The 71,284-nt window shown below is 44.8% G+C and overlaps 2 protein-coding genes and 1 long non-coding RNA gene across 10 annotated transcripts; 2 read left to right on the plus strand and 1 right to left on the minus strand.

The window, feature by feature from the left end:
• Positions 1-15,246: 15,246 nt before the first annotated feature.
• LOC120691985 lies at positions 15,247-18,604 on the plus strand. Of its 3 annotated transcripts, XM_039975201.1 has the most exons (7): positions 15,330-15,546; positions 15,612-15,675; positions 15,782-16,069; positions 16,625-17,370; positions 17,462-17,712; positions 18,244-18,265; positions 18,333-18,604. In XM_039975201.1, exons 4-7 carry the CDS (start codon positions 16,679-16,681, stop codon positions 18,475-18,477), a joined length of 1,110 nt encoding a protein of 369 aa, XP_039831135.1. In that variant the 5' UTR covers positions 15,330-15,546; positions 15,612-15,675; positions 15,782-16,069; positions 16,625-16,678; the 3' UTR covers positions 18,478-18,604. The 3 variants fall into 3 exon arrangements, with proteins under 3 accessions (XP_039831133.1, XP_039831134.1, XP_039831135.1); XM_039975199.1 differs by having other exon boundaries at positions 15,247-15,546; positions 15,782-17,370; XM_039975200.1 differs by lacking the exon at positions 18,244-18,265 and having other exon boundaries at positions 15,247-15,546; positions 15,782-17,370; positions 17,462-17,550.
• A 764-nt stretch (positions 18,605-19,368) lies between these two features.
• Positions 19,369-27,039, plus strand: LOC120691392. Of its 6 annotated transcripts, none has more exons than XR_005682213.1 (10): positions 19,369-21,409; positions 21,493-21,817; positions 22,248-22,331; positions 22,619-22,723; positions 23,628-23,871; positions 25,013-25,091; positions 25,206-25,214; positions 25,816-26,000; positions 26,079-26,165; positions 26,705-27,039. XR_005682213.1 is itself a non-coding variant. In XM_039974446.1 (10 exons), exons 1-10 carry the CDS (start codon positions 19,883-19,885, stop codon positions 26,819-26,821), a joined length of 2,766 nt encoding a protein of 921 aa, XP_039830380.1. In that variant the 5' UTR covers positions 19,369-19,882; the 3' UTR covers positions 26,822-27,039. The 6 variants fall into 6 exon arrangements, 5 of the variants coding, with proteins under 5 accessions (XP_039830380.1, XP_039830382.1, XP_039830381.1 ...); XM_039974446.1 differs by having other exon boundaries at positions 25,202-25,214; XM_039974448.1 differs by having other exon boundaries at positions 25,202-25,214; positions 26,107-26,165.
• A 466-nt stretch (positions 27,040-27,505) lies between these two features.
• Positions 27,506-28,524, minus strand: LOC120691394. Its single transcript, XR_005682214.1, has 3 exons — positions 28,212-28,524; positions 28,040-28,123; positions 27,506-27,959 (listed from the first exon to the last, which is right to left on the minus strand). It is a non-coding gene; the product is annotated as an uncharacterized LOC120691394 (long non-coding RNA).
• Positions 28,525-71,284: the final 42,760 nt, after the last annotated feature.

Below are 71,284 nucleotides of genomic sequence, written 5' to 3' on the forward strand. Positions count from 1 at the left end.
TGAAGCGCCCCCTCATAAGAGAAGACTTAAATGTGATACAATATCAGTCCCAGGAGGCTGATAACACATTTATTACATCAGATGGTACATCACCGTACAACTCTACGCGGTAATGGGCAGTGAAGCACCACTATCGCGAGGATAACCACTAAAATCCACACAACGATATTGACTACGAAGAGGTCATCAGAGTCTTGCGCCATACGAAACTCCCTGCGGGTGACCCTATCCATAGGCAAGGTTGGGTGCAGAACAGAACCCCTACTCAGCGTCCTCAGGAACAAAGTCTGGATCTTCCTCTGTAAAAATTAGGAAAGGGGTGAGTACAAACGTACTCAGCAAGTTCAACCACACCCACGGAGGGGGTATAAACAGAATATATGCACATGATAAATCAAAGATAAGGCTAGGGTTTAATTTGCGGAAAGCTAATTTTTATGCACGGGTTTATTTTGAAAGTGCAGAATTTTCAGAGCAATTATTTTAACACGTAGGGTTGATCTACACATGATCCAAGTTTTAAATTTGCTACCGGACTCCTCGTCCGCCGTAGTACATGGCACAGCTGCCGGACACTTTTTCAAAACGACTCACGCCAACCCATCCATTCCCAGAAGACACACTAGTTGTGTGACCAAACCATAACTCGCCAAGTACCGTGGGCACGGCTATTCGAATAGGTTTTAACTCTGCCGAGGTGTGCAACTTTACCCACAAGCGGGGTACCACAACACGATCACCTTAGTGTCGGTGCAGATCCCAACAAAGCCATTACCCACCTTAGCTAGACCTGACTAGCCGACACAGAATCCACCAAGGGGCCATTGACCTGTCACCGAGGTTTAACCGAGGCATAAGTCACACAGAGCTTATCCCTTCTCCTTGGTCACCCATTGCTCTCATCTCTCCCGACGGCTATCAGACTGACTAGTGGGAGTTATGCTAAGCCGTTGCCACATAAAATGGTCGAGTGGTTTGCACGATAGTTGAGTTAGGCAAGATGACAGATCAACTCGGTCCTTAGTTGTGACAAGATGGATATCTCCCAACCTTGCTCAACCACACAGGTATGAGCACACCTTTCAGCAATTCACACAGAAGGGCCATCCATCTCATCTTTCTTTAGTTTCCAAAAATTTCACATTCTCCCTTCCCACACACTAACACATTTTCCTTTTGTAAAACAAGTTGTACCGTATTCAAGGTCTTAAGCGTTTTAGCAGCGATTAACATCCAAATATAATAAATCATATTCATACATTAATCTAGGTGGTCAAGGAATGGTTATAACAAATCAAGGGGTGGCTATCCAACCGGGTTTTAGCAGCAAAACAACATGCAGTTTTGAAAACAGGCCAATAGGTTGTGTTTATAAAACTGGGACAAAATATGCATCAAAGGATGGGATTGAACTTGCCGTTCTCAAAGCCTTCCGGGAAGTCCTGATCGAGGTACTGTCCTTCGGGTTCGGGGTCGTGGTACTGGTCCTCGCACACTTGTTCGCGGTACTACTCGTCAACGGGCTCACCCTCATTCACACCGTGATCTACGACGCACACAACAAGCACACAATAAATAAAAAAAATAAAAGACTTATAGTTGAGCTCGAATCGGGAACAATTAAGATATAGAGATAAGAGTAATATTTCTAATGGCACGGCCGAAACTATATTAGAAATGGTGTGGTAAAGTTTCGGGGCAACGGAGGATTTTTTGCGCATGAAATGATAGGCCGAAGAGGAGTTTAGGGCTAAGGGGGGGTTTAGGGTCTCTTTGTAAATAGTTTTGAGGGTGGAAGGACTTGACTGTAATTTCTAGAAAATGTTTGTGTTACTCCGGAAAGGGGCAGGGGTCTATTACAATTATGTTTATATGGTGGAAGGGCTAATTATTAAAACTAGAAAAAGGGAGGGCTTCTTTTGCAAAAGAGTTAAAAGAGTGGGAGGGCTTTTCTGGAAAAAGAGGAAAAAGGGGAGGGGCTCAGGGCAAAATCGCCCTTCTTCTTCCTCTCTCCCGCGACCAAAACAGGGAAGGGGGGAGAGGGCGGCGGAAAGCATCTAGGCCCTCTAGGTATGTTTCGGTGATTAATGACAACCATTATTGTGACTAATGAGTTTGTGCAGCATAATGAAATCTTATCGCTCATTGGATCATATGTTAAAGAGGCCCCTAAATTTGATCATTCAAAAAGACGATCTTGGTATTCAAGTCCAGTATATAACAAGACTAAGGATCTTTCTAGTCCTAAGTGTCGCAAGAGCCACCTTGAGCTTCACATTCCACTCATTTGATCTTTCAATCATCCAAGAAGCAAGGCTAAGGACTTGAGTAGAGAGAAGCTTGTGTGCATCCGTTCTTGGTGATCGGTTCTTGCTCAAGTGAAGGCCCTAGCTTGTTACTTTTGGTGATTGGCATCACCTAGGCGATCTTGGTGATTGAGGTGTTTCTTGCGGAGCTTGCCAAGTTGATTGTGGGAGCCCGAAGAAGATTGTACGTGGCTTGAGCTCCACCACGCCGGGATGGTGAACGAAGACTCTTAGTGAGCACCCTCGTCTCGGTGACTTGGGAGGTGACAAGACTCGTAGTGAGTGTCACAACGTGGATTAGGGGTGTGTGCCAACACATGGACACCACGGGAAAAAATTCGATCGTCTCTTGCCCACTCTTTACATTCAAGCACTTAGTTTCATACAATTTATTCATGTGCTTGACCCTAGAGATGATAACTTAGCTCTACCTTGCTTAGCTTTATATTTTGTTGTATCCTGTATAGCTTGTGCAGGTTGTTTAGTTAGCCGGTTGGTGAATTGAGCCTTTCTAGTATTGCGTAGGTTAAGGTTGCTTTATTTTGTTTTAGAAATTTGAAAAAGGCCTAATTCACCCCCCTCTTGGTCCATCGATCCTTACAATTGGTATCAAACCTTCGTTGCTCATTTGGATCATTAGGCTTCACCGCCTAGAGCTATGGCCAAGATGGGTGGATCGCCTCCTCACTTCAAGGGCAAGAACTTTGCTTATTGAAAAGTTCGCATGGCCGCATATCTTGATGCGATTTCCCCCGAAGTGTGGTTAGCAACAAAGACCGGGTTCACCGGAACTCCCACCCCGGAACAACTTAAGTGGAATGCTAAGGCTAGAAATGCAATTTTCGAAGCCATTAGTGAGGAAGTCTTTGCTAGAGTTAATGGCATGGACTTGGCAAGTGATATTTGGAAGGAGCTCATTGAAATTCATGAAGGCTCCACTAAAGTTCGTGAGAAAAAATATCACTTGTTTAGAGCTAAGTATGATTCTTTTAAAATGCTAGCTCATGAAAATTGTAATGATATGTATTCTCGCTTGAATGTCATTGTCAAGGACATTAGTGCACTTGAAATATCTAAAATTGACAGTGGCTCCATCAACCGCAAGATACTCATGCTCCTTCCGAAGCCTAAGTACAACATCATCAATGCTATGCTTCAAAAGGAGAATCTTGATACGATAGAAGTGGGAGAGTTTATGGGCGAAATTCGCGTTCATGAAATGTGTATTCTTGGTATGTCCGAAGAGCCAACTTCAAGCAAATCAATCGCTCTCAAAACCAAGGTCAACAAGCACCGCAAGCTCAAGATGATCAAGCAAGAATCAAGCTCAAGCAATGAAGAAGATGATCGTCATGAAAGCTCATCCGATGATGAAGATGATGGAGAGCTTGCTCTCATGATGAGAAAGTTCACACGCTTGAGTGACTAGATCAACAAGAAGGGTTACAACTTTGACCCTAAAAGAAGAATGTTCCGGCCAAGGAAAGATGTCAAGAACAAAACATGCTACAATTGTGGAGAAAAAGGTCACATCTCTCCAGATTGCCCCAAGCCGGACAAAAAAAAGAAGTATAACAAGAGCAAGCATCGCCATGATTCAAGCGATGATGATGAAGATGAAAGGAAAAACAAAAACAAGAAACTTGGGAAGAAGAAGAGCCTTGACAAGAAAACCAAGTTCTTCCCAAAGAAGAAAGGCAACACCAAGAGAAACTTCTTGGTGGAAAAACAAGAATGGGTGACCGATGTCTCATCAAGTGAAGAATCAAGTGATGAAGAAGACATCGTCACCATTGCTCTCACCAATAAAGAACCATTGCTACCTCCACCTCCTATGTGACTCATGGCAAAAGGTAACACAAAGGTATGTGAGGAGGATAGTGATAGTGATGATGAGCTTGATCCTAATGAATTTGCTAACCTCATCAATGAGTATACATCCATCATCAAGAGGGAAAAGGGCAAGGTCAATCTTCTTGAGAGCACTCATGCCAAGCTAGAGCTAGCCCACTCCGATTTGCTTGGCAAGTACAATGACTTGCTCAAAAAGCACCATGAGTCACTTGCACTTGCTAAGCAAGTTAAAGTGAATCACAAAAAGCTCAAGTAAGAGCATAGGGAGTTAGCTCACAAATATCAAGAGCTTGAGTTTGCCTATGAAGCAATTGACCCGAGTCTTGAGAACTCTATCAATGAAAATATTGAAAAGGTCAATACTTCTACTTCATGTGATAACCTACTCAATGATGCAAATGCTACTAATGTTTTGCCCGAGCTTGCTCCCTCTAGGGAAAAGGAATTGATGGATCAAGTGGCAAACCTAAAGAGTAGTGTGGAGAAGCTCTCACGAGGAGAATACATCCACAAGGAAATTCTCTTCAACAATGCTCGTGACTATGGCAAGAGAGGTCTTGGTTCATTTCCAGAGCCAAACCAAGGCACTACTCCCTCTCCGGAGATCAAGACTAGCTTCATTAAAGAAGTTGGATCATATTGTCAATATTGCCAAGCCACCGGGCACCACACTAGGGAGTGTCCTTTGCCATCACGTCCTTTCCCTACTTTATCTAAAAATTACTCATCTATGCATCAAAATAACCATTTCTTTTGAGTAAGGTAAAGGGCAAGGTGAAGGCCAAATTCATTGGCAAGATTACAAAGGAAGCAAAGAAGAAGCTCCCCAAGAAACTTTGGGTTCCCAAAGCTCTTGTCACACATGTGAAAGGCCCAAAGCTCGTTTGGGCTCCAAAAATTCAAAAATGATTCTCATTTGTGTAGTGAACTACAAAGCCGGTGGAAAATATTGGGTACTTGATAGCGGTTGCACTCAACACATGACCGGCAATGATAGCATGTTCACCTCTCTTGAAGACCCCGGCAATCATGAACATGTCACATATGGTGATAACTCAAGGGGGAAAGTTTTAGGTTTGGGTAGAATAGCAATTTCTAAAGATTTATCCATTTCTAATGTCTTGTTCGTAGAATCACTTAGTTTTAATCTTATTTCAATTGCTCAATTATGTGATCTTGGACTAACGTGTACCTTTGACAAGAATGATGTTGTAGTAATCTTTGAAGAAGATAAGTCATTGGTATTCACGAGGTTTAGGCATGGCAACATTTACTTGGTGGATTTCTCTTCAAAGCAAACAAGCTCAAAGACATGCCTCTTCACCAAGTCGTCTCTTGGGTGGCTTTGGCATAGAAGAATTGCTCATATTAGCATGAGCAACCTCAAGAAAGCCCACAAGAGAGGGATGATCACCGGCTTGAAAGATGTCACCTTTGACAAGAACAAACTATGTAGTGCATGTCAAGTCGGAAAGCAAGTTGCAATACGTCATCCTATCAAGAAGATGTTGTCTACCTCCAAGCTGCTCGAGCTACTTCACATGGATCTTTTTGGTCCAACCACATACAAGAGCATTGGTGGTAACCTCTTTTGCCTAGTTATCGTTGATGATTTTTCACATTATACTTGGGTCATGTTTCTAGGCGATAAGAGTGAAACTCCGGAAGACTTCAAGACATTTGCAAGAAGAGCTCAAAGGGAGTACAACTCCCCAATTGTGAAGATCCGGAGTGACAACGGCACCGAGTTCAGGAATATGAAGATTGAAGAATGGTGCGATGAAGAGGGTATCAAGCATGAGTTTTCCGCCACCTACACGCCTCAACAAAATGGAGTGGTGGAAAGAAAGAACAAAATAGTAATCACTCTAGCAAGAGCAATGTTGGATGATTATGGCACGTCCGAGAGGTTTTGGACGGAAGCAATCAATACGGCTTGCCATGCATCCAACCGGGTGTATCCCCACCGACTCCTCAAGAAAACGCCATATGAACTCATCACCGGGAAGAAACCAAACATCTCCTACTTTCGAGTTTTTGGTTGCAAATGCTTCATTTATAAGAAGAAAAGGCTCGGTAAGTTTGAGAGTAGATGTGATGAAGGATTCTTTCTTGGTTATGCATCAAACTCCAAAGCATATAGAGTATTCAATCAAACCTCCGGGTTAGTTGAAGAAACATGTGATGTGGAGTTTGATGAATCTAATGGCTCCCAAGAGGAGGTTATTGGCTATGACAATGTAGGTGATGAGGAGATTGAAGAATCTTTAAAGAAGATGTCCATTGGGGATATCAAGCCGGAAGAGGTGCATGAAGGCAATGATCAAGGGGGAGGACCTTTCTCGTCTACACCAAGCACCTCCATGGCACCCCAAGTGGATGAAGATAAAGAAAAAGATGATCTACAATCTCAAGAAAGTGTTCCAACGCCAACACCCCAAGTGCAAGAACAAGAAGAGCAAAATGTTCCACCACAAGCACAAGTCATCCATGATCCACTTCAACAAACATCCACGCATGTACTGCTAGTGAAGCATGGTCGTATCTCTAAGGATCATCCAATTGATCAAATCTTTGGTAGTCCTTCCAACGGAGTAAGAACTCGTTCTAAGCATGCTTCATTTTGCGAACATTACTCGTTTGTTTCTTGTATGAACCCACTAGCATAGAGGAAGCGCTTGAGAATTCGGATTGGGTGATGGCCATGCAAGAAGAATTGAACAACTTCACTCGCAATAAAGTTTGGGTCCTCGAAGCTCCTCCGAAAAATAAGAACATCATCAGCACTAAGTGGGTCTTCCGAAACAAGCAAGATGAACATGGGGTGGTGGTACGCAATAAAGCAAGACTTGTGGCAAAAGGGTTTTCTCAAGTCGAAGGTTTGGATTTTGGTGAAATTTTTGCTCCGGTTGCAAGACTTGAAGCTATCCGCATCCTTCTTGCTTACTCTTTTCATCATAATATCAAATTATATCAAATGGATGTGAAAAGTGCATTCTTAAATGGCTTAATTAACGAACTTGTTTATGTTGAGCAACCTCCCGGGTTTGAAGATCCGAGGGATCCTAACCATGTTTATAGATTGCATAAGGCACTCTATGGGCTCAAACAAGCTCCAAGGGCTTGGTATGATAGGCTTCGTGACTTTCTAATCATGCAAGGCTTCAAGATCGAGAGGGTGGACACCACATTGTTCACAAAAGACGTCAACGGGGATCTTTTCATTTGTCAAATCTATGTTGATGATATTATCTTTGGCTCAACTAATGATTTACTAAGCCATGAGTTTGCTACTATGATGTCTAGGGAATTCGAGATGTCCATGATCGGCGAATTGACCTTCTTCCTTGGTTTTCAAGTCAAACAATTGAAGGAAGGGACATTCATCCATCAAGAAAAATATACTAAAGATATCTTGAAGAAGTTCAAGATGGATGAATGCAAGCCGATCAAGACACCCATGGCAACCAATGGGCATCTCGACTTGGATGTGGACGGTAAACCAGTTGATCAATCCCTCTATCGTTCTATGATAGGGTCTTTGCTTTACCTGACCGCATCTAGGCCCGATATAATATTTAGTGTGTACTTGTGTGCCCGCTTTCAAGCAAACCCAAAGGAGTCACACCTCTCGGCTGTGAACAGGATCCTTTAGTATCTCAAGCACACCCCAAGCATAGGCTTGTGGTACCCCAAGGGCGCTAGCTTAGATCTCTTGGGATACTCGGACTCGGATTTTGCCGGAAGCCGTGTGGATCACAAGAGTACCTCCGGGGGTTGCCACTTGCTTGGGCGTTCTCTAGTTTCTTGATCAAGTAAGAAGCAAAATTCCGTGGCTTTGTCCACCGCGAAAGCGGAATATATAGCGGCCGGTGCATGTTGTGCCCAAATCCTATATATGAAGCAAACCCTTTTGGACTTTGGTATGAAACTAGATAGGATTCCACTCCTTTTGTGACAATGAAAGTGCCGTAAAAATTGCCAAAAATCCGGTTCAACACTCTCGCACAAAGCACATTGATATTCGCCATCACTTCTTGCGTGATCACGAAGCTAAAGGAGACATATCTCTTCAAGGTGTGAGATCCGAGGTGCAATTGGCGGATATATTCACAAAACCCTTAGATGAGAGTACATTTGTTAGGCTAAGGAATGAGCTTAATGTATTAGATGCGGCAAACGTCATGTAAGTTGCCATGTCATATAGAAAAATGCATACATATAGGACACTTGTCTAACCATGATAAGATAGTGATGAGCATGGGTTTAGTTAGAGGTGGTGGCCCACTTGTTTTCCTCTAGGCTTGTAGAAAGGCTCATCATGAAGAAGCTTCCCATGGGTTCAAACTTGACAAGTAGAACTTAAATTCTTGTTATGCATTTCTTGTCATATAGATGTGCACTTCATGTTTACCCTTCTCTCGCATGTCGTTATAGCTGGCACCATCATTGCATGCGTAAGGATCACAAAGGAGATCACTTGATGAAAATGAGACTTGTTTCATATGCAAGATCTCAATTCATGAGAAGTGAATAGAGCAAAGTGTTAGGTGCGTTATTGCCTAGTGAGTTATGTCATGATGAGTTTGAAGCTCTCTATCTTCAATATTCCTATGACATGGCTCATACATTTTATTTGGCGCTTTGTCTCGCTTTGCGGCTTTTCCTTGTGTTTGAAAAAAAAACTATTAAGCTTGTATGCTATCCTAAATATTTTGAGGGGTAAAGTCGCCTATGCAAGTCCATTAACTTGAGTTTAGTTGAATTTTATAAGTTTATTGAACTTAGCATAGAAGAGTGAGCTGAGTGAAGGTTTTTCGGGTTCACCGGTTAAACTGACGTTTAATGGACCTACACCATTGGTTTAACCGGCATTACTAAGTTCTGTCTCAGCTCAGTCAAATCTAGGCGTTCAACCGGCGTATGCAAATATCACAGCATCGGATCAACCTGTGAACATAACACAGTTCTGACCTAGCAATCAACCGATGATTTCAGTGTTCAACCGACGAGTTCAAACTTCACATCATCGGTTCAACCGGTGTTCAGATGCAGATTTGCAGAAGTCTCGGGTGAACTGAACCGATGCATTTAACCGGCGTTCTAAACCTAAGCATCTGATCAACCGGCGTTAAGAAAAATCTCGGGGCCCACATGTCATATATGTCTCTTGCCCGCGCCGCCGGCCTCTCTTCCTCGTTCGTTTCCCAACCATTCGCCGCCGCCACTCGCTCCGCGCCCACGCCCGCCTGCAAGCCGCTGCCACCACGCCGCGCACCACCTCGCGCCATCCACGCCGCCCGTGCTCCGCTCGCGCACGCCCATGCCGTCGTGTGCCTGCGCGCCGCCATCTGCCGCGCCGCTCCACTCACGCGCAGCCTGCGCCACCGCCGCCCGCGTGCGCCACCGCCCGTGCGCCGTCGCCGCCGTGCACCTCCGCGCCGCCACACACACACAGAGCCACCGCTGCCTCACCTCACGCCGCCCAAGCAGCAGCGCCCTGCACACCACGCAGCCACAGCACACACACTCGTACAGTGCTTGCAAGGTATTTAACAAATTGCCTGAACTGATATGGGTCGCGAGAAGAGGAAGGGCAAGGAGATTGTGGTCGAGAAGCCGGTCCGCAAGCGGACCTGTGCAGAGAGGGAGGCCGAGAGGGCCGAGATGGTGGCCAAGGCTGCCGAGGAGCAGGCATCAGGCCGTGCTCGTCCGTTCGGGATCCGGGAGCAGCCAGCCAGAGGCAGAGGCAGGGCCATCAGGGCCGTGTTTGAGGCAGCTGCAGGGTCAGATAGCTCAGATTTAGATGCAGCGCAATCAGAGCAGTCTCAGGGGCAGAGTACTCAGGGGTCACCGACTCCACGACGTTCTGGCCGCACTCGGCAGACGTCCCCAGCAGCAGAGCCTCCACCAGTGACCGAGCGTCGCACCGGGCCCAGGACGCGAGGTGGTCACCAGCCACAGGTGCCTCGCAGGACAGCAGCAGCAGCCCGTAGAGCCGAGGCCCTAGTGGCCGAGCGCGCAGTGTTCCGTATGGACACTGTTGTGCATCTGGAGCCAGGTGTGCTGCTCCAGAACTTGACCAAGGAAAATGCGGCAAAGGTCAAGAGGCTCAGGTGGAGCGTGGCAAAGGAGGATTGGTTCCCCGTGACCCGTGACAGCAGGGTTGACCGTAGGTTCTGGACGCTTCTTCAGGCCAGTTTCTACGAGACCTAACAGAGGAGGGGCCACCGGATCTTCCCTCACCGTGTGCTTGACTGGGTCTCTCTGAGGACAGCAGCAGGAGGGGCAGATATTAGAGATCACTTCTCACACTTCAGAGGCCTTCCTAGACTGCTAGAGATGGAGCAGAACAGGTATATTGAGGACTGGGTAAGAGTGTTCTATGCCACAGCCTGGATTGCTCCCGAGCGCAGAGCCGTACATTTCATGTTTGGAGGCCAGGTCTTTGGCTTGTCGAGGGCGACGATTGCAGGAATCCTTGGAGTCGATTTGGTCGATGTCTCCCTGCACGAGAGAGTCTACGGGGACGCAGATCCACCTCGCAGAGCGTTGATTGGCGGGATAGCACCCTCTCATGAGGCGATCTCTCGGTGCTTCCGCCAGCCTTTCCCAGCCTCGTATGCCAGAGTGCCCAGCTTGCTGACTCCAGAGGCGTAAACAGTTCACATGGCCCTCCGGAGGACCTTGTTACCGAGGAGTGGCTACCCAGAGGGGTTCACAGGACTGCAACAGCTACTACTACTCCACATCCTCACTCATGAGCCTTTCGACATTGTGGACTTTATTTTGGCTGAGATCGAGGATGTGATCACTGACGGAATGGGTGTTGTGTGCCAGTTTACTTATGCACACTGGATCAGTTATATTTGTTCTATGATCGTGCCCGCTGACTCGCCGATCAGTGCTGTCTACCGCCAGGTTGAGGCTCCCTGGTTCCCTGTCTACCATCCCACTGCTCCACAGGACCGGAGAAGGGGCAGACAGGCCGAGAGAGCTACCATGGCACAGCTATCGGCAGATGTTCAGGCCCGAGTGGCCTAGGAGGACGAGGCACTACTTGAGGCAGAGGCACAGCTTCCCGGAGGAGACGACGAGATCCACTGGTCAGATATCGAGACAGACTCCTCTGAGGACAACGAGTACTTCCCTCCTGCACCAGCTGCTCTCGATCACGAGACAGGAGGATCCAGAGAGCCAGCAGTCACTACTGTCTCCGAGTCTCAGGTGACTCAGCCGTCCGAGCTCACCTCTCTACTTCAGCAGCTAGTCAGTCAGCAGAGAGAGGACCGGCTCGCGACAGAGGCCCGGCTCACTGCCATCCAGAGGGAGGCTGCTCTAGAGTGTGCCGCATCCGAGGAGCGGTTTGTCGGCCTACTTGACAGAGTCACTCAGAGGACAGATGCTCAGTTCCAGCAGATGCAGCAGGGCATGATGGCTATGTTCGGCATGATCACACATCTATACTCTCACTCCGGACTAGCCCCGCAGCAGCCAGGTCTTCAGGGTATGGGAGCACCTACACTTACAGTCACTCCAGCTCCAGCCTCTATAGCAGCTCCAGCTTCTTCGACGACACCAGAGACCACATTCTCGTTGTCCGCACTTCTTGGGTCTACCAGTCGTCAGATCTTTTCGCCACTGCCAGCGACTACGCTTTTTCAGGACTCACCGTCAGCGGTTCAGTCAGTCGCCCTCCCCGTCGTACCACAGGCACCACTTTCAGGGGGAGGAGCAGGAGAGGAGTCCCTACCACCGCAGTTGACGCAGCCAGCAGCCTCAACAGTCATGACTTCAGATGCTGACACCTCTTCTGCTGACCCACTTACGACTTCTACGGATCCTCTCCCAGGCAGTGCCAGCACGAGAGCCTCCACGACAGCTACACCTCTAGAGAGCTAGGACCCGCAGTTCCCGTCCGTCACCGAGGGTTCTCCATCTGACGACGACGACGACGACCTGGACCGCTTCCTCGCCGTGCCGCGACAGCAGGACCCGTAGCTCGCCTTTTTGGTGCTTTGATGCCAAAGGGGGAGAGAGTTAGTGGGAGTCATAGAGGAGTTGGAGTCAGGGGGAGGGTAGAGCTAGCAGAGTGATCGTAGATGCCAGGACTTGATTGTTGTATCTTTATTGGCTTCTAGTTCATGGACATGTATATTTGACTCTTGTGCATGTTGCTCTTTTATGACATGTCTATGGATACTGTTCGAGCCTTCGTGCTCTTTGTGCGTTTCTTTTCGCGCATTAATCTTTCTTGCTTTACTCGTTTAAGTTATTATTTGTGTTGTCATCAATCACCAAAAAGGGGGAGATTGAAAGCATCTAGGCCCTCTAGGTATGTTTTGGTGATTAATGACAACCATTATTGTGACTAATGAGTTTGTGCAGCATAATAAAATCTTATCGCTCATTGGATCATATGTTAAAGAGGCCCCTAAATTTGATCATTCAAAAAGACGATCTTGGTATTCAACTCAAGTATATAACAAGACTAAGGATCTTTCTAGTCCTAAGTGTCGCAAGGTTGAGAAGGACACTTAGGTTAGTATAGATTTTATAGTTTTGTAGAGATCGCATTATTAAGAGGGGTTAAGGCCAAGTAACTTGAGCATGGACATGGTCAATCAAAAAATGGATGCACACATTGGTCACTCAGGTTCTTGGAAGCTCAAACAAGTGATATTCAACTCACATCTCAAGAATATTTGGATTTCATTCAAGACTCAAATCAAAACAGACAAAATCAGGAAAAAGTCTTATCACCGGTTTAACCGACAACATTAATTTTCTATACGTCGGTTAAACGCTGTCACTGAAGCATGGACACTGAGTACACCGGTTAAACCGACGATATTTGAAATTAACGTCGGTGTAGTTGTCCAGAACGTTGGTTTTCCAGGGATTTCTAAGCTTATAATTCACCGGTTAAACCGACGATGGATTTGAGTTAACGTCGGTGCAGTTGTCCAGAATGTTGGTTTTCCAGGGATTTCTAAGCTTATACTCACCGGTTAAACGAACGATGGATTTGAGTTAGCGTCGGTGTAGTTGTCTAGAGAGTTGGTTTTTCAGTTGATCAGTGGACAACTACACTCACCGGTTAAACCGATGATACGTCGGTTAAATTGCCCAAGCTGTAATGGTCAGTTTTTCAAATGGGCAGTTTACATTCATCGGTTAAACCGACGATGAATTTTGGAGGGCCGTCGGATTAACCGGCGTTGCGTACTTTTCTGGCAGCTTTTCTCCAACGGCTCTATCCGCGTGAGCTGCCTATATAGACCCCTCCAATGGGTCATTTTGAAGTCTCTTGACACTAGGTAACATTCATACACTCATTCTATTGTTGAGAGCCACCTTGAGCTTCACATTCCACTCATTTGATCTTTCAATCATCCAAGAAGCAAGGCTAAGGACTTGAGTAGAGAGAAGCTTGTGTGCATCCGTTCTTGGTGATCGGTTCTTGCTCAAGTGAAGGCCCTAGCTTGTTACTCTTGGTGATTGGCATCACCTAGGCGATCTTGGTGATTGAGGTGTTTCTTGCGGAGCTTGCCAAGTTGATTGTGGGAACCCGAAGAAGATTGTACGTGGCTTGAGCTCCACCACGCCGGGATGGTGAACAGAGACTCTTAGTGAGCACCCTCGTCTCGGTGACTTGGGAGGTGACAAGACTCTTAGTTAGTGTTCCAACGTGGATTAGGGGTGTGTGCCAACACATCGACACCACGGGAAAAAAATCCGGTCGTCTCTTGCCCACTATTTACATTCGAGCACTTATTTTCATGCAATTTATTCATGTGCTTGACCCTAGAGATGATAACTTAGCTCTATCTTGCTTAGCTTTATATTTTGTTGTATCCTTTATAGCTTGTGTAGGTTGTTTAGTTAGCCGGTTGTTGAATTGAGCCTTACTAGTATTGCATAAGTTAAGGTTACTTTATTTTGTTTTAGAAATTTGAAAAAGGCCCAATTCACCCCACCTCTTGGTCCATCGATCCTTACAGCAGCGCCATTAATGGCATCCCGCGGCCATTAATGGCGTTCGGAGCGTCGCGGAGCGGCGGTTCGGACGGCGAGGCGGCACAGGGTGACGGGACGGCTCTGGTAGGCGCGAGCGAGGCAGGCGGCGCTGTGCTTGACGACGGGCGGTGCGGCGAGCATCCGGGCGCGTGGTTCACGTGGGAGCAGTGCGTGCACGTGGACAGGGGAGGGAGGGCGCTGTGCGGCCGGCGGCGATGGCGGGGCGCTGTGCGCGGCTCTGGGCGCCGAGACGGCACAGGCGACGGGACGACAGCGGCGAGCGGCGCGGCGGGCGTCGTGGCCGCGTGGTGCGCGTGGGGGCGGCCGGGAGCAAGGGTGTGCGCGTGCGTGGAAGGGAGCAGAGAGAAGGAAGGAGAAGAAGGGAGAAGGAGGGAGAAAAGAAAAGAAGAAAAGGAAAAAGGGAAAAAGGAGAAAAAAAGAAAAAAGAAAAAGAAGAGAGAGAGGAAAGATAGAGAGAGCGGCGGGCGGCGGGATTCGCGGCGATGGTCGGGAGCATGCGACGGCTTCGGCGGGTCGCGACGCACGTGGAACGAGGAGGACAGAGAAATGAGACGGTGACTGGTGCGGGTGTCGGGACGGCGGATCGCTGGAAAGGATTTCAAAGGATTAGGGGCTCGGACGAAAAAGGGGTTTAGGAATGATTTGAGCTCAACGATGAAAGGAAATTTTGAAAATTATTTTTAGCGTGTGATTTATCTTGGTAAATTTTCGGGATGTTACACCTTCATTTTGAAAGGCCTGCGAATTTGATCCCTAAAGACGTGAGGCTTGCGAAGTGAGGGCAGTGACGACGAATATAGGTGAGGTGTCCGCCGTGCCCGAGAAAATTGGGATTTTGCCCTTATGAGAAGTGGGTTTCGCTGGATTGCCATCAAATTTGTGGGCTTCGCTAGAATGCTCTTATGAAGTGTGTCCTTCACGCTAGAATGCCATTTCGGCTCATTTGACAGTTTTGCAAATTCTATAGCTTTTTTTAAAACCTGAATGGACAGTTATACCCCTGCCTCCCATATCTCTTATCGCTGCAATCTGGTCACGGGCGGACCTCTCTTCTCCTGTTACTCCCTTGTGCGCCTCTCTTCTGCATCTCGACGGGCACACAGGCGGCGCCGCCGCCTGCCTCCGCCTGTCGCCCCGAGGCCGGGCCCCCGCCTCCGCCCGGCGCACTAGGCCGGCGCCCTGAGCCCGTCGTGGGCGCGTGCCGCACGCAGGGCTGCCTGCGCCGGCCACCAGCAGGGCTACCTGCGCCCCCCCCCCCCCCCCCCAAAGGACCTCTGCTGCGCCGCCCCCAAGGACCTCTGCTGCGCCCCCGAGGGACCTCTGCTGAGCCGCTCCCAGATCTGAGGTGAGACTTTGAAATACCCAAAGTGTGGATTGATTTCTGCAGAGTGTTAATTAGGGTTTTGACAGGAGTACAAGAGTTTCTCTAATGTGCGTGTGCTATGGATTGCAATTGGAGTGATTTAGTTGCTGGGTATGATTCTATATTTCTTCTTTGTTGTTCAATTATTTCCAACTACGAGTAGTTATGTTGCATGCACATAGTGTTCTAACTCAGTCATAATCGATTTATTTTTTAGACTCGATGCGGAGCATGAGCTTAGTTTACTAGCTTTAGATGATGGTGGTAGCACTAGTCGCAATCCAATGCAACCACAGGAACATGCTATTAATTGGGATGAATTACTGATTGAGGAAAGGCAAGATGAGGAAGGGGAAGGAAGGTTAGAAATTATCGATGAGGATCAGCTTTATGTTCTTTTGGGACTGAGAACAGAGGATGAAGCTGCTGGTGGTCTTCCTTCAAATGAGGATCAAGCTACTACAATCAATGGTAGTACAGTTCCTGATATTGACACTACAACCAGGTACACTTCCACAGGTTCTTTTGTGCTTTGAGTCCTTATCTTTGTATAGACTCCACTGCATTGAATGGTAGATGGTGTGGGCACTTAGCAGCAGCCACTGCTCTAGATGGGCACAACTGGATGTACCCTGTTGCATTTGGTTTCATAGATGGTGAGACAACAGATAATTGAGAATGGTTCATGACTCAGCTTCATAAGGCCATAGGAGACCTTCCTACTCTTGCTATTTGCACGGATGCATGCAAAGGTCTAGAGAATGCAGTGAAAACTGTGTTTACTTTTGCAGAACATAGAGAGTGTTTTAGGCACCTTATGCAGAATTTCATTAAGAGGTTTGGTGGTGATATTTTTTGCAAGATGTATCCTGCAGCTAGAGCATATAGACCTGAAGTATTTCAATACTTCTTCAATTTTGTAAGAGAAGCTAGCCCTGATGTGATGGATTGGCTTGAAAAGCATCATAAGTTGTTGTGGATGAGAAGTGCATTTAACACTGAAATCAAGTGTGATTATATAACCAACAACCTTGCTGAATGTTTTAATAATTGGATTAAGGATTGGAAGGACCTCCCTGTACATGAGCTTGCTGATAAAATTAGAGAGAAGGTAATGGTATTGTGGAGGAAGAGAAGAAAAATTGGTCAAAAGCTTAATGGGAGAATTTTACCTGCAGTCATACGTACACTAAAAATGAGAACCAGGGGCTTGGGTCACTTGACAGTTATCAGCTCTGATAGTTTTGCTGCAGAGATATGGGAAATTAATAGTATGCATAACAGACATGTAGTGAAGACTTATCTCCGTCAGTGCTCCTGTCTTGAGTGGCAACACACTGGGAAGCCATGCCAGCATGCTTTGGCTTTGATTACAGCCCAACAAAGTGTAGATGTGGATCTGGAGGACTTCGTGCATGATTACTATTCGGTTGAAAAATTCAGAAATGCATACAAGAGATTGATAGAGCCACTCCCAGATAAAAGCCAATGGCCACATGTGGAACTTCCATTTAGAGTTCAGGCCCCGTGTGACAAAAAGGGTGCAGGAAGGAATAGGAAGTTGCGGATAAAAGGTTGTGTTGAAGGAGGAAGTGGTGGCAAAGGAAAAAAGGCCGTGAAAGAGGCTGCCAATGAGGCTGATAAAGCTGCTGAGGAGGAGGCCATGCAAGCTGCTGATGAGGAGGCCGTGCAAGCTGCTGAAGGTAAAAGGCAAATGATAAGAGGCAAAAGACAGTGCAAGGGATGTGGAGAATTGGGTCATGGAGAAACAAGCTACAAGTGCCGCCTAAATGGGACAAAGAAAAGGTAATGAGAAATCAAAGAAAGCTGCTGCAAATCTTGTTACTTATTGTTTATTTATTGTTACTTATTATTGTTTATTTGCTACAACCTGCAGGAAAAGGAAACCTAGGACAAATACAACCAAGTATGGGAAGAATGGTAATAAGAAATCAAAGAAGGCTGCTGCAAATCCTCCTGTACAAGGTGAAAATGTAGTTGTCCAAGAAGAGAATGCTGCTGTCCAGCCCCTAGAAAATGTTGTTGTCCACTCTGAAAATGCTACTGCTACTGCTGTCCACTATGAAAATGTTGTTGTCCAGCCCCCAGAAAATATTGCCACAGCTAAGGCAACTATTCTTGCAACAAGTCGGAAAAAGTCTATATCACCCCCTCAACTATGGGGTTGGTCTACATAACCCTCCAAACTATGAAATCGTCTATATCACCCCCTGAACTTTCCAAAACCGGTCAAATTACCCCCTAAATCAGTTTTGAAAAATCATAGTAAATCACAGAAAAATCATAAAATAGAAAATCAAATTGTGTTAGACTCCAAATGAGTAGATCTACACAATGAACATATAATATGGTATGCTTTAGTACAATTTTTTTTGCTGTAGCTTTAGATCTATGTTTTTCTTCATAGCTATAAAAATTGTACTAAAGCATACCATATTATATGTTCATTGTGTAGATCTACTCATTTGGAGTCTAACACAATTTGATTTTCTATTTTATGATTTTTCTGTGATTTACTATGATTTTTCAAAACTGATTTAGGGGGTAATTTGACCGGTTTTGGAATTTTTAGGGGGTGATATAGACGATTTCATAGTTTGGGGGGTTATGTAGACCAACCCCATAGTTGAGGGGGTGATATAGACTTTTTCCCAACAAGTCCAGACAGAGTTACTAGAAAGTAAATTCTTTGGGTTGAGTTTATTCTGTATATGCTTTGTCCTGATTTTTTTCTCCAATGAATGCAGCCGCCTTGCTTTCCTACTTGGAGAAGGTACAAGTTCATCCCCAGCAAAGCGGGCTCCAAAATCAAAAAAGAAAGGAGTAACAAAGAAATTGACTCCAAAGAAGCTGAACCCGAACAGAGACTGTACTACTATAAGTTATGTATGAACTGAGATGTAATGACTATGTATGAACTGAGATGAGATTTGGCTATGTATGAACTGAGATGTGAACTAATGTATTGTCTATGACCTACGTATGTATCAAGTTGTTCTGTGGTCATGCTGAATTTTTATTTGCTTGTGTATGAATTAATTTGGTCAGCAGCCATGCTGAATTTTTTATTTGCTTGTCTATGCATTAATTTGCTCTGTAGCCGTACTGCATTTTTTTCTTGTCCATGGGGTTCAGGAGAGTGCGGTCTGCACCCTGGCACCTAGCGCAGGGAGGAGGCCAAACGGCCTGTTAACGGAGGAGCAGCTAAGAGATATGAGGTAAGGGGCAAAATGGTCCACTCAAGTCATAAAAATGAGCTGCAGACTTTGTAATATGGTCAAATAAGCCGAAATGGCATCCGTGAAGGTTCATTAAGACAATCAGCAAAGTCTACAAATTTGATGGCAATCCGTCGAAACCCACTCCTGCCAAAATCCTAATTTTCTCGCCATAGCCAGCTTGGCCCAGTTTGGATGTGCGTTAGAATCGTGGCGTTAGAAGAGAATCTTTCCCGTATGAAGGACTGAATGAAGTCTATTTGTAAAATTTTTTTAGGGATGGTTGTAATTTTTCGCGACGAATCTTTCTCGTATGAAGGACTGAATGAAGTCTATTTGTAAAATTTTTTTAGGGATGGTTGTAACTTTTCGCGATGAATCTAACAATGGTAATTAATCGATGTTTGCTACAGTAATGCTACAGTACCATCATCTATTCGTGCGTCGAAGGCCTCGCTAGATTCTTCAGAGTCATTAGCACAGGGATTTTGGAGTTGATTTTGTTTGACACCGATAACCGTAATAAACGGTGAAAGTGTCACTGTTCACTGGCGTGGTGCAAAATCCTAACGCTCCGGCGCTCCGGCGCACGGTCCTACTCCAGTGCACGATCCTAACCCAGCGCACTCCAGTGTGGGCGAGCTTCGCCGCCGGCGCGGGCCGCCGCCCCGAGGACCGACCACCGTCCTCTGGTCGCGCTCCATCCTCCACCGACCACCGGCATCGCGCTCTCCGTCCTCCACCAGCGCCGCGCTCTACGCTCTCTAGCCAGCCCTTCTCACCTCCAGCCAGATACCCCTCGCCGCCCGCCGTCGCCCGCCTCCGGCCAGATCTGGACGCGCCGCCCCGCCTCCGGCCTCCCCTCCGTCCGGAAGCCCCTCCTCGGTGGCTCTTAGCAAGGCGAGGCGAGACAAAGCAAGAGTCCCAATCGTACTCACCGTCTTTAGCTTTCCAAATATCTCCACCTATCCCCAACCCCCCTCCCCACCTCAGATCCCTAAATCTGCATCGATTCGGTGTCTAACCCTAATACCCGTCTTTCTACCCTACCGTTCCGGCGATCCCACCGGGCCGCCTCCATGTTCACCTCCCGTGGCGGCGGCGGCAACATCTGCATCTGTGAACCGAGCGACCTTAAGGACGGATTCCACTTTGCCAGGAGCAAATATGAGATTGAATCAGTTCTTGCCAAGATCGAGAAGATCTACAGCCGGTTGAAGCTGCCTAAGCACGCGTCGCGCAACGGCTGCTGCTCCTGCGTCGGTCTCCTGGCTCCTGCCACCAATATCATCGTCAACTTCCTCATCTGCAAAGATGCTGCGGAACTGCTGCCCGAAGGACAGGAGGCTGGGGGCATGATCCAGCGGTCTCTCGACGGCCTCATCGCCTTCCTCACCTGCCTCTTCCCCTATCTCCCCGACGCGGAGGCCCTGGCATATCTCTCCGCTGCCGACGGAGACCCCCTTGTCGCCGCCCTCATCATCATCGACAGGCGCGGGCTGACCAGAGAGTCCTTCATCACCGAGACAGGACTCGAGATCGCCCTCAGATCCGCAGCGGTTGCCGCCCAGCACCCAGATCCGCAGCGTTTCATGCGAGGGTGGAAGCTGGTTTCACTTTGCCCACAGGAGTTTGCCAAGTTGGCCGTACCATGCGACGACAATCAAGGGTTGATTTTTGAGCTGGCCCGCAGAATGAGCGTGCTTGATGGGTCCTCGACAGATCTTTGCCTGGCTGATGGGACTTCTTGGGAACTAGCCAGGGATCGCCTTTCATCTTGGAAAGGGGGGCTTCCTCGGCTTCCTCCTGTCCGAGCAACCATGAAGCGCCTGCTCCTTTCCATGATCCACGGATTCTATCTGAAGGCGCTGGGGGCTCTACCGAAGAAGGAGCTGACTGATTGCTATCACCGCAGCTTGCTCATGGGTGGCCACTGCTATGGCCCGCTGGACCCAGTCTCCAACATCATCGTCAACACCATCTGGTATGATCAAACCTTCCCAGCAAGAGAAGTACAGCCACTAAACATGATCAGCACCAACTGCCTGTGGCGCATCACGGCCCAATCACTCTATGGCCTTGTATCCTTCCTTCGCAGCCGCTACCCAAACCTCACACCTGACCAAGCCTTGCAGCGCTTGCTGGACGCACGGGCTGAGTTGTCTTTTGCTGATCCCTTACTGCAAACTGGATGCACCACAACCTCTCGTATGCTGCGCAAAGACGCTGAACATACCAAGCCACACGCCACTCTCACTGAAGCGTATGTTGCTGCAGCCACCGCTGCGTTCCACCCAAGCCCACTATTGCAGAAAGATTTTCTTGGAATACCAGATTCTGTGCGTAATCTCATGGTTATCTCAGAGATGTTGTCTGTGCACGATGGTCAAACAATCCCTAAAGAGAAATTTGAGTGCCTTTTGATCCTTCTCAAGTGTCCATCCTCTGTTGGCACGTCACCCCGACCGCAACAGGAGCTGGAGCATAAACAGGTAAGCAAGAGGGTCTACGTCCAGGCTTCTGTATGCAAGAATATGTTCTGGGGCAAGCATGAGCGAGTCAACAGCATGGTGAGAGCAGTCTTGGACAAGTACAACGAGACCGCGGTTGGTTTCTTCAACTACTCACTTTTATTGCTTTCTCAGATTCTAATCCAAGTATCTAACACTCTTTTTCCTCGTGGTTAAAGGTATCCAAGTATAGTCTTCATGTTATCTGTGGTGTTAATGAGCTTGTTGACCGGGAGTTTAGCTTGGACCGGAGTATCAAATGCCACAATCCTCGGACCCCTTACAAATACAATTACTCTCACATCAATTTCCTGGCAACTCGTGAAGGCTCTTCTTCTGCAACACTTTTCTTTGCTGAATGCAGTAATCATTGCACCAGCAATTCTTGGTGTATCCCTGTGCTACTGCAGCCAGATGCTGGTATCTGTACGATGGCTGGTACGCGTCCAGAGTCCAGGCCAGGTGTTGGTACGCGTCCAGAGACTGGTGTGCAGCCAGATGCTGGTATTGACCTTGCCTATATAATCTTCGACTTCTTGATTTTTATTCCATTATAGAATTATACTCGTTTTAATCTAGTTTTTTTAGCATCATTCAGTTATAAATACAATTTGAGCATGAGCTTGTGATATAGCTACACCTAATTCCAGACCGATTAATGCAAGAACTATAAATAAGGGACCAAGATCTTCTATGAAACAAAATTTGTTATTCAGAAATAGCATAGTCTAAGCAAAGCCATTTTCAACCTTTCTGTCCAGGGGCCCTTAAACATCCAGAGTACGGGACAGATGCTGGTGTTGACCTTTTCTCATTTCCCTATAATCGTTGGCTCATCGTTTTTATTCAATTATGGAATCACTTTGATTGTGATTTGTTGCATAATTCAAGTAATCGAGAGTCTAAGCAAAGCCATGTAAATCTTTGTGTCCAGGGGCTGGTATCCACACAGAGGCTGATGCAGATGCTGGTATGCGTCCAGGGGCTGGTATCCGTTCAGAGTCCGGACCAGATGCTGGTACTGTCCTTTTCTCATGTCCCTATAATCTCTAGCTCCTCGTTTTTATTCAACTATGGAATTGAATTACTCACATTGATTGTGATTTGTAGCATCATTCAAGTAAATACAAATTGAGATTGTAGAAATATGAGTTTATTTCAATGTGAAAGACTGTATGCACATACAAAAAAACGTGAAAGACTGTTTCCATATAAAAAACTAGAAAAACCATGTCCTAGAAAGAAAAAAAATATTATTCATAATAGCATAGTCCAAGCAACCCCATTTACAAGCTTTGTGTTCAGGGGATGGTATCCGTCCAGGGGCGCCAGATGCTGGTATGCGTCGAGGTCCTGGTATCCATCCAGATACTGGTATGCGTCGAGGTCCTGGTATCCGCCCAGAGGCTGGTATGTTCTAGTCTTATGATTTCCATGTTTATTTAATTTCTCGTCAAGTAGATCTGGAAGATGAGAATGGAAACATCAATTCCTGCTCATATAAATACTCCTTCCAGTCAGATTTTCCTGCTGTTTGAATTTTTTAGAGACTAAAGTTAAAGGAAAAAATGATGTTTTGAGACTTCATCACAGTTTTCTCCAATGGTACCCCTTCTTAATATATGCCTGCATTTGTTGCTACACCTGCATGCGCAGTCCAGCATAGAGGTAGCGTGCTTTAAAGTTAATGGAGGGTGCATGGTTACTATTGTGAGATAATAATTGTATCTGAGTCTGTGAAGTGAGCCCCCAAACATTGCTTAAAAGTGACTGGAGGGAGTATGTAGATCATGCTCAAGGATGCTTGCATTGAATATATGGCTTGCTCAAGTATTATGGATGCTGTAGCAGCAACATAAGATTACATGAATCTGACAGAACTTGCCCATCCGTTGTAGTTGAAGCATTTGAGAAGACAAGCTGGTTTCATAAGGAACTGACAGCTCATTTTAAGTTCAATCTATCTGTAGATAATTAGTTTGTGAAATCATTAGCTTTGTTAGCTTTTGATACATCAGCATATCTTAACATTGAAGGTATGGATGTGTGGCTGAATGTTATAAAATAATCTGAGTGGTAGTCTGGTATTTAACTTAATTGGAATATCATGCTAATTTTGTTATACTCTGAACCTAAGCAGTGATTTAGTGTACTTCTTTATGTTTCGAAAGCAATATCTAATTCCCCAGATTGTTCGATATTAGATATGTCTATTTAAAGAATATGATGACATCCTCATTTTGTCAATCGAGAACTTAGCAAAACTATCTAGGATCCTGCTGCCACTGACAGTGCTTTTTGTATGTACTGCAAGCTCGCTGCATTTACTGTGAGTTTGGAGGGAGCAAGATTTTGCATCCAATTGCAAAGAGTTTTTGTGGGCGTGATGATTTTAAGAAGCTCAGTGGTGGAGGTCTTTACACCAATAACCGGCTCATAAAAAAAGAGGTGGTAGATTGGGTGTATGGGTCTCAAGAAGAGACCATCTACTTCAACTACTGGGTGGACGCTGACGCTACCGCCGCGGATGGATATAGGCTGCCGAAGCTGAGGAGGGGGTAAGTAGTGGTGTGGCACAAGTGGCGTGAAACCAGACGATGCCATTGACATTTGTGCTTGTGTGAAAAGCACTTCATATATTCTGTCAAGATGGTCTTCATCCTGAACCGTTAGGCGCAAGCATCTGCAAGTGAACGTTAAACTATGCTGTTTAACATCGGCAAGGTAGCAATGTAGCAGCATCAGAAGTCATGTTTGACAGCTAAACATATTAGTACTGTTGGTGGTGTTTTCACGTCCATGTTTTAAGCATGCAGTTTTCACATTCGGATAAACTGTGCTGTTGGTGACCCCTATACTTCAGTTCCGTTGTCAATGATACTCGGTGGTAGGTGCTGTTGCAGCAGTTGCAGAAACGGGTCAATTACCTGTGTAATTTTAAAGTTTATTTTCCTTGCAAAGTTGACATCCACACAACATTGCAGGAATCCACATCCTCTGTTGATATTGTATTCTTCTTAATCAAAGAAATTCCTTATTTCCAGTTTGGTTTGTAGTACCAATTATGCCTTCTGTTATTTTCTCTTCGGCAAGTGTACCACAATAAGAGCATGATATATCATTTGACAACGTGATGTGATTCAATTTCACTTCATCTGCTTGTGAGGATAAAAAACTTTTCTTTGACCTAGAAGGTCAAAATGCAGCTGTTGCTATTCATAAAAATAATAAAATACATGGTCCATCATTGGCAGCTTTTATAGTTAGATGCAGAACTGGGAGTTATGGTATTCTGCAGTTTCACCACTGGCTACACATTTCTAGGATTTTCCTTCTGGATGACGAAGTTATTTAGGGACTTTGTATAATTCTCTACAGCCTTATAGGTTTCTCTGATGGAATATTTTAGTTGGTGGGGAGTTCACTGCCTCCTAGAGTCCTAGGTGGAATGGATTGTCCTTCTAAGCAGTTAGATCTACTACTGAGCCAAAGTAGTTTTCCAGACGATCTGTTTTTTTAATAGTCTGCTCCACATCAAGTCGAGTTCACATTGCAGTAAGCTTGAATTTAGTAATTGGTTGTTTTTTCTTATCAGCCACCCTGTTAACTGTTGCATTCTAATGTGCAGTTCCTTTGTCAATCAATGCCACAAAAATAATTGGATTTTTCTTTTCTGATTGACAATATTATTTCCATCAGTTGCAAGGGCTTCATTTTTGTGATGCTTGCTGCTGTTATGCCAGGATTTCGCTGGTCCATGACTCAGATTCTGTTACAGGTGAATATATTGGCTGATTTTATACAGTTATTTCACTCTTATGTTTCTTTAATGCCCGTGTGCTAATGATTTCTTTTCTGCATGTTTCATGTGGATCTTGACATATCAAGAAAGATGCTTATGGTATGTAAGCTTTGCTTTATTCTTGAATATCAATTCCAACAGTAGAAGAGTATTTCGTGCAGACGTGCTAATTCTTCTACATATCTGATTATTCAATTGATTTATTTTATGTGTAACAATAAAACCTTTTACTAACCCAGTATGGCCTGGTTCTTGCTTCTCCACTAAGCAATGGCGGACCTAGAACTTTTGTAGAGCCTGGGTGAACATTGCAACAGATAACAAGTTTACACAAACATACAAGTGCAGTTATCTCCAAAAGAGAAAACAGGATTAGCAGCATGCAGTAAGCACCCAGCCGTAGGTCCGCCACTGCCACTAAGTGAGAGGTGGAGTTCTAAAGTTAGGTCCATACGAATTAGATGAGAGCTCTATTCGTTATACAGCATCAGATTCTGTTGATCTTCAGCTTCTGGATCATCATGATTCATGAACAACACTTCACACACATGAGCCCGTTTCTGCTTGAACCATTCCATTTGGCTTAGTATCTCTGTCTCTAGATTGTGTCCTAAGCTTGGATAAAAGTGGGACAACAATTAATTTACTTGAGAATCATGATTTGACTTCTAGGAGTTCATGAACTATCTTCCTTTTGCAGGCCTGGAAAACCCAATTACCATGATGACCCATGTTACACCAGTGATGGCCATAGCCACCATGATACTGTCTCTATTACTGGAACCTTGGAGTGATTTTCAGAAGAATTCATATTTCGATAACCCTTGGCATGTCATGCGCAGTTGCTTACTCATGCTTATCGGAGGATCCTTGGCCTTTTTCATGGTAACGAGTGTTATATGATTTGGGACAAAGCTTTTAGTACTTATCAGACATTTCATGATCTTTAAATTCTGACTGCAGGTGTTAACAAAGTATATACTTATTTCAGCAACAAGTGCCATCACTGTGACGATAGCTGGGGTAGTAAAAGAAGCTGCAACCATTTTGGTAATATTGAAAACACGATCCTTTCTAAATCATTTTCTTTTATTTATTTTCTTGCACTTGCAGTGGATTTGGATTTCATGAACCGCTTATGAAGAATTATCTCCCTAGTTTACCAATTATTTTTGCATGTACTTCTATGAACCATGAACGACAAACAATTAACTTCACTGAAAAAAATCAGAACGATACAGATGGTTGAGAATTGAGTGGCATAGAGAATCTACCTTGTCTTGAACGACAAAAAGTGGAGTTGGTCCATATGTTTGTCTATTACAAATCAATCATCCAATAGTAAAAGAAAAATCCAACAAGTATCTATCTTTGGCATACAATATTAGAAGGAAGCTATTAAGTATCAACTGAGTCACTGAAACACTAAACATATTGCTTGTTTGCCACTGCCAGTACGAGCATGAAGCTTGGTAACCCCAAATGAATATTAGGAAGTAGTCTGTATGTTATTCCTAGGCTCCATAGAATAATATAAATTTTGGTTTCTGATAGCTTTTATAAATGATCCTTTTACCTTGATCTTGCAGGTTGCTGTATTTTATTTCCATGATGAATTTACTTGGTTGAAAGGGCTTGGTCTTTTCACCATTATGGTTGGTGTTAACAAAAAACTAAGGGGATTTTTTCTAAAACCAGCCCCATAAATCTGCTCCAACAAGGAATCGAACTTGGGTACTGGTGCGACCATACGTCCATACTTCAGCCCCTCTAACCAACTAGACTAGAGGAGCTTTTGTTATGGTTGGTTGGTGTTAGCTTATTCCAATTGGTACAAGTTAGTACTCCTTTACGAGAATCTAAGTCACGCACACTCAATGCGATTTCAAAGTCCTTAATTACTACAAAACAAGCTTTAGGGTTAGGGTTTGCTCAGGATTTTGTGGATTCCGTACCCTTGTCGACGACATTGCGCAGCGGATCTACATGCCACACGCGGCAACCGACAGTGGAAAGCCCCTAACCCTCTCTTTAGGGTTAGGGTTTGCTCAGGATTTTGTGGATTTGTTTCGAATTTGGGTTTTCTGCTCTGACGAATCTGCAATTCGTTCGATTCCCCTCCTACTTGCTTATGCGCAATCAATTCTGCAAATTGAATACCATTTGTGCGAGTCGGGGGCTAACAGTGTGTAATTGGTGATAAAATTTTGGGGGAAAATAAACCCTAGGCCTAATTAATCACTGTACGAGTCTGATTTCTGACGTGAATAATCTGGTGGAAACTTGTTTCACAAGTTGGTGGTCTCGGTTGTTAGACAAGATCACCAAATATCCAATGGCGAATTTTCACGTGTGGAGCTCCTTTAGCATAATCCAATGAAAAAGAGTAGTTCACAACAAATTAATGGCAAATGAAATGGCTTTGTGCATATATAGCGCCTACAATAGGTAGAAACGCAAGGGCATATACTGAGAAAGTTATAGAAAAATACTAAAATAGCCAATACAATAAATGATGACGAGGTACTTAATAGAAGCGGGAACGCATACTAAAACACTGGAAAATGCATGGTAATTAAATAATTAGTACAATACATATCCGTGCAAAGGGATCTCAGACTGCCAATTTATCTTGCAGGTTTGTTCAGGAGTTCCCAGCGCTCCTTGGACCCTGAAATTCTGGGGCTTTCGCCATCGGCGGGTTTGGGATCCCAGTAAACTCCGGTAACCCAGTGATGCTATCATCCGGGTGGTGAAGGTAGTCCGAGCCCATGGGTGGATAGTTATGGTTGGAACCGCGCCTACGATCCGTGACATCGAGACGCACAGCCTCAGGTGCTCGTTCTGGGGAAAAAAATCAATTAAAGATAACAAAAACATGTGTCATAGATCACTGCAGCAAACATTTTTAAAAAGATATATACCTATCGGTTTGTCTTTGTTTTTCGAACCCTGCTTATTAATAAGATTGAAACAACCGAGCCCACCTTGGCCCGACGGCTTCTTGTCTGAGGATTATAAGTTTTGCGTGTCAGTTGGATCAGTTGAGAATGTGTCAAAAACAAAAAGATCAGTTAAGACTAAAAAATCACGTACCGTCACCGCCGCGCGAGGATGAGCCCGAATCCATCAAATTATGGGAGGATGGGTTCACAGAGAAAAGAGCAAGAGTTGAGCGTATGCAACTCGATCACCTGGGTTCAGAGAGAAAAAGTTAAGAATTGAGTGCGTGTATGCAACTCGCGTTTTTATAGGCCCTCGCAATGTACGTGCATTTGTTCGTCAATCATGCACATCGAGTTGGCGTGCGGGCAGTGCCAGTGTATAGCTAGATGCATGCAACGAGCGGACGAGCTCTAGCTCAGTCGGTAGCGCTGGCAGTGGCTATTGCAGGCTTGCAGCTGCAGTCGCAACGTGTAGCATGCAAACCCAACCAGCATAGCTGATGAGGAGCGTTTGGGTTATGAAGGTTGTGGCTATTGCAGGCTTGCAGCTACAGTCGCAACGTGTTCCCTCTCACGAAGTCACTTTCATGGAGGTCAGTTGTCACTGCTTACTGCTCTCTATTTTTTTTTCTTTTACTGCTTGTGTGTTTGCCTCCTCCGTCCTCTCTTGTAGCACTCAAAACTTGGTTTCTAAGTAGAAGTAGCTCTTCAGTTTCACCATGATAATATTACCATGCTCCAAAAATCATCTCATGTAGTGAAGTGTTGTCGTCGACGACCTTGCGCATCAACAGCCACAAGCATTTTTTTTTGTCAAGAGATCGAACTTGAACTGCAATGTCAAAACGAACCCACCCAAACCCTACAGATTCAGTAATAAGTTCCTTTTGACGGGGTGTGAAATTAAGCAACTGGCTGAGATCATCAAAATAATCTCATCAAAGCAACCTAGAAAGTAGCGTTAACAAATTTGATAGACCGATAGTAGCTAGTAATACCAAGAAGTTTATCCCATCAAAATAATTCCACAATTTTTTCTCCAATCCCAACCGTGTAACATTTTTGTACATAAATTTGCATAAGCTAAAATACTGATAGGGAAACTCGGTGAGGGTGAACTTACCAACAGTGCTGTCGCCGGCCTGCTGAACCCTCCCATGGCCGCCCTGTCGCCGGCCACTCACCGGAGGGCCACCACACGCCGTCACCATCGCCGTCTGGAGTACTGCTCCCGTCGCCGGCCCTCCTCCGGCCACCCCGGCATCAACCGAGACCACTCACAGGTAGCTCTCGTGTCCCTCATGCTCCCTCACCCCTCCCTCGCCGCCGGCAAGCCACCCCATCGCCGGAATCGGCGTTTTCCCAAGCGCCTCTGCTCTGTTTCGCGACCAGGGACCTCGAGCAAGAATTTAAACAAGTTCAGGGGGTTTTCTGCGAAGTCCATGACTCAGGTGAATAGTGCTGCGAAGGGTTGTTTTGCAATAATTAGCTGAAACTTTGAAAAATCATAGTAAATCATAGAAAAATCAGAAAAATACAAAATAAAATTTGATGGATTCCTTGTCCTAAGATCTACAACTTTCCTTACCGGTTGATCTTCAGTTTCTAAATAGTTTTTGCTCTAGTTTAAATGTTAGTTTAAGTGGTTGCAAGCTTTGAAAATGCATAGTAAATAGTAGAAAAATGGTAAAAATGTAAAACCAGTTGGATTAGCTTTGATTGGGCATGTAGAACTTAGAAAAAATATTTAACCTGCTGTTTGTATAATTTTTCTGTGATGTATTGATTTAATCATAGTTAATGCTTGTTTCAGCTTATTTATTTATTATCTACAGTTATGGATGTTGAAAAATCATAAAATTTCTGCAGTAGATTATTCTTTGCATGCTTAGTTCACTGTAAAAATTTCATGTCCGGAAGCTATACACATGTGTGTAAATCTATTTTTGTTCAGTTTGTCTTGTTGAGGATAAAATAAATACTTTATGTTATCAATAAATGCTGGTTAATTATTTTTACACTCCTTCTCAGTAGCATATCATGTTGGTAAAATTTGGTTACAAGTTTAAAGCTATAAGTTGTGTTTCTGTTTTTGATTAGTTGCTAGCCATAGCTTTCCTGTTATACTTGTTGTTAGGCAATCTTTCTCTGCAGGTTTAATTTCAATAATTCATATTAATTTTGCATAATTGAAGTTAATTCCTAAGATCAGATTGTGGGTTACTTTCATGCCACTTGGTCTTATGTGCTTTTTAGTTGAATAAAAATCTCTAGTTACGCGTCTTGCTCTATGTATTTGCTTTGTCATTCTAAGCAAGTTTAGTAATACTTTTTGAAGAAAACACTTCAGGCTAAAATAAATTGAATGAATTCTTGTATTGCAGCCCCAACCCATTTGCCTTGTGAGCTCGTTTGTTATGTTTACTCGGTAAATAATTGTCCAGTCATATCTTTTCTATTAGTCGCGTTGCATTGCATTGCATCATGTGTTGTTTTTCTTATATTCATGCACTCGTATCGTTGCATATCATTTAGGTACGCTAAATGTATAACGCGTGGATGAGAAGCACGTGCTGACGGAACCGAACCACAAAACGGTGAATGGTGGATACATCTAGAAGATGGATGGATGGATTCCAATGTGCATGACCGAAGGCAGATGATCGCCAAGCGAGTATCATCTAACTAACACTGACTTAGTGTTAATCCCAGGCAAGCCCCGGTGCACATCCTATTATTTGAAATTATGATACCTATATATGTATTTATTACTTGTGCATTACGTTTCAGGAATTGAGTGGAACCCTAGTTGTATGATCCCTAGGTTTCCCTGAGTTATACTAGCATGTATAGGACGATAGAAATGCTATGTTTAATAGTTCTCGATAGAAGTCGAGTGTCTTATTGCACTCGCGAGATATAGGATATTTAGAAGTCGAGTGATTTCCTGTCCTCGCGAGCTATAGGGCAAAAGTTGAGTAATTTCCGGTTACTCGCGAGATTTATAGTTATCTTTATATTCCAGTATATGAGTTATGGAATACAATATGAAATGATTGGAAATTTGAGACCGGACGGGAGAATGATGATGAGATATAGGTATGGCAACATGACAGAGTTCCTGTGTGTCTTAGCCCCGTCCGAGTCGATTGAGGACCGTACCGTTGTTGGCCTGCTGATCATGTTTGAATTGTACTAACTGCATGCCGGGAGTATGAGGTAGTCGAAACCGGTAAGCCTAGTACTGCCTTGTTTCGAAAGTACAGAACTTCTACCCACCCCGTAGGGCAGTCGAGTGGCCGCGGAGAATTGGGATGCATATGTTTACTTTTGGTGGTCTCTCGTAGGGCTCGGTTGACTATATGCAGGTGGGGCGGTTCTGTAGTTCGAGGCGGGGAGGGGAATGGTTGGTTCATATAGTCCGATGGGGCTAATACGTGCCGTGTTGGTTAGGTCCACCTTGCAAGGTTAAATCGGATCGATTCGCCGTCAGTCGCTCTCGGACATGAGCACCTTGATCTCCGAGTCACATCGTAGAAAGAACATGGAAGGGAATGAAATGATCAATATGGTTGTGCCTAATCAATTGTTTTTCCACACTGATTGGTGTAGAAATGCAAACCGTAGAAAATAGGTACTCATTCCAAATTTTGAGCTAAAATATTGAAAGTAAGGACTCACTCTCAATTGCTTTTCCGCAAAACAACCCACAGCCAGAAAGCCGTGTATGTCTAGATATGTGGGCTAAGTATACCCAAAAGTCGGGTAAGTCTTGCTGAGTATTAGTATACTCAGGATTTGTTGTTTACCCTGTTTCAGATATAGGAGCTAAACCGGATTCACATCGGTGGGCTCGACGTGACGTTTTCACGTATTCATAGTTATCGTTTTGTTTTATTGGTTCTCAATCAAATTTCCTTCTCTCAGGTCATGTTCTCTTCTGCTGTTCTTATTTATTTTATGTAAATTCTAAATTTAAAGCTATTTTGTAAATATTTATTTTATTATCTATTTTTGCGAAATTATATTATGCTGGTACCGTCTGTGCTCGCCGTCGCGCGAGACTTCTGATGTGTTTCGATCGGCCTGTGGGGTGGAAACATGCTGTCAGGTTACACTTAATTAAGTTAATGTGCCTGATGCGTTCAAATGATGGACATTACATTTAATTAAGTCGTTTAATTTGGCGGTTCTGTCACAGCTTCCCCTCCCCAACTAGTGTACACGAGGACACAATGTGCTTCAGGATATAGATTTTTTTTCTTCCATAAAAACAAGATCATATGTAGGGCACTGTTACCGTGAATGCTGCAGAGTGGTCGATGGCACAGACAAGAAATTTCCTAGCAGCCACAGCCTGAATCTTTTGTGGTCACACCAATGCCGGTGGAATGAACTCAGCTGGCAGCATGGCTCAAGCGACGGCGACAAAACGATCGAGCTCGGGCGAGTGTATGTAGGGGCGAATGGCGGAGAGAGGAAGGGTGGAAGGCGGAGAGGGGAGCGGTGGATGGCGGAGAGGGAAGGGGGTGGGCAGCGAGCACGATGGCGACGGGCCGGCCGGTTGTGTGGACTGTGGAGAGGGTCGCCGGAGGGAGAGAAGGGGATTTATCAGGGGAACTGAGGAAAGAGAAGCGCGGCGGGGGAGGGGAAAGTGGAAGCTCGGAGGGAGAGGACGTCGGCGGGGCCCGTGTCCGGCCTCAATTATTGTCCTCCCGGATTCCTTCCTCCGCCGTGGACCGTGGTTGGGACTTGGGAGGTCGCCGGTGGCGCCACCCGGGCTTCCACGGCCAGCCCAGGGGTTCTGTACTACGAGTACGCGCTCGGACGTTTCAGTCAGCCCGGCCCCGCGTCATCTCGTCCCGTCCTCTTTGACGCGCAGGCTCCACGAGCTGCTAGCATGCATGCAACACAAAGCAGCCAGGCTGGAGATGCGGTGAAAAGGTTTGGACGCATGCATGCCAAGGTAACCTATCAGCGTTCTGAAGCAGCTAGGTTAGCAGTAGATACTTATGCAACCAATCAATATCATTTTGCACGCCTGTGCTCATGCAAACTTACTGCAACTACCTACGACTACCAAATTTCTTGTGCTAATGACTGCAGATGAAGGCTTGAAGCCATATGTGTCACAGTGTGCCAGGGACTACGACCTCATCAGAAAACTTGTGGATATTGAACCTTATTACCTTATGCATGCTGGAAAGCTAAGCCATGGCGGAAAAATATGGAGCCAGTTGAATCTGATCAAGGTAATAGATACTTTTCATCAGAAATAGGTTTTACAGTCAATGGATCCTATATATACTGCTTTATTTTCAGCGTTTACTCAGATAGATGCATGTCATTTTTGGGTGCTGTCCTGCATGTCCATAACTTTGTCTGATATACATACTCAGTACCTAGATTAACCCCAAAAACTTTGATGGTTGCATATTTCTATGGAGTTAGTGATCATGTCAGCACATCAATAATTTGTAACTTATTAGCTATTTAGGTGGCCCAAAAAGCTGTTCGTTGTGTACCTATATGTTTCTATCATCTAGTTCTCAAATGAACATTATTAGGTGTATAACTGTTGCACCAATAATGTTCCGACCACCGAATTAAGCTTATTCCTGTCAATATTTGATCAACGTTTATGTTCCTAATAATGGGTTGCCCATTTGCTCAATAAGTATTTCCAAATATTAATTTAGCCATCCTTCATATTTCTCCTGAATTTCAAAGGATGATATTTTTTTTGTAAACTCCATTTTAAAATCAGCCATATCTTCAACTTCACATTTGTCACGCAATTCCAGTAATTCAGTGTGCTCATTTAGTCATAGGCATACATGCCAGAGCCAGACGTGTATGTAAGCCTTTTAAATTGATAAAATATGCTTTTTTGTCTTTTTCTCAAGTTAGCAGTTCACTAAAGCCGTGGTAAGAATTTGTAATTATGGCGTCCTCAAAGAAGCACCACATGATACTAATTTAATGATTTTTAAAAGATGAATCAACCTTGCAGATTTGAGAGCTTATCATTTTTCCTTATGTAAATTCGAATGGAGTCAATCAACTAAAATGTATTTATTTATTTTTAATATTGTTTTTGGTCCTGCTGATTTAGATCAAAAGGAGATGCGTAAAGAGCATGAAAAGCAAGTTCAGCAGTCTCACGTCAAGCCATCTGTTGGGGAGAAGACTCCGCCAAGCAGCAGAGAGGGAGAAAGCACACCAGAGCAGATGAGCTCAACTCAAAAGAGTGAAATGCTCATGAGGGAGAGAGCTCCCTTGACCCCTAGGGTCACCTATATATAGGAGGGGAGGGGGTGGCAATTTTCTCCCAGCCCCCTTGTGAGTACAAGACTTACATATTGGTCCTTGGGCCGCCATACGAGGCCCATTTACAACATGGGCTGGCCATTCCCCCAACAGTAGCCCCTCAGCTACTTTTGTTTGATTGGTACAACAAAGCATAGTAGCTGAATACATAGGGAGTGGTCCAGCCCTATCTATGACCTTGGCGACGAGGATTGTCCTCATGACCGCCCGCTCGTATGCCTCGCTAAAAACTCCATCCAAAAACCCAGTAGGACAAAATAGATGGAGAAAAGAGCACGCACGCCTAGCGGGCCCACATACACATGATGACACACTCTAGTCAATGATCGTCTTCGGTCTTAACGATGATAAAGGTCTTCGGCGCATGACGAACGTCTTCGGCGGCGATGAAAGCGGAATCTTCGTCGCTTGACTTTGGTTGGATCTTGTCGTCTCCAATAATCACTCTTCGTCGCAGTTGATGTAGTCGAAGTAGAGGATGCCGTGTCTTCGGCTCTCCGCTTTCGAGTATCGGTCAAGACTTGACGCGCAAAGTGATGCTAGTCTGCCCTGTCCCCAGCCCCTCTTGGCCGGAGTTCGTAGCGGAGGGAGCGAATGTTCTTTAGGAGGTGAAGCCGAAACAGTCGATGTCGAGTGTCAAGTAGTCGTCGCCGAAGTGGAAGTCGGGCCCCTCGAGTCGAGTTGTGTCGACACGGGCAAAGGCTGAACTCTTCATTGTTGGTGTAGAAGGCAAGCCCCTTGGGTCGAACAGTGTCGACGCGGGCGAAGGCCGAAGCCGAAGTCGTTGTCGCCGAATCTAGTCGAGCTGTATCGGCGAGGGCGAAAGTCGAAGTAGTTGCCGCCGAAGTTGAGGGCGAGCCCCTCGAGTCGAGTTGTGTCGGCGAGGGTGAAGGCTGAAGTAGTCGCCACCGAAGTAGAAGGCGAGCCCCTCGAGCCGAGTTGTGTCAGTGAGGGCGAAGGCCGTAGTAGTCGCCGCAGAAGTGGAAGGTGAGTCCCTCGAGCCAAGCTGTGTCAGCGAGGGCGAAGGTCGTAGTAGTCGTCACCAAAGTAAAAGGCGAGCCCCTCGAGCCGAGCTGTGTCGGCGAGGGCGAAGTAGAAGGCGAGCCCCTCGAGCCGAGCTGTGTCAGCGAGGGCGAAGGCCGTAGCAGTTGTCGCCAAAGTAGAAGGCGAGCCTCTCAGGTCGAACAGTGTCGACGCGGGCGAAGGTCGAAGTAGACGTCGCCGAAGTAGTGGGCGAGCCCCTCAGGTCGAACAGTGTCGACGCGGGCGAAGGTCGGAGTAGACGTCACCGAAGTGGTGGGTGAGCCCCTCAGGTAGAACAGTGTCGACGCGGGCGAAGGTCGTAGTTAGAGGGCAGGCTGATGTTTGCTGAAGGCCCCTCCAAAGTCAACTTGCGACGAAGATTGTTGATGTTGATGACTTATTTTTTCAACAATAATGCAAAAACCAAAGATAGGGTTTCCCATTCTGAAGATGCCAATTTATACACCTGCGACGCCTGCATCATTTTTATTTGAGAGAGCAATATTTTTAAATATATTAGGATGCCTTGGACATTATGCACGATAGGACTTTGCATGCCTTCGGCATTTCGCACGAAAGAACTTTTCTTAGGGGACCTTCGCCTCTTTAGCTCGCATAGGTAAGCCATTGTGGCAGCATCGCCCAAATTAATCCGGCTCAAGTGCGCTAACCATCACCCTAAAGGTAATCCCGGCTAACACGCACTTCAAACGGAGTAATTCGGCATGGCTGTCGGGTAAAGTCCCGAAGAATCCACCTAAGCGTCGATCGAACCCAAAGCTTACATGTAACCCACACGAAGGTGAGTCCAGAGAGTACAACATTTCACAAATACATTACATTACAGAGTCTTAACTTAATTATTACAAACCAAGTTCAAAATCTCAGAAAGGTACTTGAAGTTCAAATTGAAAGTAGTTCAGGGTTCAACTGCAGCGGAAATAAAACGAGATCTAAACGACGATACACGATGTCATGATGAAGCCCGTACATGACATCACTCGGCGTTGTCATCGTTGGCCGGAGTCGAATCCCACTCCACCGACCAACCATGGGGTAAAGTACACGGCCAAGTCAAGCTAGCTATCTGATCTTCAAACGTATCACCTGAAAACAAAGTTGAGCAACAAGTAAGGCTGAGTATACTAATACTCAGCAAGGCTTACCCAACTAGGACATACTTAGCCCTCTAACTAGACATGCAAGACTTTTGGCTTGAGGGGTTTGTTTTTGCCGAAAAGCAATAAAGAGTAAGTCCTTATTTTCCGATTTTAGCTTTCAAGTTCTAGTTTGATTAACTATTCTACATTAGCATCTATCCAATAGCATACATGGTGAAAAACAATTATTTTTCATCATTCAACCATATTCCTCATAATCAATGTTCCACTTCTAACTCTATGTGGCAAAAGGGTTAAGTAGTCCCAATATCCGTGAGAGGCGGACGATTCGAATCGAATTTGTTAACCTGGCCAGGCAGACCTAAACACACGCATGGGAACCGAGTCCCCACGCAATATTTCCCCTTTCTTTCCGACTTGTGGATCAGGGTCACCCCCTTCGACTACAAGAGCCCCACGCCACGGTCGACGCCGGGTCGTGACCACGCTTGCACCCGCACGTGGCCGCATGAGAAACAACGTTCAAAGAGGGTGAGGGAAAAGTCCACTCCCCGGGCCGATCAGGTACTTAAGCTTACCGATTACCATATTTCTCGGCATGTGGTTAGTACGTTCAAACGCTTAACCACCACTACCACACACCACGGCCTTATCCATTTTCACTAAAGTTTCAGCTCATGAATTCAATCAGAACAACTTGGATAAATAAAACTATTTAACCTAGGCATAAAGCAAGACCTAAGTAAATCTATAGCTAGGCATGATAACTGACTACGAAACTTTTACACAAGGCTATGAATCTAACATGTAACACACTGACCAAAAATGGCCAACAGATCATGCATGTAACTTGAGATCTAATAAAAGCTATATTTTCCTTGTGTTTTAAATAAAGCAATAACTGTTGAGCAAATGAAAAAGTGCATGTAACAAAAGTTGTAGATCTCTTTACAAAGATTCCAGAATAGTTGAGTTTGCATTTTTCTGATTTTTCTAGTTTTAAACGAATTTACAAGTTTGCTGTTTTTCAAAACAAAAGAAAAAGGAAACGAGATCTTGCATCTAGGCCCTTGGAAAGAATTGGGGGCTCGTAGATAAGCCCCTGGCCGGAGCCAGGAATAGAGGAGGCGGCGGCGGCGGCGTTTCCCGGCGAGGGAGCTCGCCGGCGGCGAGGGAGCTCGCCGGCGGCGAGGGGAAGTGGAGGAAAGGCAAGAGGGAGGCGAGAGCTACTCAGAGGTGGTCTTGTCGAGGTCAGGGGCGGCCGGGAGCGGGGTCGGCGGCGGAGCAGTGGCTCGCCGGCTGTGGCGAGCTGCGACGGCGCCGCTCCGGCGGTCCGGGGCGGAGGCGAGCAGGTCTGGGAGCTTCACGGCGCCTTGAGGAAGCTATTTTGGGGGTCTATTTGGGTCGAGGAGGGGCGGAGCAGGGGGTTCCGCGGCGAGCTCGAGCGGCGGGCGGCGGCGCCGTTCTGGCACTGGGGCGGCGCGGCTCGGCTTTGTGAGGGGAGGAGTGTGGAGAGGAGGGTGGAGCGCCTCTTGGCGAAACAAATGGGGAGGGGAAGAGCTCGGCAGGAGGGGGGCGTAGTAGTAGAGCGAGCTCGGCGCGTGCGCGGCCTCGCGGTGGCGTGCTCGCCGCGCAGGAGTAAAGGCCGGGTCAGGGCAGCAGTGAGGAGGGTTGGGGGCGTCGTAGCGTGGGGCAGCAGCACGACAATGGCGAGACGATGACGGGGTAGCGTGCGGGCGGGCGGCGAGGCAGCAGCGTGACCCGGGGGCGTGCGCACTCGAGCGAGGTGGCGGGCACTCTGCTCTGCTCCAGCTCGGGGTCAACGGCGCGCGTGCGGGAGCTCGGCAGCCCTGGTTGTCGTCGCGTCCTCGTCGGTTTCCCGTGGCGTTTGGTGGCCTGGCGTGCGGCAGCAGGCGGCATCGCGCGGGCAGCGGGGCTTCGCTGCCCACCCTGCCGTGGCGCCAGAGAAGGAACAGAGGAGGGAGAGAGAGAAGGAAGAAAGGGAAGGGAGGAGGGTCAATCGAGTTTGACTCCAATTAAATCAAATTTTTGTATTGAAACTCAAAAAAAAGTGAACACCAAAGTTGTAAGAAATTCAAAGGCTTGCAACTTTCGTGTTGGGCAAAACTCTAATCGAGTTATGGTTCAATTTTTTTTGAATTTCCAAAAACCGTGATTCGAATAACTTATCATTTCATGTGAAAAATTTTGTTTTCTCCCCTAGTCTCCAACTAATCATTTGTTTATTAAGACAAGGAAAAGGTGCCTACTCAATTTCACAGGCAAAAACGGATTGATTTGAAATGTACAGCGATTTATAGGTCACTACACGTGTACCCTTACACATAACCTCATATACGTATACGTACATGAAACACCTGATTTAATTAACTTGGTTATTAACTTTTAATTGCAGTTTTAAACAGTGCTAAACACCGAAGGTGTTACAACCTACCCCCTTAAGAGAATCTCGTCCCGAGATTCAGATAAGCAAAGCTAAGTGCGGAAAAAGGGGTGTACCTCCAGTGGAATTCAGAAAACCGGGGAAATTTTGATTTAGGTAGCTTTCAGTTTCCCAGGTAGCTTCCTCTTCGGTATGGTGACTCCATTGAATTTTGTACATTTTAACTGCTTTTCTTCGAGTGACCCTTTCCTTTTGATCAAGAACCTTAATATGATACTCGACATAAGAGAGATCTGGCTCTACCAATATTTCTATTTGTTCAATGACCTCGGTGGGAACTCGAACACATTTCTTGAGTTGAGAAACATGGAAAACATCATGTACTGTTGTAAGTCGAGGAGGGAGTCGCACTCTATAGGCCACGGGTCCACAAATCTCTGTGATTTCATAAGGGCCAACATATCGGGGAGCTAATTTGCCCTTTACCCCGAATCTCTGCACACCCTTGGTTGGCGAGACTCGAAGATAGACATGATCACCCACTTCAAATTGCAATGGGTCTCTCCTTTTATCAAAATAACTCTTTTGTCTAGACTGGGCGGCTTTTAGATTCTCTTGTATTATCCTTACTTTTTCTTCTGCCTCTGCTACGAGATCGGGTCCGAATACCACTCGTTCTCCGACTTGTGACCAGCTCAAAGGAGTACGACACCGTCGACCATATAAGGCCTCAAATGGTGCCATTTTCAAACTCTCTTGGTAACTATTGTTGTACGAGAACTCCGCTAGAGCTAGACATTTGTCCCAACTCTTGTCATAATGAATGACACAAGCTCTCAACATGTCTTCCAGGATTTGGTTCACCCTCTCAGTTTGTCCATCAGTTTGTGGGTGATAAGCTGAGCTTCGAATCAATTTGGTCCCAAGAGATGCTTGCAACTATTCCCAAAAGCGTGCAACGAATTGTGTACCACGATCAGAAATGATTGTCTTGGGTACCCCATGCAAGCAAACAATGCGATCGAGATAGATCTCAGCATACTTCTTGGCAGTGTAAGTAGTATGTACCGGAATGAAATGTGCTGTCTTGGTGAGTCTATCCACGATAACCCAAATGGAATCGTGCTTCTGGGATGTGTTGGGTAATCCAACAATGAAGTACATACTTATGTCTTCCCATTTCCACGATGGGATAGGCAAAGGTTGAAGCAAACCGGCTACTTTCAAGTGGCTGGCTTTTACTCTCTGACAGGTGTCACATTCTGAGACGTATTTAGCTATTTCCCTTTTCATTCTAGTCCACCAGAAATTTTGCCTAAGATCTTGGTACATCTTGGTACTGCCCGGGTGAATAGAAAATTTGGAAAGATGTGCTTCGTCGAGAATCTGCTTCCGAAGATCATGATTTTTCGGAACAACTAAATGACTTTCAAACCATAGGACTCTGTTATGGTCTTGACGAAAACACTTATACTTCCTTTCTCCTTGAGAGAGTTTTTGTTTAATGATCCCAACACCTTTATCATGTAATTGGGCCATAATGATTTGATCATGAAGAGTTGGTTCAACTGAGATGTGATTTAAAGTGCCTTGGGGAATCATTTCCAACTGGAGCTTCCTCATCTCATGACAGAGGGTTTCAGAATAGGATTCCACAGATAGGAAATGGCAATGAGCTTTGCGACTCTGTGCATTTGCGACAACATTAGCCTTGCCTGGGTGATAGTGCACCTCCAGATCATAATCCTTGATTAATTCTAGCCACCGTCTTTGTCTCATATTTAGGTCAGCTTGAGTGAAGATATATTTGAGGCTTTTGTGATCGGTGTAGATATTGCAATGAGTACCCATAAGATAATGCCTCCATATCTTTAAGGCATGAATAACAGCTGCTAACTCGAGGTCATGAGTAGGATAATTCTGCTCATGGGGTCGAAGAGCTCGTGACGCATAAGCAATAACTCTATTGTCTTGCATGAGCACACAACCCAGACCAGTTCCCGACGCGTCACAATACACGTCAAAGGACTTGGTATTATCAGGTTGAGCTAAGACAGGTGCTGTTGTCAACTGCTCCCTTAGGGTGTGGAAAGCCTTTTCACATTTTTCATCCCACACAAATTTTACTCTTTTCTTCAACAGTTCAGTCATCGGCTTAGCAATTCTGGAGAAATCTGGAATGAATCGGCGATAATATCCAGCTAAACCAAGAAAACTGCGAATTTGATGAACGGAGGTAGGAGGTTTCCAGTCCTTCACCTCTTGCACTTTGCTAGGATCCACCGCTATGCCTTCGCTAGAAATAGTGTGGCCCAAGAATTTCACACTATCTAGCCAGAATTCACACTTGGAAAATTTAGCATAGAGCTGATGGTCCCAAAGACGTTGGAGAACAATGCGCAGGTGCTTAGCATGGTCTTCCTCATTCTTGGAATAAATAAGGATGTCATCAATGAAAACCACGACGAACTTGTCAAGCTCAGTCATGAATACCGAGTTCATGAGATACATGAAGTAGGCAGGCGCATTTGTGAGACCAAAAAACATTACTAAATATTCATAGAGTCCATATCGTGTGGAGAAGGCGGTTTTAGGAATATCACATGGACGAATCTTGATCTGATGATAGCCAGAGCGAAGATCAATCTTTGAGAAAACTCTAGCTCCAGCCAGTTGATCAAATAGAACATCAATGCGGGGAAGTGGATATTTGTTTTTAATTGTCACCGCATTGAGAGGTCGGTAGTCCACACACAACCTCAAACTATCATCCTTTTTCTTTACAAAGAGAGTAGGACAACCCCAAGGTGATGCACTAGGGCGAATGAAGCCTTTGTCCAGAAGCTCTTGAAGTTGAATTTTTAACTCGGCCAACTCCTTAGATGGCATTCTATATGGTCTCTTTGAGATAGGGGCAGTGCCTGGCTGCAACTCAATAATGAATTCAATGTCTCTATCTGGTGGCATTCCTGGCAAGTCATCCGGAAAAACATCGGCATACTCACATACCACCGGGATTTCTTCTACTTTGGATCCACTCATGGCAAATGCACAAGAATTCATGCACTCTTGAAATGGCAAACAGAGAGTAGTGTTTCCATGGGTTGGGGAATTGATTTCAACAGCTCGAGAAGGAATGTCTAAGACCACTCCATGTCGATTCATCCAATACATTCCCAAAATCAGATCTATGCCTCCGAGTGCCAAAAGGATTAGTTCAGTTTTGATAGTTTTGCTACCCAATTTGATTGGAACGTTTCTCATGATTTGATTGGAAGCAACTTTTCCACCTGGTGTTGATATCATATAAGACCCTTTGGTGTGACAGAAATCCAAACCCACTTTTGCACCAAATTTTGCATTAATGAAGCTATGTGATGCACCAGAATCAAATAATATAACTGCAGGCTTGTTGTGGATAGAAAATGTACCCGTCATCACTGGTGCGCCCTCGGGAAGTTCAGCAAGAGTGGTGAAATTGATGCGCCCTTGCCTGACCTGAATAGTCTGCTTTCTGCCCTTGTTCTTGTTGTTCTGATTAGAGCCTTGGTCCTGGTTTTGTCGCTTGGGTTGCGGGCACTCACGGGCGAAATGAGTTGAGCTCCCACAATTGATGCAACGATTTCCATCACTTGGACGGGCTGGCTGTGGAACATTTGGCCTTGGGCCAGTTAACTGAGGAACAGGGAAACGTGCAACGCCCTACTGCAGTGGAGGTCTGATAACCCAACGCCCTTGCTGAGGGGTTTTCTGAGGAATCTGGGGTGCAACATTCTGCACCATGCGATACCTCTGTGGCTGCGCACTAGAGGGTCCAGCTGGCGCTTTCCTCTTTTTCTCAGCACGGTGAGCCATGATACAGTCCTCTTGAGTGAGTGCTAGGTTAACCAGCTCATTGTATGTGTCGACCTTAATGGGGTTTAGACGTTCCTTGAGCTTGGTATTTAAGCCTCTGCGAAAACGATCACTCTTCTTAGCATCTGTGTCAGCATGATAGCCCGCGTACTGACAGAGATTGTTGAAAGCTTGGGCATATTGGAGAACTGTACGTGTCCCTTGAGTAAGAGCCAGGAACTCATTCAGCTTCCTTTCCATGAGTCCTTCTTGAATATGGTGACCCTTGAATGCAGTCTTGAATTCATCCCAAGTGACAATGTGATCAGCTGGGAGCATGCCAAGATAGTTATCCCACCAAAGACGCGCCGAACCGCGAAGCTATTGTGCAGCAACGCGAGCCTTGTTTTGCTCTGAGCATGGCACCAGAAGTAGTGAAAACTTGGACTCGATTGTGCGAATCCAAGCATCCGCATCCAGCGGCTCTTCTGTCTTGTTGAACAGAGGGGGCTGGGTTGCGAAGAATTCTGGGTAACCAGCAGCTTGAGGTTGATGAACATTGGGTCCACCCTGCTGCTGCTGTTGTTGTTGTCCCTGGACAAGTTGGCGGAGTAACTCGGTTTGAGCGGCTAGATATTCTGCGAAGTTGGGTGGCGGTGGTGGCGGCTGCTGCAATCCGCTACCATTCGCGTTCCCGAAACCCTCAGGGTTGCCACGTGTCGCTCCCACCATTTGGAACGGCAAATTCTTTCATTAGTATGGTGATATATGACTTCCCCAATGTACAGAAGGGTAAGCGCAGAAAAGTAGAACTGGAACGAGTATGATAACAACAGGGACAGCAACACTGTTCGTTACAAGAAAATCCATAACTTGCACTCTGTTCATCGAAATGTGCCCAAATTTTTACAGCAGATAGATAATTTATTATACTACAACTTTGGTATTCAACTCCAAAGCTAAATCGATAGTTAAGATGGTCGAAAAATGACATCACTCGGCGTTGTCATCGTTGGCCGGAGTCGAATCCCACTCCACCGACCAACCAGGGGGTAAAGTACACGGCCAAGTCAAGCTAGCTATCTGATCTTCAAACGTATCACCTGAAAACAAAGTTGAGCCACAAGCAAGGCTGAGTATACTAATACTCAGCAAGGCTTACCCGACTTGGACATACTTAGTTCTCTAACTAGACATGCAAGGCTTTTGGCTTGAGGGGTTTGTTTTTGCCGAAAAGCAATAAAGAGTAAGTCCTTATTTTCCAATTTTAGCTTTCAAGTTCTAGTTTGATTAACTATTCTACATTAGCATCTATCCAATAGCATACATGGTGAAAAATAATTATTTTTCATCATTCAACCATATTCCTCATAATCAATGTTCCACTTCTTACTCTATGTGGCAAAAGGGTTAAGCAGTCCCAATATCCGTGAGAGGCGAACGATTCGAATCGAATTTGTTAACCTGGCCAGGCAGACCTAAACACACGCATGGGAACCGAGTGCCCACGCAACATTTCCACTTTCTTTCCGGCTTGTGGATCAGGGTCACCCCCTTCGACTACAAGAGCCCCACGCCACGGTCGACGCCGTGTCGTGACCACGCTTGCACCCGCATGTGGCCGCATGAGAAACAACATTCAAAGAGGGTGAGGGAAAAGTCTACTCCCCGGGCCGATCAGGTACTTAAGCTTACCGATTACCATATTTCTCGGCATGTGGTTAGTATGTTCAAATGCTTAACCACCACTACCACACACCACGGCCTTATCTATTTTCACTAAACAGACGGGGTATCACAAGTACAACAACCCCACCTGAAAACCTTATATTGCAGTGTGTAGTAAACATCCAACTCCTATAATTCTCGCGAGTGACAGAAAATCACTCGACTTCTACCGAACCATTAGCATAGCCAACTAGCGACCTACACATACTAGTGTTCAAGCATAGGTACCTAGGATCATGCAACTAAGGTTCCAAACAATTTCTACAAACTTAAATGCACAAGTAGATAGGAATATAAGCAGTTGCATAAATTTAAATTAGGTAGGACATGCTCCGGGGCTTGCCTTCCTGAGCGGAGCTAGCCTTGGGCTCTTCTGAACTTTGGTTCAGGTCTTCAGCAATTTCAGTTAGATTAACTTGAGTTTCACGCTGCTCACTCTCGGACTCCGGCACCAGCTCGTACGTATAGTCAGCGAGAGTAGTCAAATCTACATGAATGCATATGCGTGAGTTGTGGTGATGGTAACAAACTTAATTTAATTCACTATAGAGTTGTAAAATATTTTATTTATAGCTCTTTGGGCAATCATTTATAGAGTATTATCAAGATTAACTATTTCTTACTCCCTCCTTCCCTGTTTATAAGGCATACACGTATATCAAGATTCAAACCTTGTCATCTTTGACCAATAATTTGACTATTAAATTTTTATTTTTATAATGCAAATTTCATATGATTGGATTCATAATCAAATATATTTTACAATGATTATAAGTTTATAATCAAAAGTGATATAATATATAATAAATAAATGGTCAAAGTGTTGTTTAGAAGACCGTGTCATGTTCCACCATGCCTTATAAACGGGGAAGGAGGGAGTATTAAGTAAGTGAGGGTTTTATTATTTTTAGAAAGGTTATTTTCAAGTGCAAGCATGGAAAAATTCCAAACAGCTAATGGGTATAGCTTCTGAAGATGAAATGTTTATGGAGAGTCAATTACTTAAGTAAAAACATGCCATAAAATTTTCAGCTATTTTCATGAAGCATATTAATTATCAAAAATACATTAAACAGCTACTACTAGGATTAAGATTTATTTATACAGAACAAACCCTACAAGTAAAGATGCTACAATTTTTACTGAGTGTTACTAAACTTATGTTAAGTCTACTGTAAAAATTTGAGATTTAACTAAGCATTACACAAGGCATGAAAAATAGCACAATGTATAGCTGCATGGATCAAAACTAAATTCCTCAGACTGTTATACCAAGATTCTGAGCCTTAAAATTTATAACAATGGTTCCACACTGAAGTAAAGACTGTAGTAAAAATATTAGATTTTTCTAGGCACAGGAACTATTTTTCATGATTTAGTACATTTCTTCCCACCATAAATTATTTGGACCAGTTTGACTTAACTAAAAATTACCAAACTTTTTTCTGAAGAATAAATGCATCTATATAGAGCAACTGTAAAAGTTTCAACTCATGAATCCTAACAAAACAACTTGGATAAATAAAATTATTTAACCTAGGCATAAAGCAAGACCTAAGTAAATCTATAGCTAGGCATGATAAGTGACTACGAACCTTTTACACAAGGCTATGAATCTAACATGTAACACACTGACCAAAAATGGCCAACATATCATGCATGTAACTTGAGATCTAATAAAAGCTATATTTTCCTTGTGTTTTAAATAAAGCAATAACTGTTGAGAAAATGAAAAAGTGGATGTAACAAAAGTTATATATCTCTTTTCAAAGATTCCAGAACAGTTGAGTTTGCATTTTTTTGATTTTTCTATGAGTTTTAAACGAATTTACAAGTTTGCCATTTTTCAAAACAAAAGAAAAAGGAAACGAGATCTTGCATCTAGGCCCTTGGAAAGAATTGGGGGCTCGCAGATAAGCCCCTGGCTGGAGCCAGGAACAGAGGAGGCGGCGGCGGCGGCGTTTCCCGGCGAGGGAGCTCGCCGGCGGCGAGGGGAAGTGGGGGAAAGGCAAGAGGGAGGCGAGAGCTACTCGGAGGTGGTCTTGTCGAGGTCAGGGGCGACCGGGAGCGGGGTCGGCGGTGGAGCAGTGGCTCGCCGGCGGTGGCGAGCTGCGGCGGCGCCGCTCCGGCGGTCCGGGGCGGAGGCGAGCAGGTCTGAGAGCTTCACGGCGCCATGAGGAAGCTATTTTGGGGGTCTATTTGGGTCGAGGAGGGGCGGAGCAGGGGGTTCCGCGGCGAGCTCGAGCGGCGGGCGTCAATGGTGGGCGGCGGCGCCGTTCTGGCACTGGGGCGCGCGCGGCTCGGCTTTGTGAGGGGAGGAGAGTGGAGAGGAGTGTGGAGCGCCTCTTGGCGAAACAAATGGGGAGGGGAAGAGCTCGGCAGGAGGGGGGCGTAGTAGTAGAGCGAGCTCGGCGCGTGCGCGGCCTCGCGGTGGCGTGCTAGCCGCGCAGGAGTAAAGGCCGGGTCAGGGCAGCAGCGAGGAGGGTTGGGGGCGTCGCAGCGTGGGGCAGCAGCGCGACGATGGCGAGACGATGATGACGGGGTAGCGTGCGGGCGGGCGGCGAGGCAGCAGCGTGACCCGGGGGCGTGCGCACTTGAGCAAGGTGGCGGGCACTCTCCTCCGCTCCAGCTCGGGGTCAACGGCGCGCGTGCGGGAGCTCGGCAGCCCTGGTTGTCGTCGCGTCCTCGTCGGTCTCCCGTGGCGTGTGGTGGCCTGGCGCGCGGCAGCAGGCGGCATCGCGTGGGCAGCGGGGCTTCGCTGCCTACCCTGCCGTGGCGCCAGAGAAGGAACAGAAGAGGGAGAGAGAGAAGGAAGAAAGGGAAGGGAAGGGAGGAGGGTCAACCGAGTTTGACTCCAATTAAATCAATTTTTTGTATTGAAACTCAAAAAAAAAGTGAACACCAAAGTTGTAAGAAATTCAAAGGCTTGCAACTTTCGTGTTGGGCAAAACTCCAATGAGTTATGGTTCAATTTTTTTTGAATTTCCAAAAACCGTGATTCGAATGACTTATCATTTCATGTGAAAAATTTTGTTTTCTCCCTAGTCTCCAACTAATCATTTGTTTATTAAGACAAGGAAAAGGTGCCTACTCAATTTCACAGGCAAAAACGGATTGATTTGAAATGTACAGCGATTTATAGGTCACTACACGCGTACCCTTACACATAACCTCATATACGTATACGTACATGAAACACCTGATTTAATTAACTTGGTTATTAACTGTTAATTGCAGTTTTAAACAGTGCTAAACACCGGAGGTGTTACAGCCATAGTCTTTGGCTTTCGCACGAAAAGATTTTCCATGCCTTCGGCATTCCGCACGATAGGACTTTGAATGCCTTCGGCGCTCTGCGTGGAAGGTCTTTTCGACTGGAAAAAATTAAGAACTGAGACCAAAGGGTGCTGCGGGCCGTTCAGCTTCGCGAACCCTGGGCTCATTTCTCCAAGTGTCATTCACTTGCAATGCGCCGATGACTCCCCTCTTCGCTTGACGAAGAGGGATAGATGCTTCGGTGCACCCTTATCAAGCACTCCAATAACCGAAGGCCAAATAAAACTCTGTAGACCAATGCATAGTCATTTCCATATATAACCGTGCTTTGCTTCGGGGTGAAAACCAATAACCCGAAGAAGTATCTTGCATAAAATATAAATTTCCGAAGCTCCATATAGAGAGTTATTCGCTTCGGGGTGAAAACCAATAGTCCGAAGGAGAATCTTGCACAAACTCGGATAACGGAAACCTCATATAAAATTCTTTTCGGGGTGAAAACCAATGGCCCGAAATAGAATTTTTTGTAGAACATAGATTGCCGAAGCCCCCATATAGAGCGTTATTCGCTTCGGGGTGAAAACCAATAGCCCGAAGGAGAATCTTTCGTAAGGCTTAGATGAATGAATCTCCATATAAGAATGTTTCTGGCTTCGGGGTGAAAACCAATAGCCCGAAAGAGAATTTCTTCGGCACAAAAAGAGTTAGGTAAATCCATATATATATGAAAAACTACCTCTTCGGTAAATGTTCAAGCAACATATTAATGCATTTAAAATAATAGTCGTGCTCAAAATAGCTGTGTAACGTTAAAGACCGAAGGCCTCTTTGTGGCTGCCGAAGCCTAATCATTAAAAATGTCGAAGCCCCCCCTTTTTAAAAAAAAACAATGACATTGTGCCAATGTCTAGAATTGAAAACAAGGCCTACCTGCCGAAGCTCATTTATTTTATTTCTTGGCTGTTGAATCTTTTTAGCGAATATAGGAACCGAAGCCCAAAAAAGCCCCATAGTATTGACCGAAGGCCCCTAGGTGGCATTGGAAATCTAGGGAAAATGATATATATATATATATATATATAAAGACTCGAAGGCTACTCTTTTTTTTTTGAGAATGATAATTTGTTTTTTGAAGAGACAAAAAATCTTTGTGCGAAGGGTGAGCATATGATTTACAATCAGTACTAGCGATCGCAATCTGACGTTATGCCAAAGGTAATTAAAATAACCAACTGATGCGTGTAATATATGTACAAGTGAATGCGAAGGTGCAAAACAAGACAGTAAAAGCTGATTTCGTGGGTTGCCGAAGAAGCAAAATTTTGTGGGCATACTACTTTATCAGGCATGGTAGAGTAGCACGCATCAGCTCAACGAAGTAGCTGGGCTGGGCTGGTAGGCGAAGTTACCTCCGAAGCAGGGAGACCTGGGATCGATCCCTGGCCTCGACTCTCCAATTTTGCCGATTGGGCTGGCGGCTGGAGCTGTGGCCGTGCTTACCGCGGGCCCATGTTGCAGGCCGAAGCCAGGGCCCTCCGCGGTGGCCGCCTTCGCGGCCAACTGAAGACGAGCGGCAGCGGGCCGAAGACGAGCGCGACGCAGTGCCGTGGGCCGGAATTATCCGAAGTCCTGTGTGTTGGGCCGAAGGTTTCATCGTGAACCACTTATTGCTGGACCAATTTAGTGCATTGCTTCGATCAAAATTTTAGGATCTGCAATCAGAAAAATAAATGTTGCTCGCCGAAGCGCTAGTGAGTCATTGTCAGTTCATTGCCGATGGGAAAGCTAGTTAATAAAGGATGAAAGACAGTCGTAGGCACCGAAGCTTGCAAAAGCTTATTATTCGTGTATTATATACCATAGTTGCAATGATCTTCGGCATAGAAAATTTAAAATATAAACAGAAAGGCCCACCATTTAACGGTGAAAATTAGCTTAGTTACCAACCGAAGGGTGAAAAACCTGGATACTAAGGGCCAAAAATTAACGCAAAATCCCTAGTGAAGAGTGAAAAATTGAAAGCAAAGGGGTAAAGGTTGAGCCAAAATCACCATGCGAAGTGTGAAAAATTGAATGTGAAGGGTCAACAAATTAACCCAAAATTATCACCGAAGCGTGAAAAATAACTATAAAACATGGCCGAAGGATTATCATATTGTGCCCTGCAGATTGGGTGAAAGTCTACAAGCAAGTGTTTCCTGGTGCCTTGTCGCAACCAGTATATATATTCCGATATAGAAAGTAAAGTTAAGGGAGCATGGATCAACTAGCCGAAGTAGCTGGGTTGGTTGATTGATGCCGAGCCAGCCGAAGCTGGAGGGTGAGCCATCGATCCCTGTGCCCAGCAAATATTACTCCCTTGGGCTGTGTGGAGGTGCCGAAGGCTGGGCCGAAGGCCATGCAGCCGAAGCGTGTGCTGCCGAAGGCCGCGCGTGGCTCCTTGGGGCTGAAAGTGCTGCCGAAACCTATGCTGGCTTGGGCATGTTGGAGCCAGGGTTAACTAACCGGTCAAATCGGTCCGAATCAGTTACGGTTTGGTCCGGTATGGTTAACTAACAGATCAAATTGCAATTTAAAATTTAAATTTGAATTAAAAAAATGAAAAAATTTCTAAAAATATTTCAAGGTGCGACAAATCTAATGGTGTCAAATTTTCTCAAAAATTCGTTAGTATATTTTACGAGCATTTGAAGTTAAACAAACATTCATTTAGTATACTTTGCGGGCATTTGAATTTAAATTAAAAAAGAAAAAACATTTGAATTTGGCCGGTTACCAGTCAAACCGGACGGAACTCATTTAGTATACTTTGCGGTCATTTGAATTTAAATTAAAAAAGAAAAAACATTTGAATTTGGCCGGTTACCAGTCAAACCGGACGGAACCGGTTACCTATGCAATTTTGAATTTGATTTTGAATTTGACCATTTTCCACCGGTTTCCGGTCAAACCGGTCCGGTAAACCACTACCGGAGGGCTGCGGTTTGACCGGACCGGTCGGGAAAAAAAACCTGGTTGGAGCTGGGGCAAAGCCCATACAGGCGAAGCCAAGCCCATTGGACCGAAGCCGGAGCGATGGAGTCGAGCCGAAGCCGCCGAAGAGAAGCCAGGGTTGGATCGAAGCCTAGCCGGTGGAGTCGGAGCCGAAGCCACTCGGACGAAGCCTGGCCGGTGGAGCCGAAGCCTAGCGAAGCCAGGTATGGAGTAAAAGCCGCTCGGACCGGAGCCGAGGCCTAGTCGAAGATGACGGTGGAGCCAGGCCGAAGCCAAGCCGATTCTGGAGCCGAAGTTTGACTCCGGAGCCGAAGTCAAGTTGATGGCGAAAACCTGGGAGCCGAAGGGCCAGAAGCCGAAGCCTAGCCGAAGATGACAGTGGAGCCGGACTGAAGCCAAGCCGAATCCGGAGACGAAGTTGACTCTGGCCGAAGCCTAGCCGAAGATGACGGTGGAGCCTGGCCGAAGCCAATCCGAATCTAGAGCCGAAGTTTGACTCCGGAGCAAGTTGATGGCGAAACCTGGGAGCCGAAGGGTTAGAAGCCGAAGCCTAGCCAAAGATGACAGTGGAGCCGGACTGAAGCCAAGCCAAATCCGGAGACGAAGTTGACTCCGGAGCCGAATCCAAGATGATGGCGAAGCCAAGCCGAAGCCTGGGAGCCGAAGGGCTAGAAGCCGAAGCCTAGCCGAAGATGACAGTGGAGCCGGACCGAAGCCAAGCCGAATCCGGAGCCGAAGTTGACTCCGGAGTCGAAGCCAAGATGATGGCGAAGCCCTCGGAGCCCCAAGCCGAGCGAAGCCTAAGCCACTGAAGGGCTCTCATTCGTTCCCTTCGTACCTCTTCTATTCTCTCTTTTTTATTTTTCTCAAGCCAAACACGCAGTGGACGCCAGACTGTTGGGGAGAAGACTCCGCCAAGCAGCAAAGAGAGAGAAGCACACCAGAGCAGATGAGTTCAACTCAAAAGAGTGAAATGCTCATGAGGGAGAGAGCTCCCTTGACCCCTAGGGTCACCTATATATAGGAGGGGAGGGGGTGGCAATTTTCTCTCAGCCCCCTTGTGAGTAAGACTTACACATTGGCCCCAAGCCGAGCGAAGCCTAAGCCACTGAAGGGCTCTGATTCATTCCCTTCGTACCTCTTCTATTCTCTCTTCTTTATTTTTCTCGAGCCAAACATGCGGTGGACGCCAGACTGTTGGCGAGAAGACTCCGCCAAGCAGCAAAGAGGGAGAAGCACACCAGAGCAGATGAGTTCAACTCAAAAGAGTGAAATGCTCATGAGGGAGAGAGCTCCCTTATTTTGAATTCAAACAACTTTTGTCTTTTTCAAGGTAAATTCACTTTAAACTTAGGCTGAAATGAAAGGTTTCCTGTCATGCAATGATTACACTACATTTTGCAAATAAACCCTCCACAAAAGCTATAATCACACATCCTATTCAAATAAAACTATAGAGAGGACCTTGCATAAAATCATAATTACACATATAACCTTTATATTTACAAAAAGATCCTTTTTTCAAGCAAATCAAGCACATGATGCATAAAATAGATACACAACTACTGTGCAGACACCTATGGTGTCACAGCCTTCCCCCCTAAAAAGGAATCTCGCCTCGAGATTCTGAAAGATAGACTCTCGAGAGAAAAGGAGCAGACCAATCATCAAGCCAGCAGGACAAAGTCACACTAGAGAATATTGATGTTGATGATATGATCCTTTGTAGATAAGGATTGAGAACTTAGAGAAAGTTCAAGAAACAAGGTATGATATTATGAGCGAGAGGAATTACTGTGCAATTGTGTGAACTAATCAATTGTTTTTCCACACTAAAGGCTCCAGGACTTCATTCTTTGCAGCAAGAGTCTGTAAATAAAACATGAGATCACAAACACCATCCAAGTCGGCTGGAAAGGACCGGTGGGCTATTATAGTACTAACATATAGTAGGATTTTTGTAAAGAATAGAGGACCTAAGTTTTGGTAGAATCAATGTCTCAACCTGGTGGTGAATCTAGATAGAAAAGATATCAAGGTGAGTTTTTGCTCAAGGACATTCTTGCTCAAACTGTTGATTAAATTAAACAATATGATGCGAGATGCATATGCTCGATGACCATGAGAATGATGCATCCTCGACATGTATGATTGCAATGCTGGTGCAATGCAATAACGAAATATTTTATACACAATTGAAATGGTGCTTATGACACAATGTAATTGCCACGATGCTGACCCAATTTTGCATACACTATGATGCAACGATAATGATGCTCTTGACAGATGCATGTATGAAATACACAAGCATGATGCACATATGGATAAGTTGATGATGCACACAGTGCAATGTGCATACCATACCCATTTTTCCCGTGACTAAAACTCATTAGCCCTATACCCTTGAGTAAGGATCAGAAGTTAGGACACTAATAAGGTTGCATAGAAGGGGATTGTAGTGAGTTACGTCACACATACCTAGACACCAGTGCGCTCCTAGTAACTCAATCATGTGGCTGCAGCGCACACGAGAGTCTAGGTTTCGTCGCGGCATCAAGGTTATATGACTAAACTCCACCACAAGAGAAATCAAGAGTGACAACCTAATAGCGCCAGCAATGATAAGATAGGAACCGAAGACAACCCACGAAGTGGTACTCAAATGCATACCCATTAGTCAGTCTACAGATTCCCGATCATGATGCAACACTATGCACTGACGAATGACATGAAATGATGTGATGCATGATTATTGCATCAAGGACTGTATTTCAAAAGTTAATTATTATCATAAACCTTTTTAATTTATCTAAAATTAACTGAGCAAGAATGAAAATATAGGATTCAGATGTTGAAATCAAAATAGCCAGCAAGATCAGGCATAACACCAAGAGGAATAGAATGATTATTGATGGGATTTTGTTAACAAACATCATGGCTTAACCAGGGAGCCATGAAGGAAAAGGAATAATGGTTTTGATAGGAATAGATTCAAGGCATTGATCAAGGGTTGGATCGATTAACAAGCTAAGATCAATGGTAAGGTTCATATAAGATCCAAAGCCACTAATTTACAAAAGACCTTCTCAAATGAAGCTTTTTAAGAAGAATGCGGAAAAAATGTGATAAGCTACCTGCACCTATCTGGTCTGATCGTTTAGCGGCTCTTTCTAAGAGACGGTCAAAAAGGAATAATCTCCTAATGAGACGGATACCAAAACCTGGTACTGGTTCATCATTTGAGATTCTATGGAACGAAAAGATCATCAAGACATCAAGATGGAACTATGGATAAAGACATGACTCAATCTCCCTCTCTCAAACCATAGACTTTCTTGGGTTTAATCTAAGTGCTCTAATAACATGCTCCCCAAACCAAGTTTTCATTCAACTCATTGTTTAACCACACTAAAACATATTCATGAAAACAAACTCTAGTGATTCCTTAAGAAGACTCATGTAACATTTTCCAATTCTAGGAATCAAAACAAACATCAACCAAATATGCACGCACGACCTATTCGTTCCTCACAAGATAAACAATTGCCAACTATTGTTGGGCTTACATGATTAGCACGGTGGCATAACATAGATACGGCTCTCCCTATATAGCTAGTCGATAAATTCTAACCGTTCTTAACTTATCGAATCGCTATTAGTATACCTGCAGAAAATTGATAGAACATATATATATATATATCCATTGAACCTTTCATGCCAGCACTCATGAAATCGTTCCCATACATTACCGCTTACTATAGAAGCGGCAGCCATACAATTTCCGCCATATGGCCAACGTTAACATACACTACTCAAAGGCGTATTCACAAGTTCCTTTACTCCCAATATAATCGACCGAGGTCGGTATATTGGCAGTAGCTCAAGTAGGCCATTGCTTGAGCGCAGCGTTCGGTTCGCATCGCCGACGGGAAGGTCAGACTCCCTCAGCTGACTGAGTACACTTTACTTCCAATATAGTCAACTAATAGTTGGTATATTGGGAGCACCTCAAGTAAGCCACTGCTTGAGGACAGCGTTCGGCTCGCATCACCGACGGGAAGGTCAGTCTCCCTCAGCTGACTGAGGATCCTTACCTTCTTACCTTAACGTAGGTGCGTCGTTACAAAAATTAAGAGTTGCTTGTGAGTACAGTTTGACAAAATATAAAGTGTTGGAAGTCAAATGAAATAAACCATACATAGATAGGCACCTAGTAATTCCCGTAAATTCCCTAGGGCTTTACGTTCTATGCACAACCCTTAACGAATCCAACGTAGTTTTTAGACATACCTTGTTGGTCAAATTTTATATGGAAAGCGATTTTTAAGGTTCCAACACCTCTGGTGTACGCTTGCAACTCTGATACCAGCTGTGGCAGAACCACCTGAATTATCCCGGCTCAAGTGCGCAGGCCATCACCATAAAGGCAACACCAGCTCAAACGCACTTCAAACGGAACAATTCTTGGTCTGTCGGGTAACGTCCCGATACAACCACCAGTTCTCGGATCGAACAAGCATACCCCGCACGAAGGCGAGTCCAGAGATATTAGAACCACATATTTTACATCACAAGCTCAGTAGTGATTACAAACCAGTTCAAACCATTATTACAAAATCAAATTTAATAAAATAGTTATACAAGCCATAAGTGTAAAGCTTCAGAGTTTAAACAGCAGAAGATAACACACGACGGCTACAACATGTCGCAAAAGTATACCAGGCTAGCCCAAGCATGGTATCACTCGTCAGGGTCATTGCCGGCCGAAGACGTATCCCACTCTACGGACCAGCCAGGAGGCAAAGAGCAGGGCCAAGACAAACTAGCGACCTAGTCCTCAAAACTCATACCTGAAAAAGGGTTTCAACAGCAAGGCTGAGTATTCTAATACTCAGCAAGGCTTAACCATCAACGGGTATACTTAACCCACTTTAGCTAGACTATGCAGGGTTTGTGAGGCTCTGGTTTCCTTTTGCTGAAAAGCAATAAAGAGTAGGTCCTTACTTCACATTTTAGCTTTCCATATTCTAGTTGATTAACCATTCTATGTAAGCAACTAATCCTATTCAACCATGGTAGAACTTTAGTCAAACATCAAGATTGATCATAGTAATGTTGCTCTTATTACTCGGTGTGGCAAAGAGATCAAGCAGTCCCAAACTGTGGGAAGCAGATGATTCGAATCGAATTTGTTAACCTGGCCAGGCAGACCTAACACACACACATTTGGAACACCGTCGGGTCGTTCCCAAACAACCGTTTACCTTTCTTTTCGACCTGTGGATAGTGCCACTCTCCCCGACTACAGGGCTCCAAGGTCCAACCTTGTCCCTCGAAGTCGCAGTGTTGCGCAACATAAAAATAAAACCTATCCCTAAGAGAGAGTGGAAGGTATATCCACTCACCGGTCCGATCGGCTACTAGGCTTACCGCATACCATATTTACGGCATGTGGCTAGTACGTTCAAAAACTTAACCAGCACTACCACACACCGCGACCTTAGCAAGTTCATCAACACAGACGGGGTCTCATATAAAGTCATGATATCGAACACAACCCCGTCCGTTGTCCTTATATTGATAACAGAAAGTAAATAAGCAATTCCTATAGAGCTCGCGAGTGACAGGCAATCACTCGACTTTTACCGGTCCTATAAGCTTAGCAATTATTCGAACTCAGGTCTAGTGTTCAGTACATAGGTTCCTAGGATCATGCATCTAGGGTTTCAATTCAAATCCTAAGAACTGTAAATGCACAAGTAAGTAAAACAATAGATGATAATAATTTGAAATATAGGTTATGTCCAGGGCTTGCCTTCTCGGTAGTCACTAACTATTTCAGCCCTGGGCTCTTCCGAACTTTGGTCCGGGGCTTCAGTTAGTACAACAGTGTTCACTTGAGCTTCGAGGTCCACCTCCTTCGGAATCCGGGATTAGCTCGTACGTTCCGTCCGATAACACCGAAGTATCTATATGTGATGCAAGAACAGTATTATAAACACACTCATGATGTGGTGAAGCTAAGCAAACAAAATTAATACACACATGGGCAATCGTTTATAGAGTAGATAACTAACATATCTAACCACACAAGGCATCATGATCAACGGCACAAAAGAAGCTTACTAACTTCATAAACAAGTGGTAGTTGTTTCCTATAGCAAGTAAACTATGGTTTGCTAATAAAAAAACAACTCAGCACACATACAATAGTAAATTCAAAAAAAATTACATCAAATAGAAGGTAAATAGAGTGATCTATCCTGTAAAAATCATGCCAACTCATGCTGCCATTTAATTAGAATAAAACAATTATTCAGATAGCACCTAGATCAATATTGAATTATACAGAACAAACCAGAGCAAAACGGAAGTTGACAATTTAAAAGTAGGTCTAAACGGACCTAAATTAGCTACTGTAAAATTTTCAGAATTTATTATGAACATAATTAATTAGGAGAAAATAAACAAATAGACATCAGCTTAATAGGATTCATTTTTAGCTCCTGATCTAGTCATGAACTTGTGCTAAATTTTTACAGACAGCAACATATTACTAAAACAAGGCTCTACAAAAATAATTAGGATTTTATAAATAAGAAAACCATTTATCATGATTAAATATCACTTAACAAGAATTAAATCAAAGAAATAGCTAAACAGAATGAAAGACCACGAAATTTTTATATAAATACTATAATTACATGAACAAACCACCATAAAAATTTCAGAGCATAACAAGGCTTCAAGAAATAGTTAAGAAAAAGATAATACAACTAGCCTTTTTGTACCTAGTAACATAAATCTACTTCTACAGCAAAAACGTTCAACTAACACCCATCATATTATGATCCTACTGCATAGATATACTCTCAAGGATTCCAAAACATCAAGGTTTACATTTTTATGAATTTCCTACGAATTTCTATGGAATTTCAAAGTTTACAGCAAGAATTACAAAGGGTTCCCTAAAGGCACTATTCACTTGAGTCTATGGCTATTCAAATAACCCCTTGGGTTTTTGTTTCTTTTCACTCGAGGTCCCTGGCCGTGGTCAGAGGTAGGGCGCAGGTTTGACCGGCCAAATCTGGCGACGGTGATCGCCGGCGCGCGAGGGTGGAGGGGCGTGGGAGCTTCACCAGACTCGTGCGCACCTGTAGAGGCCCGGGATTGAGGTCGGGGTGGCCTGTTGTGGCGGCGCGACGAGAGCAGGTGGGCGGTGGCAGAGGAAACTCGACGTCGAGGTTGCTCCGACGGGTTCTGGGCGAAGGGGAGGGGTGGGTGAGCTGCTTGAGATCGATGCGAAGCTAATGGAGGGACTGGGTTGAGCGGAGGAGGACCGGAGCTATGAGCTCCACGGTGAGCAAGTGGCGGCGGAGCTCTGTGCGGCGGCGGCGAGGTTGTTCTGGTGGGAATTGGGCGAGGAGGAGGGGTGGGGGAGCTGCGCCAGGACACGGCGGAGCTGCTGGTGGGGTCAGCGCGGGCGGAGAGGATCGGACGTGAAGCGGCGGCCCTGAAGCTGCGGCGAAGCTAGAGGTGGCCTGGGCCGGCCCTGAGCGGTGGGCGGCGCTGCGGTGCGCCGGTGAGAGGAGAAGCAGAGAGGCAGGCAGGAGGAAGGAGAAGAAAGGACTAGTTTGCAATTTTCGAAAATTCCAGGGATCATTATGTAAAACAAGGTTAACTTTTAATCTTGGCTCAAATGAAAAAGTGCCCAACATGAAAGTTGTTCAATTTTTCAAGATCTACAACTTTGATGTTGTGCAAAAATTGATTTGATCAAAGGATAAAGAGCTAATTTTGAAAACATGGAAGGGATTTTGAATTCAAAGAACTTTTGTCTTTTTCAAGGTAAATTCACTTTAAACTTTGGCTGAAATGAAAGATTTCCTGTCATGCAATGATTACACTACATTTTGCAAATAAACCCTCCACAAAAGCTATAATCACACATCCTATTCAAATAAAACTATAGAGAGGACCTTGCAAAAAATCATAATTACACATATAACCTTTATATTTACAAAAAGATCATTTTTCAAGCAAATCAAGCACATGATGCATAAAATAGATACACAACTACTGTGCAGACACCTAGGGTGTCACACGCGCCAGGCGCCGGCGGGAAGCGCGCGGCTTCGAGTCGGCAGCCACGGCAAGGCGCCGGTGGGGCCGGGCACGAGCTGGCGAGCCGGCTAGACGCCACCGCCGCAGCGCGCGGCCAGGAGGCGCGGCCACGCTGGCGGGATGGGGTGCGGGGGCGAGGAGCCGCAGGAAGCGCGCGCGGCTGCGGGCCGGCAAGCCGCGGCCAAGCGCCGGCGGGGGCGGGCACGTCCGATTGTGGGCCTGCCAGCCGCCGCCGTCACGCGTGGCCAGGAGCCGCAGCGACGCTGGCGGGGACGGGGCGCGAGTGCGGCCCAGCAAGCCGCCCACCGCCGTGCGCGGCCATGCGCAGGGGCGGGCACGCCCACCGCCGTGGGCCGGTGAGGGCGGCATATTATTTTTTGTTTTTTTTGGTTTGTGACTATGGTGGTCAATTCTTGTTTGATGAATCAAATCAGTCTCTTGTATTGTGAATTAGATTTTTGCTATTTTACTTGTGTGATGTGTGATGACCATGTAAGATAAGAATGTTTCTAGATTCAATGTGAAATTTTTTCCAGGTGTGATTGTATCTTTGTGAGTTGAGCATGTTTTTGTGATGGAGTGATGGAGTTGGAAATCAAGGAGGGAGGAGCCGGTGGTGCGGAGCCGTGGTGGGGAACGAGCGGATGTGGCGTTTTTTTATTGCCTTTTGTCCCGGTTGGGAATTTCAACCGGGATACAAAGTGATCTTTAGTCCTGGCTTGGTAGTCCCGGTTGGAAAACCGGGACAAGAAAGGTTTTCCAACCAGGACAATTGAAGGGTTCTGTAGTAGTGCTTGAAGTAGGGTTGACCCTATTCTCCAGGTCTTGAGATGAATCTGTTGAGAGCCACCATACATCCAGTTAGCTTCTGGGCATCCTTGATGTTTGCGGGAGTGTGCACGCTTGTAATGGCGGTGATCTTCTCTGGGTTAGTTTCGATTCCTTGATTACTAATGATGAAGCTGAGTAGTTTCTCAGAGGGTACGCCAAAGACACACATGGTCGGGTTGATTTTCCAGAAGTATACGTGCAATCTTGCAAAGGTCTCCTCAAGATCTGCAATGAGGTTGTCGGTGCCAGGAGAATAGGGCCCCCTAGGAGAGGCTTACAAGAGGGGAGCACCGCCACGTTAGCCGAAAAATCACCAATAAAGAAATAGCGCGAGCGAAAGGGCCTCTGCACGAGGCGGGAGGCTGACTTCACGGCTGACGTAGGTGTAACACCCTAGGTGTTATGCCTCTCATTTGCATTGCATCTCACAAGCATAAGCATCACTTTTGCATAAATGATTGAAATGCATATCAATTCTTGAATGTTTTGCTTGATGCATGCCATTTAAACTTGCCATGTGTGTGATCTTGACATATATGCATGTGGTGACCTTGGTTGTATTCTTATATGGTTCAGTTATGTTTTGGATCTAATTTGGGTCAATGTTCATGAAGGTCATTAGATTTATTTATGCTTTGCTTGATTGCTTTGACCTTGGTTGACATAGGAGCTATTTTCTGAAATCTGCTCAAAAGTGCTTTTTAAAATAATTTCTAGGCTGAGCAACCTTAAGCAACTTGGTAGATATTTTGATAAGGAATAAAAGTTGTTAAATTACCTTTTCATGAAATTGCTTTTAACTTGGTCAAAAACTGAGAAAAAGTCAGATTTCACTGCTGTTTTGGACTTAACCTTTTTGGGGCCATTTCATGCTTGTTTTGGTTTTGATTTTGTAATTCAAAAATTAGGCCAAACTAGACCAAGACCCTTTAAGATGAACTGTTTTAAATTTCATGAGGAACATTTCATCTTTAAGGACCTTGACCGAGTTCTGCAGAATTTTTGAATTACAATTCAAAAACAGTTTGGATTTCATAATTCCTTTTATAATATTTTTTCTCTCGAAATTCATAATTCAAAAATCTAGGCTGATTTAGACAAAAAGTCCTATCTACAAAATGTTCAGAATTTCATCTTTTTGGACCTTGAGCTGAATCTGCACGGTTTTTGAATTATGGATCGATTTCAGTTGGTTCAAAAAACAGGAGAAAAAGAAGAGGGGAGACCTCGGCTTGGGCCTCGGCCGGCCCAGCCATCTGGCCCAACTGGCCCGTAGCCGCGTCCGCCCGCCCTATCAGCCGCGAGAACGCCAATAGGTGTCGTGGCGCAATGCCGGCATACGGATGCACCGCGAAGGGCGCATGTTTGACCCGTGGTGGCCTCCTGTGCCTCCCACCGCCACCGCGCTACTATGTAAGCCAACGACGACCTCGCCCCTCGCTTTTCTTCCCTCCGCCACCCGCCATGACGGCCGCCGTCTGTCATCATCGCTCGCTGGCGGTGAGCGTGCCTCCGCTCCATTTTTGTCTCTCCAGTCGCCCATACCTCTTCCTCCTACCTTCCCGAGCCCGCTCAGCCGATCAATCGGGCGCCGGCAAGCCATCTCGCTTTCGCCGTCGCCAACCGTCCGCCAAGCCCGCTGCCTAGCCGTCGCTCTGCCGCTTCACTTCGTCCCTGCCCGATTCAAGTGCACGGACGGGTTCGTGACGCCGTGAGGAAGCTGCCGGTTTCAGTCTCGTTCGCAGAACCTCGCCAACGGCGAGCTCGCCACCGGACCGCAGCTGCCGGCCCGTCCTGCCATGATTCCACCACCGACAGGTGCGGCCGGCCTGGCTAGGGGATCCGCACGTCAGCCGCTGGAAACGATTCAGGGTTAGCAAAGCTGTGTGGCCGTAGCATTTTAGGGTTAGGTTTTATTCGAAAATGATTTCCAGTTGTCTTGTTAATTCTTCTAAAAATCATATCTTGCAAAATATGAGTCCTTTTTGAGTGAAACAAATTTTGTTGGGGTGATCTTGTTCAGATCTCCATGTTAAAAATATAAAATGTAAATTTTGTGACACTTTTATATATAGCTTTATTTTTTCTTAATTTTCCTTTTTATATTGAAAAATGCATAACTAATTTTAGAAATCTCCGAAAAATGTCAAACCACTTTTATTAGTCTTGATGTGAGTAGATCTGTCTATGAAAAATGATTTGCATTCTAGGTTGTGTGGTGAAAAATGCTTTTCCTTTTATGGGTGGTTTTATATGGCCTTTTGTCATTTTCGCTATGAGGAAAATATGGGATTTGATGCTTGATAAATTTTGGGTGATGTATATATGATGTCATGAGAGTATGAAAAATGTGAAATCTGATGTTTCGCACTTTTGGTTGTACAAAGTATTTTCCATGGCTATTTTGAGTGGATCTTTCCCTTTTTGTGTAGGAGAATATATGCATGTTCTTCATGTGAAAGTTTTACAGTGGGCTATATGACATATATTAAGAATACTGTATTTTTTGTGGATTTTCTGAGTAACTTGGTTATATAACTTTATTTGTTCATAGAAATGGTTTTTGAATAAATCTATGATATGAATAGTGCCATGCATGAACTTTGTGCTTTTTGTGCTCCAAATGATGTCTATAACCTTTTCATGAAGTTGGTTGGGTCTACTTTGAGTTTATATATGAATCATGCATTTGGTGCTCGTTTGGGTATATTGGAAGAAGAGAAGCAGGAGTCATTTCTGTGATTAGTGCTTTTGTATGGTCAAAATGATGTCTCCTGTAGAATAGTTGTATACAAGAAAGTTAGATAATTTTTATATCTAACTCCTGTTAAAATTTGGTGGCCTTTGGCCAAGTGGTTTTTGAGATATGGCCTTATGAGTCCAGTTATGAAATCTGGAATCTCTGGATGTGTTTCTGTGTTTGTAATTTTGCATGGGTAAGAAAAGGTTTTCTGTGAACAAGTTGAATACAAAAAGTGTGGTAAAATAGTTTTTCTAGTTTCTGTTAAAATTTGGTACCATTTGGTTGAGTATTTGTGGAGATATGGCTAAAATAGTTCAGGTTATAAAATCTGTAAATTTGCTGTTTTGACAGAACAGATTCTGTTCTTGTGTAATTTCGACCATCTTAAGTTTGGAATCTTGCTATGTGATCTGAAAGTGATTTATAGAGAATTTTATAAGATTTCCAGAAAGTCCTAGTTTGTTATTTTTGGAGTTATATAACTCCAGTTATGAGTTTTCTTCTGGATGAGTAATTCTATATCGGTTTGCATGAATTATCTTGATCTGCTAGCTTTGTTAGTTAAGTATCATCATCATGTATCTAATGAATTAATGAATCACATAAATGTTGTTTGCTGGTCCTTAATATTTGTTTTGTAAGAAGTAAATAAATGTTCATGTATCGTCTCATATGAATGTGTGATGCCTTCCTTGCTTTCTAGGAAATGCAATTAGTGTTATTCTTTATAGTGATTTGAATAGAGCCATGTTTATGGAAGTCCAGCTATCATGTGTTACCTACTTGTTGTCATGAGCATCCATATCATCATTCATGTCATCCCTTGTGCATACGTAATATTTACTTGGTGCATTGCATGCAATAGGTGTTCCGGACGGGATCACGTTGTCGGAGCCCGAGGAGGTGTGTCCGGAGATCCAGGAAGTACTTCAGGAGTCGGAGGACCTGCTAGCAGGACACGGAGTAGAGAAGGACATCGTAGTGGTTGAGTGCCCAAGGCACGAGCCCGCGACGTTTGTGAAAGGCAAGCCCCGGAGCATTTCTAAATTCCTATATTTTGCAAATTAAATTGTTGAGTATCTTTTGTTGTTTATGCATTAAGTGATAGGAGTTGTTTGAGAGAACTCTTTGCTGCATTGCACCTCCCTTGTCCACTAAATAATCCTGCAACCTATTTAGGTGTAGGATTGATAGATGCTTAGTTAAGCAATAATCGGTAGAAGTCAGGTGAAGTTATCACCTGCGAGAGATAGGTGGTTACATACTTACATGAACATAAATGGACTATGGTGTATCATGGGTGTACCCGTTATTTTTGTAAAAACAAAACTAGGGAGACCAGGCAGGAAAGAGGAGGCTACAGGACGTGGAGGTCCTGGGAGTCGGTAGTCCCGCCTGTGTCGATTAAGGACTTGATCTTGGAGCCTTTCCTTATCTTGAACGCAGCCTATCACTTAGTTGGCCGACCCGAGGTTGTCGACAGCGAAGCCGAGTAGTTCTATTCAAGCCGGAAACCCGGTGAGTATAAAGTGCGGCTCGGAAGGGAGTCATCTGGTAGTCGATGTGCAAGGTGTTTAAAAGTCCTTCGCTGTTCTGGCGAGGCGATATCCCTGAGAGTGCGGTGCTTGCCGGGTCCGCGATACTTGAATAAGTCGAAAGGTGACCCAATGCTCCCCGATGGGGGAAAACATGGGTGAGTGTTAGGAATATTTCCCCAGCTGCGTAGTAATCGATTTGAATCGCCATCTCTCCTGGACAGTGAGAACTTGATGGGAGTATCTCCAAGGTAGCAAAATATAAATAATAATGATAATGATGATGGGTTGATGATGATGATGATGTTGATCACCCTGATGGTGATGTTTGGATATGATCCATTAGCATAGGAATGCTTGTTTCATTTTAATACTTGTTTTAGAATAGATGCAAATTGAGTATCTAAATAAGTGATTGATTTGAGGCAAAATATCATGTTAACAATTATTAGTACTTATGCTTTTATGCAAATGTGTCAAGCTAGTCCACTTATAAAGCCTTGCATGATCCTTGGTGTCTATTTATTTTTGGTTTATGACGGGTAAGTCTAGCGGAGTACAACCTCGTACTCAGGGCTTATTTACCCATGTTGCAGGTAACCGCTTATATAATGGTTGTTGTGCATACTGCCTCCTCCTTTCGGGAGACGAGGACTAGACCACGTGGGCATGGTCTCTATAGTATCTTCTCTTATGCTTTTGTGAGATATGAGCAAGACACTGGCAATGTATAATTATATTATGTACTTTGTTCCCAAATTTTATGCTTCCGCTATTTTCAACTTGGTTAGTAATCTTAATATGGCACTCCGATGAATGGTAAGTTATGTGAATTCTGGTTATGGCGAATGATGTGGTTCACTGAATCATTACGATCCTGTTTGTTGTGATGTTGGTTTGAAATCCTTCGAGATTTCGAGTGTTCACTAGAGTTATATGACCTCAAGTTTGAAAAGTTGGTCGTTTCGACCGATTTTTGAACTTGTGCTCTTATAATTCGGGTGTTCCGTCACAGCAGGCATTAGAGCATAGGTTCAGTGTTAATCACATGGTTCATTCATCTAATCACAAAATTATTTATGAAAACCTATTTGCGAAAATCTATTTTTATAAAGTGCCAGTGTTCATATCTCTTATGCCCAATTAAGGATTTTTAAGTGGCAAGTAAATAATGGCTAACTTTGGGATTGCATCATATTTTGTTGTTTGTGATGGTTGCCCATACGGCCCTGGACAATTGTATGGGGGCTACTCACTTGAGTAGTCATGTATGGATCAATTTGCCTCTACGCCATGGTAAGGTGAGATGTGAGAGCATGCTCGGACAGCCGCCGGGCTAGGGGGGGTATAATGAACTGAAGTATGACATATCATGTATATGTTCGTATGGAAGTTCCCATTGAGAGCTCCATGTTCGGGTAGTTGTGCACCGTAGAGGTGCATATGGGTATGCATGTGTGCGGTGTATAAAATGTGATCTATGGACGGTAAAGCACAAAGGTATGTATAATTGCCAGCACTATGTCACCCTGTTGGTTAGGTTGGAGGTGAACTTCATAAATGAAATAGCCATATATGTCGATAGAATTGCTTCTTGCTCACCCTCTAATGCATTCATACTTGGGTTGGGCTGAAATGGAATTTTCTGCAGGTACACTAACAATGCGAAAGCGTGTAGTCCGACTAGATTGCGTATTATGAGAGACGTATGTACGCCACCACCTAGATCGCTAGAATTTTTAGAAAAAATAGGCTAAGGTTGTGAGGACGTACGGTTCGTGCATACATTTTGATTGTCATACCTGTCATCTCATCTCCAATTCATCCCCTCCCTTATAAATACTTGTCTTTAAAATTTGTGAAGCTTTAAAACTTGCAAAAATAATCCTCTCTCCTAAAAATTGCACTTTTAATATAGATGGCAGCACCTATCGGCTAAGGCATTTTCCTTGAGTGATAATTGGTTTTACTCATGGAATTTCACTTAGTCCACCATCCATCTTCGTAAGCCTCGAGTTTGTCTAGTTTGAAGTATCTTTGTGTATCATTATGAAGCACATCTAGGCCCGTAGATGCACTCGGTAAGTTTCGGTGATTAATGACGACCGTATGCGACTAACGTGTGTTTTGAAGGATATAATCTTTGTAAGTTAAGTCTCATATGAAATGTGAAAGGAGACCCCTCAAAATTCATGATCAATCGATTCACGGACTCAATTTTCAAGAATAAGGACCATTCTAGTTTCAAGTGTCACAAGGAGATGAAGGACACTTGAATTTGGTTGAGTTTTATATATTTAAGTTAGTGATCGTACTATTAAGAGGGGTTCTCGAGTTAGTAGCTTGACTTGAATCGATTGGGCCTTAGAAACGATGCACACTTGCTAGACTCAGTCCAAGACAGCTCAAAAGAACACAAGAAAACACTTGGAAGAACATAGGCTCAAAGAAAGAATCAACTCCGACTCATTTCATCCGAAATCAGCAAAGTTCAGTTGCACCGGTTACACCGGTGGGTCAGCACCGGTGCATCCGAAGGCAACAGGTTGCACCGGTGCCACACCTCCGGTGCATCCGGACAGTGCAGCATGGATCATGTCTTGGAAAACATAGTATCACCGGATACACCGGTGCCCCTTTGAACATGCACCGGTCTATACACATAGTCATCACTTAGAGAGCATGTATTTGAGGTCCGAACATTTTCTTCTTCACCGGTTACACCGGTGCCTCAAATTTGGACCACCGGTGCATTCACCCTTGCAATGATCAGTGACTCTACATTGGAAACTAAAGAGCACCGGTTACACCCGTGCCTCTTAGGAACATTCACCGGTGCATTGCTGTCAGACTGCCATAGTGTCAGATCATCAACGGCTACTATTGAGTTTTAGTGTGACCAGGTGCACCGATGCTACCCCGTCGGTCTAACCGGTGGCTACGACTTTCTGGGCAGTTTCTTTCCAATGGCTAGGGGTGCCTCTCCACTCTATATAGGTCGACCCCCTGGCTCATTTATGATGCCTTTGATGCATCGAATACCTGAGGCCACCCTAGAGAAGAAGAAAGAAGTGTTTGGAGCCATTGAATGAAGATCTAGTGATTGCAAGTGATCCAACTTGAAGAAATCAACCATTCCTTGAGTAGCAAGTGTGCTAATGCTTAGGGCCATCCCAGTGAGGGTCAAGTGAAGCCTTGAGAGCTTGTTACTTTGGGCGTTTGACGGCACCTAGATGATCTTGGTGATCGGGTGACTCTTGGTGAGCTCTTGGAGATTGTGGGAGCCCCAAGAGAAGGAGATTGTACATGGTGTGAAGCTCCCATTCCGGAGATGGAGAAAGAGTATTCTTAGTGAAGACTTGCTTCTTGGTGATGCAAGGGAGTGATACCCTTAGTGGGTGCTCCAACGTGGATTAGGGGGGAGCGTCAACTCCTCAATACCACGGGAAAAAAATCCGGTTGTCTCGTGTCCCTCTCATTTTCCTTACTAGGATTTCATATCTCTAAAGCTTATTCTTGTGCTTGCTTGTTTGGTCATTGTCTAGATTTACTACTTGCTAGTTTGTCCTCTTGACTAGGTTGCATATTTGTTAGTGTGATCTTTCTTAAGGATGATGAACATGTTAGTGTTTTATCCTACCTAGTTTGATTATGCTAGTGTGCTCTAGTTGATAGAATCAAACTTGTAGATTGGGCAACACTAGTCTAGGATAAGGACTCGATAGAATTTTGAAAAAGTCCCAATTCAACCCCTCCTTCTTGGGCCTCGATCCTTTCAATTGGTATCAGAGCTTAGGCTCTCTTTTAATAGGCTTAAAAACCTAAAGAATGGCCCCGGGGAGTAGTGGACCACCCAAGCTCGATGGGAGAAACTATAGCTATTGGAAAGCTCGCATGACGGGTTACCTTGAGGCTCTCAATCCCCTTGCTTGGGAGGTCACCGACAAAGCAGTTGCCAGTGTTATGGATGAGGATCACACCAAATGGAATGCTAGAGCTAAGATTGCCTTATTTGATGCCATTAGTGAGGAAATCTTTTCTCGTGTGCATAGTAAGACAATCGCTCATGAAGTTTGGGAAGAGCTTGAGACCATTCATGTAGGATCTAAGAAGCTCCATGAAGAAAAATACCAAGTGCTTAAAGAGAAACTCAATGAGTTCAAAATGCTTCCTAGTGAATTAGTTGAACAAATGTATGCTAGGTTGAATGTACTTGTTGAGGACATTAACGCTCTTGAAATTTCTCCTTTATCCACTAGTGACATCATCCGGAAGATCCTCCACTCATTGCACAAGCCTAAGTACAACATTGTCACATATTTGCTCTATGAGAAGGATCTTTCAACATTGGAAGTGAGTTAAGTTGTTGGCAAAATTCGGTCTCATGAGATGTTTCTCTTGGGTGGAATTGATCCTCCACATGCCAAGAAGGACCTTGCACTCAAAGCTAAGGGTGAGCACAAGTCAAAGAGGAAGAACAAGACCTTGATTACTCTTGCAAGAGCAATATTGGATGACTATGGCATCTCACAAAGATTTTGGGTGGAAGCCATCAACACCGCATGCCATGCATCCAACCGGGTTTATCTCCACCGCTTTCTAAAGAAGACGCCCTATGAGCTTCTCATTGGGAGAAAGCCCAACATCTCCTACTTCCGGGTCTTCGGTTGCAAATGCTACATCTTCAAGAAAAGAAAGCACCTAGGTAAGTTTGAAAGTAGATGTGACGTTGGTTTTCTTGTTGGTTATTCATCTAACTCCAAAGCATATCGAGTATTCAATAATGCCACACGCATAATTGAAGAAACTTGTGATATGGAGTCTGATGAGACTAATGGTTCCCAAGGGGAAGGTTTCTCTTGTGATGATGTAGGTGATGAACCACTACAAGAAGTCATGAAAAACATTACCATTGGACAAATCAAGCCAAAGGAGGAGGAAAAAGAAATTGCAAATCCATCAACTCAAGTAGAAGTCTCTTCCAAGGATGACTCCAAGGTTGAAGAAGTAACTACACCAACAAATCATCATGATGAGTCATCTGATGAAGAAGATGATGCTTCTCATCCTCCTCAAGACGTTCAAGATGGGCAAGTGGTTTAAGAACAACTTCCATTTGATGACACCCACATCACAAGTGAACAAGCCCAAGCTCAAGCTCAAGACATCGAACCACGAGAAGATCCTTCATCTCATTTACAAGAGAGGCCAACAAGAACTTCAAGGAACCATCTCATTGACTTGGTCATGGGTGACCCTTCCAGTGGAGTAAGAACTCGTATATGTCAATATGCCTCTTTTTGTAAACATTACTCCTTTGTTTCTTGTTTGGAACCCACAAATATAGATGAAGCACTTGAGGACTCGGATTGGGTCATGGCAATGCAAGAAGAGCTCAACAACTTCACCCGCAATGAAGTTTGGGTTCTTGAAGCATCCTCAAGGCAAGAACATCATTGGAACCAAGTGGGTCTTCCGCAACAAACAAGATGAGCATGGTGTGGTGGTTCGAAACAAGGCAAGACTTGTGGCTAAGGGTTTTGCACAAGTTGAAGGGTTAGATTTTGGTGAAACATGTGCCCTCGTTGCAAGACTTGAAGCCATTCGTATCCTCTTAGCATATGCTTCACATCATAATATGAAACTCTTTCAAATGGATGTGAAGAGTGCTTTCTTAAATGGCTTTATTAATGAGTTGGTATTTATTGAACAACCTCCCGGGTTTGAGGACCCTAGATATCCTAATCATGTTTATTGGTTGCACAAGGCGCTCTACGGGCTCAAACAAGCACCTAGGGCTTGGTATGAACGCCTTCGTGACTTCCTCCTCAAAAAGGGCTTCAAGATCGGGAGGGTGGATACTACATTGTTCACAAAAATCATCAATGAAGAACTATTTGTATGTCAAATTTATGTTCATGATATCATTTTTGGTTCAACTAACCCCACTCTTTGCAAAAAAATTGGAGATATGATGGCTAGGGAATTCGAGATGTTCATGATCGGTGAGTTCAACTTCTTCCTTGGGTTTCAAATCAAGCAATTAAAGAAAGGGACCTTCATCCATCAAGAAAAATATACAAGAGATATTCTCAAGAAATTCAAGATGGATGATTGCAAACCGATCAAGACTCCAATGCCAACCAATGGACATCTTGACTTAGATGAGGGAGGTAAATCGGTTGACCAAACTCTTTATTGTTCTATGATTGGGTCACTTCTTTACCTAACCGCATCTAGGCCCGATATCATGTTTAGTGTATGTATGTGCGCTCGCTTTGAAGCAAATCCTAAGGAATCACACCTTAGTGCCGTTAAGTGGATCCTTAGATATCTCAAACATACACCTAGCATAGGCTTGTTGTACCCCAAAGGCGCTAGTTTTACACTCTTCGGATACTCGGATTCGTACTTTGCCGGATGCCGTGTGGATTGCAAGAGCACATCGGGTGGGTGCTACTTGCTAGGGCGTTCCTTGGTCTCTTGGTCTTCAAAGAAACAAAATTCCGTGGCCTTGTCAACCGCGGAGGCGGAATACATTGCCGCTGAGGCTTGTTGTGCTCAAATCCTCTACATAAAGCAAAGCCTCTTCGACTATGGTGTGGTATTAGATAGGATCCCGCTCTTTTGTGATAACGAGAGTGCCGTAAAAATTGCTAATAACCCGGTTCAACACTCTCGCACAAAGCACATAGATATTCGCCATCACTTTCTAAGAGATCACGTGGCAAGGAATGATATATCACTTTGTGGTGAATGCACAACATGTTGAACCTAAGATGAATTTTAGTTACTTGTGAAAGAAAAATTTATTTAAATGCAAGGCTAAGCATATAAACCTTAGAAAATTAAATAAAGACAATTAAATTTATTATTAAATGCTGAAATTTAAATTAGGGTGTTACAGACACTCAGCTCGGAGGTGACAGTTCCTCTGATAGTTATAGGGTTGATATCATTGATCTCAGAGGGATGCCGTCGCACAAGATCCAGTGCTTTCGTTTTGTCACCTCACAGGTTTGGTTTCCAGAGCAGAGAGAGCAGCATGTTGACCGCCGGTTCTACACGTGGATACAAATGGCGTTCTACTACGCCTACTGTCAGTTGGGAGTCCGGTTCAGCGAGCACAGGAGACTCCACTAAGGAGCTCTCAGAGTGGCAGCAGGGGGAGTTCCAATTGTCCCGTTCTTTGATGTGTACCCCGGACTACGAGCACTTCTCAGCAACAGAGACAAATATGTCCATGAGTGGGTCCGGATCTTCTACGCCACTTTGTTTATT

Source organism: Panicum virgatum, chromosome 9N (assembly GCF_016808335.1).
Source record: "Panicum virgatum strain AP13 chromosome 9N, P.virgatum_v5, whole genome shotgun sequence".
Taxonomy (NCBI): domain Eukaryota; kingdom Viridiplantae; phylum Streptophyta; class Magnoliopsida; order Poales; family Poaceae; genus Panicum; species Panicum virgatum.

Bases quoted from the DNA above. Each gene is read 5' to 3' on its own strand.
- LOC120691985 (XM_039975199.1), top strand. From the start codon at position 16,250: ATGACTCAGCTTCATAAGGCCATAGGAGACCTTCCTACTCTTGCTATT. The intron at 17,713-18,243 runs GTCGGAAAAAGT...TTTTCCCAACAA, and splicing joins GGCAACTATTCTTGCAACAA to GTCCAGACAGAGTTACTAGA. The intron at 18,266-18,332 runs GTAAATTCTTTG...CAATGAATGCAG, and splicing joins CCAGACAGAGTTACTAGAAA to CCGCCTTGCTTTCCTACTTG.
- LOC120691392 (XM_039974446.1), top strand. From the start codon at position 19,883: ATGTTCACCTCCCGTGGCGGCGGCGGCAACATCTGCATCTGTGAACCG. The intron at 21,818-22,247 runs GTATTGACCTTG...CTTTGTGTCCAG, and splicing joins TGGTGTGCAGCCAGATGCTG to GGGCTGGTATCCACACAGAG. The intron at 26,166-26,704 runs GTAATATTGAAA...TTGATCTTGCAG, and splicing joins AAGAAGCTGCAACCATTTTG to GTTGCTGTATTTTATTTCCA.